At 38.4% G+C, this 72,089-nt stretch overlaps 1 protein-coding gene across 1 annotated transcript; it reads left to right on the top strand.

Annotated features, from left to right (window-relative positions):
• Positions 1-6,711: 6,711 nt before the first annotated feature.
• CLDN23 (claudin 23) lies at positions 6,712-13,650 on the top strand. The gene has a single exon (XM_044060951.1). It carries the CDS (start codon positions 6,837-6,839, stop codon positions 7,539-7,541), a length of 705 nt encoding a protein of 234 aa, XP_043916886.1. The 5' UTR covers positions 6,712-6,836; the 3' UTR covers positions 7,542-13,650.
• The last annotated feature ends 58,439 nt before the right edge of the window (positions 13,651-72,089 follow it).

Here is a 72,089-nt window from a genome sequence, read left to right on the forward strand (position 1 = left end):
GGCTTCCCTCCAACACAGAAAGGCTTGGGGTAGCTCAGAAGCCTACCAGTAGTCTTGGATACAGTAAATCTGTATCTGGACTAGACTAGTTAAAGGAAAGGTGGGAAATGAGTGCAAATATGAGCTTTTATACCAGGAGGTTGAAAGAGATGGAAAAACTGCCCAAACGGCCAATAAACTACAATTTATGGGCCAGAAACCACTCTTGTGGCAGATAGGCTACCTAGCGCTTACCACTCCCACTGATAAGCTAGAAGGTTTTTCTCCAACACAAAAAGGCGTGGGGGGCTCAAAAGCTTACAAACAGTCCTGGATACAGCAAATCTGAATCTGGACTAGACTAGTTACAGGAAAGATGGGAAACAAGCGCAAATGCAGGCTTTTAAATCAGTAAGTTGAAAGAGATGGAAAAACGGCCAATAAACTACAATTTCTGGGCCAGAAACCACTCTTGTGGTAGATAGGCTACTAGTACTTACCACTCCCACTAATAAGCTAGACGGCTTCCTCCAACACAGAAATGGTTGGGGGCTCAGAAACTTACGAACAGTCCTGGATACAGCAAATCTGCATCTGGACTAGACTAGTTACAGGAAAGGTGGGAAACAAGCACAAACACTGGCTTTTAAACCAGAAAGTTGAAAGAGATGGAAAAACTGCTAAATGGCCAATAAACTACAATTTCTGGTCCAGAAACTACTCTTGTGGTAGATAGGCTACCTAATGCTTACCACTCCCACTGATAAGCTAGAAGGTTTCCCTCCAACACAAAAAGGCTTGGGGGCTCAGAAGCTTACAAACAGTCCTAGATACAGGAAATCTGTATCTGGACTAGACTAGTTACAGGAAAGGTGGGAAACAAGCGCAAACACAGGCTTTTAAACCAGAAAGTTGAAAGAGATGGAACTACTGCGCAAAAAGCCAATAAACTACAATTTCTGGGCCAGAAACCACTCTTGTGGGAGATAGACAACCTAGTGCTTACCACTCCCACTGATAAGCTAGAAGGCTTCCCTCCAACACAAAAAGGCTTGGGGGCTCAGAAGCTTGCAAGCAGTCCTGGATACAGCAAATCTGTATCTGGACTAGACTAGTTTACAGGAAAGGTGGGAAACAAGTGCAAACACAGGCTTTTAAACCAGAAAGTTGAAAGAGATTGAAAAACTGCCCAAATGGCCAATAAAGTACAATTTCTGTGCCAGAAACCACTCTTTTGGTAGATGGGCTAGCTAGTGCTTACCACTTCCACTGATAAGCTAGAAGGCTTCCCTCCAACACAGAAAGGCTTTTGGGGCTCAGAAACACTGGAATAGGATATAGTTGGAATAAGGCAGGTGGGTATAGGTGTGTGGGTTAATGAAAAGTGACTGGATGGAGTCAAAGACACAAGAAAGACCTGCAAGAGCTGTAATTGGTCTACCAACCTGAGGCTAAGCTGGACACCCACCTATTCATCCTTTTGTACAAGCAAGGACCAAGACAGATGAGTGGTAACCAAACAAACAGAATGACCTGATACACTGCAAGGATAATGGCACTATGAAGTGAAAAGGAATCCTCCCCTTTACTTTTCTGCTTTCTCTAGCAAAGCTGGGAGTGTAAGGCACTACAGATGTCCTTGGGCTAGTAGAGGAGGAGACACGGAAGGGTTGGAAGGCTAAAACTGTTTAATGGTGTATAAGGTTTGTACAGTCAGCCCCCACTACCTTTACACCTGCTACAGAATTTTCCTTCCTACCCTCCATTAGTTTTCTACATGTAACCATTCTGTAAATAGACCTAGGTTTGTTAAACACTGCCATAGTCAGCCACCTCCAGTATGCCCAGGCTAAAAGATTTTATTGAATGGATAACATGTTACCACACCTCTCAGTTGTGCCTGATTTTCACAAAAGTCCCTGATCTGGACTTCATGTTTTGTTCTGTCCCACTTAAGCCCTCATAAAACTTAATTTCTGGAAGAAAAGGCAGTGGATTACATTCAATAAACAAGGAAAATAATTAGAGTTAATTATTTTACTCCAGAAAAAGCTTTCACGTTCTCTTACTCTGTCAGCTACTTAAGTTAATAGTACTATTATTTTAAGTGCCGTCGATTGTTCTGATTATTTCTGGATTTGGAGGCAAGAGGTTGATAGCTACACAGGTTACCACAATGGAAAGATTACCTGATTATTGGCTAAATATTGGTGGATGGGAGGATTCTGATGGACCCATAGCCGGCGCTAGGCACCTGCAAAACCCACGGCCGCGGGGAGCCCCCGATTACTTACCCGCAAATAAGGGCCCCGATGGTCCGACCGGCATTTACGTTGCTTTGGCTCGGCTCCTCATGGATGTCTAGCTGCTCCGTCGTCAGCATCCATGGGTTACTCTGATGGTCCGACTGGTGTTTACTTTACTTCGGCTCGGCTCCTCGTGGATGTCTAGCTGCTCCGTCGTCGCGAAAATTCAAACTGCATTTCCGTTTTTTTTTTTTTTTGATTGGCTGGCAAGCTGCACTCAATCAGGTCTGCTCGCTGAAACAAGGGATCTGATTGGCTACAGCAGCCTGCGAACTAAGTCCTTGTTTTTTTTTTTTTTTTTTTTAAGTAGGAAGTGATGAAGCAAGGACCTGATTGGTCCTTGCAAATCACTTCCTGCACAAACTGCCTTTAAAAAGGCACCTGCAGCTAATAAGGATCACTTGTCTTGTTTTTCAACAGAGGAGTGTTTCTTAGCAGCAGCAGAGTGATCGAGCGGGGTTTGGACAAGAGTGAAGATGGACAGCAGGAACGATCAGCGGTGGATCAAGCCTTTGCAGCGGTCGTGGTTTCTGGATTATACTCTTTTTAAACTGTCCTTTTAAGGGCAACTTTAAAGGGACTGAGTGGTCTGAGGAAGGTAAGCAGAGCAGGTGAGCCTTCAGTCGTGAAGAGGGAGCAGAGTATTGGAAGCAGCCTTCTGTGGAAAGCAAAAAAGGTAAGTTTTTGGGTTTAGTTTTAACTTTATTTTTTGTGGGGGTGGGTGATTGTTTTTTGTTCATATTTCTTGTGTTTGTGAATATTTCTTGTGCTAAGAGGTTCTGGGAGTGTGGGCTGTGGTTGCATTAGTTTTATTTTGGTTTTGTGTACAGTTTTTGTGCTAGGAGGTTTGGGGGGGTGAGGACTGTAGTGGTACCAGTTTTATTTTGGGGCTGTGGTTGTATTAGTTTTATTTTGGTATTGTGTAGAATTTTTGTCCTAAGAGGGTGGGGGTCAGGTTGTGGTTGTACCAGTTTCGTTTTATGTCCGTGCGCTGGTGGTAAGAGGATGGGGGGGTGAGGGGCTGTGGTTATACCAGTTTTACTTTACTTATTTTACATTTGTTTTCTGGATAGTCTGGGATAGAACCCATTTTCAGTAGATGCCCAGGGAGAAATGCTTTTTAGTACATGTGCTAGAAATATGTAAAATAATTTGGCTTCTGTTTATATGAGGGACAACATAAGGGAATGTGAAGTGTAATATATATTTAATTTTGATTGCCCATTGGTTAGGAGAGTGTATAACTTATTTGGAGCAAGAGGATTTTGTTTTGGCAGTATCTATGCTGTATGTGTAAACGGTAGAGAGAATGGGATGGGGTGACGAAACGGAGGGGAGATAAATAATGGGACAGAGAAGGATATTGTAGTTGGCTAGAGCAGGGATAGGTGGGCAGTCTTGTGGGCTAAAGCAGGGATAGGTGGGCAGTCTTGTGAGATGCTGCTGTCTAAGTCTTAGGCGTATGGGGTAAGTGGCAAGTAAAAAATATTGGTTGAGAATGAATGCATTCCTCTAGGAGTTTATGTAGTGGGGGAAGAATTGCTCTTGCCTATAATTTAAGTTTGTTCAAGCTTCCACCTTTGTGCAAGGGTATAATGTATATTTTCCAGATGGTTGACATGTGTACTGCTCAGTAATGGATCTTTTAAGTATTCAGGATAAGAACTGGCTTCAACTGCTACTTTTTGAAACTGTTGGTAGATTGTCAACTGAATTTGTAGTAGGTTTTGAGTTTTTTTACACATTTGTTAAACACTGTTCTGCTATCTAGGTTTATAGTACTGTTTTACACTATCCCTGCTGTACATCTTGTTCTGCAATTTTTTTGGCTGTTTGAATTGTGCTGAGAGGTTAGGAGGTTGATGGGGCATGTACGTTGCTTAAAATGCATAATGTTGGGAGGGCAGTTTGCAGCTGTGAGTATGTTGCTGCTGAAGGCATAGATGTTTTGAATGTATACTAATGCAAACCTTGTTACACTACTATTGCATATAACTGCAATGTTCTAATCATTGATGCAATGACTGCAACATTTTCGTTGTCTGTACTTAATATGTTGAAAGTTTGGGAGTGTGGTTAGGACCTGTGAGAATGTTGCAGTGTTCAATGTTTGACTGGAGAATTTTTAATGGGGGTCATGTACTAGGACATTGTTAATGCTACACCTATGTTTTTGGTTTTCACTTTATCCAGGATTATTGCGCATCGGGGGGGGGGGGTTCTACAGAATGTACTCATATCTTAATGCATGCTAATGCAAACACTGTTCTGTTGAGGGTTATAGCACTGTTTAAATATCCCTAGTGTTACAGCTTGTTCTGAGTTATTTTTGGCTGTTTGGATTATGTAACTTGGAATATGCTGGCGCCTGTACATTGTTTAAAAAGCCCAATGTTGGGAGAGTAGTTAGTGGCTGTGAGAATGTTGCAGTGCTCAATGTTTGCCTGAAGTTTTTTAATGTGGGGCCACACACACTATAAGCACATTGTTAATGCTACGCCTATGTTTTTGGTTTTCACTTTATCCAGGATTATTGTGCATCGGCTGGTGGGGGGTGGGGAATTCTGCAGAATGTACTCATATCTTAATGCATGCTAATGCAAATACTGTTCTGTTGAGGGTTATAGTACTGTTTAAATATCCCTAGTGTTACAGCTTGTTCTGAGTTATTTTTGGCTGTTTGGATTATGTAACTTGGAATATGCTGGCGCCTGTATATTGTTTAAAAAGCCCAATGTTGGGAGAGTAGTTAGTGGCTGTGAGAATGTTGCAATGTTCAATGTTTGCCTGAAGTTTTTTAATGTGGGGCCACACACACTATAAGCACATTGTTAATGCTACGCCTATGTTTTTGGTTTTTACTTTATCCAGGATTATTGTGCATCGGCTGGTGGGGGTGGGGGTTCTGCAGAATGTACTCGTATCTTAATGCATGCTAATGCAAATACTGTTCTGTTGAGGGTTATAGTACTGTTTAAATATCCCTAGTCTTACAGTTTGTTCTGAGTTATTTTTGGCTGTTTGGATTATGTACCTTGGAATATGCTGGTGCCTGTACATTGTTTAAAAAGCCCAATGTTGGGAGAGTAGTTAGTGGCTGTGAGAATGTTGCAGTGTTCAATGTTTGCCTGAAGTTTTTTAATGTGGGGCCACACACACTATAAGCACATTAATGCCTGTCATTTAATGAATTCAGTCCTCAATGATTTTCCACAAAAAATCCAGAAAACTCTAAATTGAGGAACAGACCAAACAAGAGTCACATCTGGACATTCTTTGAAAATCTGGGCAGTTGAGTATGCAGTCAGTGTCTGCATCTGTGAGTGGCAACCTTGCTGTGGTACAGGGGTTTCATAATGTCACATTGGTACTCGATGCCAGTCAGTGTGTGCACCTGTAAGTTGCTACCTTGTCATGTGCACCTATGTCGCTACCTTGCTGTGGTACAGGGGTTTATCAGGATTGCAACATTAGCACTAAATGCTAGTCAGTGTGTGCACACCTGTGAGTAGCTACCTTGCTGTGGTGCAGGGGGTTGTCTTAATGCAACATTGGTATTAAGTGTCAGTCAATGTGTATACCTGTCATTAGCTACCTACTGTAGTACAGAAGTTTATCATAATGTAACCTTGGTACTAAATGCCATTCTGTGGCTTGGCACATAAATTAATGATCTGAATGTAGTGACACTAGTGGTTAAATGGTGCTGGATGAGCTTGACATGGAAGGAGGTGGTGCAATGGCAATGTGGTCACCCTTTATGTTCTCTTGAGTAGGGCCCCCAACTTGAACCTTGCTGGGGGCCCCCAAAATGCTAGCACCGGCCCTGGATGGACCACTTAAGACTACTTTCTATGCATGGTAACACTCTTGTCTTTCCCCGTTGGAATCGAATGGGTACTCCGAAAATGAACAAACAAAAAACACAGTATAGCAGGAGCCGAGCAAAGTTGTGTTTCTTGTTAAGTGCTGATTTTAAACTCGCCAGCAAGGAAACGTGTTAAATAAAGTGGCTGTTTTCCCAGTTTCTTGGCATCTAGAGCCCTCTTTTCCCACTTGCTGAAGTCTGATCTTTCAGAAACACCGATTTCATCATGACTACCGGTCACTTACAAACATACACACAGACAAAAAGGCGTTTTTAACAAAGTGTAACTTGCAGTTTACGTTCACGAAAGCGCACTCCGTAGTTAAAAATTACATACATTTGAGCTTGCCATTCCTTCTCTTTGTATAATTATTAAAACAGAAGGCAATAAACAAACAGGTTGTTGTCTTCATCCTCCCAGTCTAGCACGTAATCAGGTATTGAATCCTTCTCTTTCATTTCAGGGAAGCCTTTGCAAATACCAGGTGTTTGCTTAGTCAAGCCCAGCCCACGGTGGGTGGTACACGTTTGTGTTGGTGTGAGACGCACTGAGGCTTAGTTTTTAGTGCCAGTTCAAAAGTTTCAGGTTAGAAATGACAAGGTTCTGACACCGTTTCCGAAAAATCCAGGACAGCGATAACAGTCGATTAAACAGCTTTGGTTTGTTGCCTTAGCCACCCACCATGCAAACCCCAGTGGTTATGATCATCGGAATTGTATGTGCCCCCTGTGGGCTCGTCCTGGCGTTGGTCTGCACAGTGGCCCCAGGATGGCGAGACATAAGAAACTTTTCCGGTGCCTCTGCTGACCAGGTGAGCTATCAGGGAATATGGGACATCTGTCAGGAGTATGAAAGCACCCACAAACGCACATGTGGAGTTACAGACGATGCTTACTTTCAGACTTTGGTGATCCAGGTAGCCCGTGGTCTAATGCTGGCTTCTTTGGGAGTGACGACTATAGGTATAATCTTAGCTTCCCTTGGAATTCGCTGCTGGAGAAGTAAACCCAACTACCTGTTTGCTGGACTTGGAGGCATCGTGATCTTTATTTCTGGGGTGCTCAGTCTTATTCCCCAGTCCTGGTACACCAACCAGATCAATGCTATCTCTAGCTCAAGTGCACCCAATGGAAGCATACAGACAAGCTATGCCCTTGTCGTGGGCTTTATCGGCAGCTGCTTGGAACTTATTGGAGGGTTCTCTTTGGCACTTAGCTTCGCTCACTTCTGTGTTGAAAGGCAGAACGTAACAGCAAACAAGTACTTCACTAAAAATCCGAAGCCACATATTACTAAACCAGTACCCAAATCGTACACTAATCCTATGGAAGTGACAGATGGTCCCTCAGTGGCATCCAGTCCAGTCCCCTGCGATTCAGATTTGTAGATGTGATGGCATGAAAAGAAGAAAAAGTGCTTCCATACCGAAAGCTTAGCTGTGCAATGATGTGTGTTCTTGACAGAACATTATTTTTCATCAGCCATGAACTTTTCTGGTTCTGGTTTTAGCTGCTAATTATACTGTTATATGGACAAAAGAGTGCTTTATTTTATAAAACCTAAGATAAACTAAAGTGGCTGCAAACTTCTGAACAAGGGCCTTTAAAAAAGTTTGATGTTTGCTGCCTCAGCCTCTAAGGACTGGCACTTAATAAGGGTGACTGTTGTTATGTGGTTCAGAATATTTACTGTAATTAAGTTAGAAGAAGAAACTTTAGAGACTGCCTAACAGAACAAAATCAAGGGCAGAATCTGTCTGAATTACGTTTGTAACATCACACTATAAAGCACAAATCAAATGCCCAAGCTACCATTTAATAAGTCTGTTATAACAGTATAAGTTAAAAGATGTTGGAGTATTACCAATGCATATCTATGAAAGAGAAAGCCACAGATCTTTCATAACCTGATGTGAAACACAGAATGGTTAAGAATGAATGCAATATTTGACAGTTTGTGAATGCTGCAGTGGTAGTAACTTGCTCTAGGAATGCTTCAGTGACACAACATTTATCTTTTTTTAGGTAATGAAGGCCTTTGGGATGGTCTCACAGATCACTACCCATTCTGTGTTTTGCAGTACTGTGGTGCATCCAGTTGCGACTTCTTTTTGTGTCAGTCATTTAAGCAGCTTTGAATACATAGCCGGCCTTCAAAGCTGAAGGATGTTCTTAACCTTTATTTTGTTTACCCATCCCCCAACACACACATAAAAAAAAACTTTTGAGTTTGTGTGTAATTAGTTTTCACATTTGTTTATATATACAGTTATCTGTTTAAAGGTGTGATATGCAGTTACTGGATTTCAGTGGATCTTTTGGAGTTAGAACATTGCAGGGTTTTGCTTGCTTACTGCAGTCATTGAACTATTATCACAACTTATCAATACAGTCCATTTCTTGGCAAGCTAGTCTAAGCAGACAGAGAAGGCTCCAAATGTGTCTCAAGACTGAGGTCCAGTATGCCTAATCCCACAACTAAAGTATTATGTTTGTAAGTAAAATATCTTTCACTTGTTTATTGATTATGTATTTGATTTTATTATCCAGTTAAGTAATGAAAGACACCAATAATCCTTGTTCCGCTATGTGCCACTTTTGTTAGAAATACCCCAGTCTCAGTATGTGCCACTTTTATTAGAAATACACCATTAAGAGATTAAGTGAGATGTGTGAGAATATGAGCTCACCAAGAGGATTTTTTTATTTTATTTATTTATTTATTTATTTTTGCCAAGAACCTGTGAAGCAGAAACAGATCTCAAGCACTGACATTTTTGCATGTTACTGTATGCAGTAGTTTGCAAGTCCACTACCACTGGATTTAGAAACTAAGCCAATATCACCTTGAAGCATATTATTTGTGCAATTATTTAAGCCTAATGGAAAACTGTGGAATTTCTAATTGCCCATGCGTGTGAGTTTGTGTGCGTGAGTGTGCATGTGTGAATGCACATGCATGCTTATGAGGCAGAGCAGTACAATGTGATGGACGATTATCTCACTAGACTGTGATGGACAATTATCTAAGCTAGGCTGTGATGGACTATTAGCTCAGCTAGGCTGCATTCTTCTTTGGTTGCAATGTTTCCGGTAACTGAGGAGATCAGTATTTAGAATTACCATTATAGTTTCTGACTCATAGGTATTTTGAAATGTAAGACCATTTCCCTTGCACCACTTTTTTTCTCACTTTTAGGATACGCCCACTTGTTGCTGCTTTACTGGTTTCAGTTATAATTTAGGATTGTTAAAAACCCTGTGGGAATTGTGCATTCCTGAACCATTATACAGTATGGGATGCAAATATTGTGAGTTTGATTTAAAAAGCCAAGTAGGTAATACCTTTCGAATATCTATAATATTTGCAGATGCTGTCAGAAATCTACTTGCTTCAGCACAGGGCTAAAGTGCAGTTCAACATCCCACTTCCTTTCTTCTAATTAAACCCATTATTAAAAAATGTATACCCTTTTTGCAAATTAAATCCATATCTGGTGGCTGTTAATGGAAAATATGACAATATTGCTTACCACCTGTTTTTCAATGCTTTTCATTTCTTGAAATATGCTTGTTGTTTTTTTTTTTTTTTTTTTAGAGTAAATTTATGTGACGTGATACAAACTTTATTTGGATCTTTTCATATAATGAAACCTTGTAAAATAATACAAAATGTATTTGGATCTCATCATATAATTAAATCACTTTACCATGATACTAAATTGAATAGTAGCACAGTGTTGTGGTGACCACTATAGTTGCCTTGCAACAAAAGATTCCCCAGTTTGCTTCTCAGATGGGGTGTCTTCTGAATGCATGTCCTTCTTGTGTTCAAGAGTGTTTTCTCCAGGTACTCTGTTTTCCATATCCCATAGGCATGCAGTAGAACTGGTGTATGTAAATTATCTCGAGGTGTGTGTGTGTGTGTGTGTGTGTGTGTGTGTGTGTGTGTGTGTGTGTGTGTGTTTAATGCAGCAGAAAGGCTTGGCAATCTATTTGAGTTCCCTACTTACCTAGCAAGTTCTGGGGATGGTTTCAGCTATTCACAAAATTGCTGTGTGACTCTAATGCAATTCAACTACATTGGATAAAAGCTGATTTGTTAAACATCTAAAATGGCATCAGTTTTGCAAGAGATGTTATAGACTATTTCTTCAAAATGGCAATGACCAGGGCCTCCTTTGAAATTCATATGGTATGGATACCTAAGCAAGGATGTATTCTGTAGGTCATGATGATGGTTTCAAGTGAACAATGCTGGTATGAGATCTGGAAACTGAAGATGCTTTTTTGCATATGATGAGAGCGTAAGTGTAGCAATTTTTTAAGTAGGTTTCAGTTAGTAGTGTTGCAATGTGGTAGTGTTACAAAATGGTAGAAATGAAAAGTAATATGCAACAAAATTTATATAAGACAGAGATGCTGGTTTCCAGGCAGCAGTATCTAAGAAGTTCCTTTGAGTATAAATGTCTTGCGCAAGTAGGGTTTGGTTATAGGAATGGGTTGAGCCATCTAGGTTATGACTGATATGAAAGCAGCAGCAAAATCATGTTTATTTTGTTTAGAAGTTACACGAGCTCATCCTTTTGACAGTAATAGGCAGGCATTTAGTTTGAGGCTGTTGGATATTGCTGAACTGTTTATGTCAGAACAAGTAATCCAAAAAACAAAATAGTTACTTTAAGTTTACTGAAGTGCTGAAGGTATTACTTGGTAGATATTTCCTAATTATGCTGAACAACTACATTTTTTACCTATGGAGTATTCCAGAAATACTTAAAATGCCAAGGTTGGTGTTGTTTTTGGTGGGGAATAAGCATATGAGCTGTTTTTTATGGTTGCTGAACACTGGTAATGTGATAAACCAGTGCAGGGACAGAAATTTCCATCTTTAAGTCTCATCTTGATTTGTAAGATGCAACAGCATGATACAATCGTGCCAGCTAGATTACCAAGTGACAGGCATTGACCAGTTTTGTTGCAGACTGAACTTCAACAGAGTGTAGTTACACATCTCAGTACTGCTCTTATTTTAGAAAAGAAACAAGTTCTGCACCGAACAGCTTAAGATATCCTACAATTACACAAGAAAAACACTGTTTACTCTGTTAACTAAGCAGGCCGAGCATGTGATAGCCTTGACAAACAGGGCCATATGCATAGAGAATACCGAGCTTGCTGTCTATGCTGTTATCATAATTACATGAGCATTCACGCTTTTATGCAGCTAAACTAATGCTGAATGCCAGTATATGATATTGTAACAGAAACAGTTTAACAACTATGATTAAAACAATCTGTTGATCCTGTTTAGATATATAAATGCATACTTACATACAGAGCTGTGAAACAACAAAGCTAATCATTGTCTGACTGCATTCTTCAGTCCACCACTCGGAAATACTCTGATGAACAATTTGAATATTGTACAGTCCCATGAAATAAACAAGCACTCCCACCTCTAACCATGGCAGTCACATGAATCGCTACAGGTAGTTGACATAATGCTCACATTTTCTGTCTGGAAGGAGTACTTCAGCAGGCCAAGACCAATAAATCAAGTCCCAGTTATCCAGAGTAGTTGAATAGGCTATTCCCGGCAGAAGTACCTCTAGTGATGGCCTACTGTTATATACACATAGGCATTATTTACATCTGCTGTTTTTGTATGCATTTGAAAGGCAGGCAAGCTGGTCAATAGGTTGTTTGCCAGAGTGTTGAAAGATGGATGCCAAGTAGGAGATGAAAAGAAGAGCCTATAATATTTAAATAAAAGGCAAACAGCTTTGGAATGTAGCACTGAATCCACACCTCACTTGTCTAGTGTCAGTGTTTCACAATACTTACCGGTATGAATGCAATTTAAAATGTTTCACTGACGGTGTTTATCATTGTTTTGCACTAAGTAGATTTAATTTACTTTGTCTTTAGTGCCCATGTGTGTGTATGTGAGTGTGTGTGTGTGTGTGTGTGTGTGTGTGTGTGTGTGTGTGTGTGTGTGTGTGTGTGTGTGTGTGTGTGTGTGTGAGTGCACATGTGTGTATACACTTTGAGCACACACACATTTGGCTTAGTAGTTTTGCCAAATCAATGTTAAAATCTTGGAATTAGAGTTTGGTTTATTGCTCTTACATCACCCACCTCACGTATTTTAAATGTTGCATTGATCACATTTATATACAACTTAATTTGCAGACGGTCTGAAACAAATGTGAATTTATGACCATGACTCAGCATACTCTGGAGAATTTTATATGTGTTTGCTTTAAGCTGCTTTTAAAATGTAGCAGCTTTTCTACTGTAATTGATTCATGTCTTACTGCCATTTATAATAGGCAGCGCAGTACATACTGGCTGCGTAATGCTTATTTATTTAAATAGGTAGCTTTCAGATATCTTTATTACATTGTTCCTCTCAACAGTTATACCTGCTTTATTTAGTGAGCTATTGATTAAACAGATCCGCATGTCATGCTAAACTTCAAACTCCATTACAGTACAAAACCCACCGTACCCTCTCAGTTTGCAGAATTTCTTTATAACACAAATAGGAATACCTGTAACTCATACATTGCGTGATATGACTTTCCATGAACAGTACTATAAATTTCCTAAAAACTACAGGAAATCTGGAGAATGTCCAATGTATAAAAAGAAAACACATGGTTGTCAGAGTTTCACTGTTCTTGAACTTTTCAGTAAAGCACTGCATTTATATTATTTTACTCTATCTTTCTCTTTGTTTTCTGTTATTCCTTTATATGTTAAGTGGAGGGTGTGTGCACAGCACAGGCAATAACGGTGATATGAGGTCTTAAGACATGACTGATTTAAACATACCCAGGATTTGTTAGCAGCATGTGTGTGCAATTTATTTAATTCTATACAGTGGCTTTATTTGTTAATCAAATGCCTGTGTTGATCTAAGGAACCCTGAAAATATGTCACTTTTGCCAAGAATGTCACACATAGTGTTACATGGTTACTGCAGACAGCGTATATTCAGCATTTAGTGATGTTTGAAAAGAAAGTACATGCGTGCCCTCTTGGACAAATGAAAACAAATATTGTCGATAATGTTTTCAGGATGCACATAAGTAGCTAAATTCAGTTACTATAGCACATAGTTCTAGTTAAACCAAGAATGAATTTCACAGCGTAATCCTGTTTTGATTGTTGAGATTCAGTACTGCTTTATAAGTTTCATAAAGGGAAGGGGGGTTGCAAGAAGCTCCGGTGGACATAAGCTGTTTCAGCTTTTTTTTGAAGAAGACTGTTTTTTTTTTTTTAGCACTCATTAAGTATTAAAGTGTTAAATGTTTTGCTTACACTATTTGCTTTAGTTTATATAATATGCAATGTTGAAAGAATTGCTGAATAATGTTTACAGTGATTGAATTACTATTATTGTTTGTCAACCCTATTCAAATCAAATTCTTCAATTAATATATATTTTCTAGATTACAATCTCTTGTATAGCATCATTTTTGTAAATAATAAATTATTAAAAACTTTGCCTGATGAGTTTATCTTGTATTATTGTAAGGAAATGTAAGTCACAAAATCAGTACACCTTCATGTGAAACAGTTTTTTGCTCATTGTACATGCTGTACACAGTGAAAATTGCTTACTCACAAAAGTGTGTGTGTGTGTGTGTGTGTGTGTGTGTGTGTGTGTGTGTGTGTGTGTGTGTGTGTGTGTGTGTTTCTATAAAGTAAACATTTGGTGCATTTCCTGAAATGCACACTTCTTCTTTCCCAAACACTGGTGTTTTATTTCTGTTTATCCACAGGTAAGTTGATATAGGGCATTGCTACTTCAGTGCCAGGTAGAAGTGATAAATCATCAATAAATATAATATTGTTTGCACCATGCTGTCGCCTCTTTACAGGATGTTCTAAAGTATTTCCCGTGGGATTGGAGTCATTATCTTTTGACTATGCAAGTATACCCATTCCTTTACAGAATTTACCCTAAAAATCGTGGGAAATTAGAAATAAAAATACCTAACTCACCTACATATTCTAGATACTGTTACTGGAGCTGGAGATAGAGAGAACAGCAATAGGTATTTTGGGTGTTTAAAGAAAGACCTTCTGTCTGAACATCCATTATTCAACACAAACATAAATAACTAAGATTAAGTTTGCATTTATGTGCAGTTCTTGAAGATCCACATATATTTATTTGTATGTCTGCTTGTGTGTGTGTGCGCACACACACACACACTCACACACACACACACACACTCACACACACACACACACACACACACACACACACATGCATGCACAATTGAATTAGTGGTCCCGACACTTTGCCTTCTGATGATTATGATAGTGTTGTTACCCAACACACAGCGTATGGATTCCTTCTGCTTTGCATCAAGCCTTTAACACAGCCTTTAAAATAGTCTAAACCATTGAGAACAGTATCATGACAGTCAGATAAATGCTGTAGAGAACCCATATTTGCCCTTATTTGAATGGCTGTCTCCTAGCTTTTACATCTATTTGGATCTGTTGTCAGTTTGGGAATCTGTACTGAAGTTTTTCCACTCTCTTGGAATTAAAGTGAATCTTGTGAAGTCCCACTTAAACCTATCCCAGCTGTTTATGTTTAGTGGTTGCAGTTTCTACACTTTAACATATGGAGTATATCTTCCAATGGACGGGATACAGTTCCTTCAGAACAAGGTTGCAGTAGTCCTGGATGTTCAGTAAATATCTGTCCATCTTTCTCTCCAAAGTACTGGGTCTCATGGCAGCTGATGTTCCCATGATTCCATGTGCCAGGTATCAATAAAAGATGTTAGCTACAGTGGACCCAAAGAGTCCTGTAGGTCAGCTGTAGATCCCTTGCTCCATCTTTTGTGGATTTCAAAACCTTGGGGAAAAAATCTAAAATAGTGACTGCATTTGGCCAGCCTCTTGGTGGCAGTCCCTTCCATAGTGCGGTTTCCACAGAAGCAATTACCTTGAATCTACAGTCCTACAAAAGAGAGCACTATTAAGAGCAAACAGTGTAAGGTGTCCACAGATCTACAATAGCAGTTCTACATATTAGCATACTGTAGAAAATGGCAGTCCTTATTAACCTTCAAAGCTTCCAGGACTCCCTGACCCAGAGTGTAAGGACCATCTTCTTTAACAACGTACCAGTGGTCTGGTATATCAACCACAGGGTGAACCCATTCTTATCACCTTTGTTGATACACTGTGAGATTTTTGTGATTGACTGTGCCTTCCAGTCACTTTCTAGTAGCCAACTACAAACAAAGGAGCACGACTTCACTTGTGGACAAGCTCTGCTCTGCCTGGTGATGCCGCTTGAGTAATCCTTCAGTTTTTCAGTGGCAAAAAAAAAAAAAAAACTTTGCTGTCAGAGGAATAAGCCTTGCTGTGACCACTTTTGCTTCCCTAACAGTGCCTAACACAGCAGCTTCTTTTGCTCAGTCCCTCCACTGGTGAGTGTTTTGGGCATGCTTTGGTCCTTAAATGGCCCCACATCAATCCTTTACATTTTCCACATTTACTCTAGTCATGAAGTTTATAAAGAAAGCAGATAACACAATCCAGGAATTATTCTTATAGATTCATACTGACCTCAGGTATGACCTTCCCTGCTTCTACTGACATCTTGGAGAAGCTTGAACCTCTGTATACTTTCAAGGCCTCCTAGCTGACCCATCTGCCAAAACATATCTGGACATTTACCACCTTTTAATAATCACATGGTTTGTCCATTCACAGGAGTGGCCAACAACCCACTTTCTGTTCTAGAACAGTGCAAATAATTCTCTCTTCTCAGATGTCAAACAAACATTAACACATAAATGGCCTCATTTCTCCATTTTGACCACATCAAAAGGACAGGATCCTTTCTCTGCTACTGTTTTCTCCTTTTTCAAATGTTTAGTCCAGATTTTCAGTTCTTGACTCAGTCATTCTACTGATAAAGTTGATCTGGCTTTAATTTTGAATTTTTATGAGGACATTTAAATCCTCATTTTTGGCCTCTCCGAATGTCTGCTGGGCCTTCTTCCAAGGTATATTACTTTATACTACCAGTATTAATAGACAACATTTTTCCCTTGTGCTAAAAAGTGACTTTACATTCATTCAAGTTTGCAGCTTCTGCAGAATTAAAATTATTTTCCTGGAAGATGCTTTACCTGGTCACCATTGTCTCAGTCAGAAGGTTGTCTGATCTGCAGCTATTGCCCTCTGAGTCAAATTAATTAGTCTTCCACAAAGGCTGAGTCAGACTTTGTTCAAATCTCTCCTTTATGTTTAAAGTCACTACAGAAACCAGAACAGTCAGTATATTCATATTTATATTATCTTTCTACAATACTTGCTTGGATGAGCACTACCAGATGAGATTCTAAGCTGACAAGAGTCTTAGAAAGGATTTCCAACTTTTTCCTGATTTTTCCAAAAAAAAAAAAAAATGAACAAAAATTTTGTAGCTTTGTTTTTACAAATTAAATAAATCACTTCCTCCTATTTCAAAGGCTAAATTCGCAGCTTTGCTTTCAGAAATGCAGCTCTGGAGGGGGGGGGGGTGTGGCCAAGGATGAACACAGGATAGCAGCAGATTTCTTCAGCTCCACCAACTTAACTGCACTGACAGGAAATAATTACTTTAAAATTCAACTAATGAAATAATTTTCTTTCTAAATACGTTTGGAATATCAGTTTCTTGAATAATATCTAAAAAAGAAAGAAAATTTAAATAATTTTCCTGTCAGAAATCATCTTGGAAATTTCTCTTTCATCACCTCTGTTCAGAATGAGTTCCAGTAAGGCAAACAGTCAGGATTCCAGCATCAAGAAAGAGCTTCAGTCTTTGATATCAACTATTCAGCAACTAACAACCAAAATGGACAAACTGGATACTAAAATTGATAACTTCATAGAAAAAACTACAAAACAAATGGATTTGTTACATCAAGACTTGCAACATCAGAAAGCTCAGATTACAGGTATAGAAGAGACTGTTAATGATATGGAGAACAGAATCCAGGAAGAAGAAATTAACATTGAATTTTTACTGAAACAGAACACACACCTACAATCCAAACTTGATGACCTAGAAAACAGATCTAGACGCAATAATATTAGGATTTTTGGACTGCCAGAAAATATAGAAGGTAACAACATTACTTCCTTTTTAAATACTTGGCTTCCCAAAACTTTAGACTTGTCAGAAGCATTTTCTTTTGGTATTGAAAGAGCCCATAGGTCCTTATCTAATTTTAACTCTAATAAAAAGTATCCTAGATCAGTTATCGTAAGATTTTTATCATCTTATGACAAGGAGATGGTATTAAAAACTGCATGGGCTAAAGCACCTATAAAAATTAATGAGGCAACTGTGCATTTTGACAATGACTATTCTTCCTTGGTAATAACTAAAAGAAAAGTTTTTTTGCCATTAATAAGAGAGCTTAAGAAAGCACAGTTCAAAACTCACCTTTTATTTCCTGCCAAACTAAAAATCTTTTTACCTGATGGCCCTAGAATTTTTGAAGACTTGGACTCTGCTTTGCTGTGTATTAAAAAAAATAAGATATCAGATAAAATAGAAGATATGGAATGGGCAAGTCCTCCGTTAAAGAGGATGGCAACAGGAACTTCTTGGAAGACTTCAGAGAAGCAAAAAAGACTAAAAAACAAATGACAAGTTCTATATATTTTTTTTCTTTTAAACTCTTCAAATACAGTTACTGCATCTCCAGAAAGCCACAAATATTTTAAAGATTTATTCAAAGTTACTTTTTTATGTGCAAAGAACTGTTTTTGTTTCATAAATAGTCAAACTCTCTGAGGAACAAATAACATGCTATGAATCAACTTGTTTCTCTTTGTGATAAAGAGACCTAAGGTTAGTAATTTGATACATTTCCTTCTCTTCTTGTTTTAAATAATGGCATTCTTTCTAAACTATGCATTTAATGAGGGGTGGGGGAGGCCAAGGAGAGAAGTATGATGAAAAATATGGAATAAGTGAAATAATAACTTATTAGTTCTTTAAAATTATATATGCTGTTTAAACACTGTTGCTAAATATTATACCATGACTTAATTGCTTATACATGATTTCAAATAATATGTCATGATATAATTGCAAATAATTAGAACTAAAATAGTTGTAAGTAATATGTCTTATGTTTAACTTTATTAATACAAACAGCAAGTAATATATCTTTGTAGATACTCTTTGTAGCTTCCTTTTTTTATTTCTTCTCTCTCTCTCTTTCTTTTTTTTTCTTTCTCTCTTCTTTTTCTTTTTCTTTCTCTCTCTCTCTTTCTCTCTTATATATACAGTTATATGCTTCTGATAATACTGATATATGTATATAATAAGATTTGTATGAGAAAATGAAATGGGGCATATAAAAATAAGTTGTATAATATGTTAAATAACTGTAGGCTTGGTTTCACTGTCATAGAGACTGTAATGACTTGTAAAATACTTTGCAAAGGTTTTGCACTGTTTAGATTCATTTGTATTACTAAATGAATGTCAGTCACTTGCTTTTACTAAAATTCCCGCCAGAATGTTAAGGGAGACAATTTGGGATGTGGGTTACCTCGTGAATAGTGTCCTCGAGTCGTTTTAAAAGCTTCAACACTCAGAATACACGCAGAGAAGCTGAATGAAGTCATTTTGAACTTTGACCCCTGAATTCACACTGACACCGCAGATTTAAGAAGAACACTGTTTCAGGAAGTAGAACTGCTGTAAATGAGACTTTGTGATGAAAAACGAACTTTATGACATCTAAATGTGAGTTATTCTTTATAACAACTTACTTATTTAAGATGTAATTTATAAAATATAAAAGTTATAATGATTTTAAATGATTCAGTATGCCATAGTAAACAAGTGAGATATTTTAGAAGGCATAGAAGGTAAAACACATATACTCATGTTTTTGAAAGCTTACATGACTGCAGCATATTAATGTATATAAATACTTATGATTTAAACATATATAATGTTATAAATCATTTGACTTAACTAATTGACAAGCACAAGTATCATTATGATTATATCTTAGAAGAAACTGTCATGTGACATATTTTAAAGCTGCAGTTCAGATATATAAAATACAGATGGCTTTCATCACAATGATTTATGTATAACTAGGAATTAACATTGCTGTGCAGTATGATTTTAAAACTTATGTATGAGTATAAATATTTTATTTAATTGGCAATAATAAGTATGAGAAGAAATCTTTGGTGCAAGTAATTTAGAGTTTTTAAAACTGTTAACTGCATTTCTATGGCAGAAAGTAGGAATACCCTAATATATGTAATGTCTGAACCATAATAGCCTAAGTTATTGAATCCAAATGAACATAAGAACTTATTCTTACAAACTTTAATGAACCAATATATAGATATGCCCTTTTTTTCCTCTCTCTCTTTCTTTCTCTCTCTCTCTTCTCTGTTCCCATTATCAAGATTGTTAGAATGCTATTTTGATTATGAGTGTATTATACAAAATAGATGTACATAGTAATATGAACTGTTTCTAAATGTTCTTATTTGTTTATATGAAGCTGATTTATAAATTGTTTAGCTTTGTCATACTAGATAATCTAATTAAATGAGGTTAACTTTAGTTAATAATAGTTAGTATTGAATTAATTTGGTGGCAGCTGAGGTACTGCTGCTTAGGATAGGGGGATAACTTGAGTGGTATGTGCTACTCAAAGTTGGAGTTCTTAACTCCAGGCTGGGTGCAATGTTTAATCCTAATATTATTTTCACCTGTTTATTGTTGTTTGTATATAGTTCCGACATCCACATCACATTTTATAAACTCATTGTCACTACAAATAAAAGTGAAACTTATACAAAATTCCATAAGATTTTCAATAAATACAGCTATAATTAATGGTACACCTAAAGGAGGAGATATAATATCACTTATTTTTGTTAATTGTTATTCTGATTATATGTTTTATATGTTTATAAAAGCTAAATGATATCTCTAAAAGGAATTTCTTTAAACATTAATGGATTGAATAACCCATGTAAAAGGGCAAGTTTAATGAGATACATTAATTTGCATAGGGCCAACTTAGTATTCCTTCAAGAAACACATCTCCTGAAAAAGGATATTGATAAATTAGCCACTAATAAATATACAGTCTTGGTTAGTTCAGAACACACACAGAAAAAAAGAGGAGTGGCTATTTTATGGAATAAAAGTATGCCCATACCTAAAACTATTAAATCTTATAAAGATGATAAAGGAATGTTTTGTATGGTTACAATACAGATTAATGGAAAGACATATAAATTAATCAATGTATATTGGATACCAGGAATTGGCATTAATACAGTGAAACACCATCTCAATAAGATCATATCATTTTCTATAGGAGATATTATTTTAGCAGGTGACTTTAATTGTATCCTACATGAAAAAGATACTACTACTATAGGAAAAAGGAAAATTACATCTGATGCAAAACATTTAAAGGATTTTGTTAATTTATATCATTTGAATGATATTAATAATCAGATAGATTCAAAATCATTACCATACACTTTTTTTTCTAACAGATATAAAACTTATTCAAGAATAGATAGAGTCTTTATTTCTAACCAGATGGTAACTGACTTAATTGATTCTAAAATCATTTCGTGTCCTATATCAGATCATAATTCAATTGTCTTTGAGTTTACGATAAAAAGTACTTATAATGTTCAGATCAAAAGAATACCAGCATATTTAACTCAACTAAAAGACTATAAAGATTATATACTTTCAGAAGTGCAACATTTCTTAGACTTAAACACTACACCTGATGTCTCCATTGTTTATATTTGGGATGCTTTAAAATCATATTTATATGGACAAAGTATTAGATGGTATAATAATAAAAGTAAATCTTGGGACAAGGAATTACTAGATATTCAAAGCAAATTAGACTCATACAAACATAATAATAAAGAAAATATTATGGACAAAAAAGTCATTGAGGAAATAAATAAATTAAATGAGAAATACAAAGAAATTTTAACTCATAAAGTTAAAATAACATTAGAGAAATATAAGTTTTTGTCTTACTCAATAAGTCCCAAATACTTACATAGACTTAAAAATAAAACAAAAAGGTTGAATAAACAAAATCATATCAAAGAAATTTTCTCTCCAAGGAAAAAGAAGAATGTTTCTAGTTTACCAGAAATATTAGATGAATTTAGAAATCACTTTCACAAAATTAATCATAATAACATTAACATGGATCCTAAAGATAAAATAAAAAATTTATAACTACAAACATGAACAAAAAACTTAACAAACAACAGACTAAACTAATGGATAAAAATATTTCATATACAGAGGTTATTACACAAATAAACAAACTTAAATCAAACAAAGCACCAGGTAATGATGGTATTATACCAGAGATCTATAAAATTCTTCCCAAAAGTACTTACTCATTAATACATAAGGTTTTTATTTTGGCCCAAAATGAGTTAACAACTCCTCCATCTTGGTAATACACATTTATTTCACCATTTTTAAAACCCAATAAAGACCCAACCAGATGCACTTCATATAGACCTATTTCATTACTTAATGTTGACTATAAAATGTTTATGAGTATTTTTGCTGATAGATTAAAGACAATCATCCCAGGCATAATAGATATAGACCAGACAGGCTTTATTGTAAATAGAAATACTTTTGATAATATAAGGAGAACTTTAACGTTAATTGATTTTGCAAATAGGAAAAAGAAAGATTTAACACTTATTAGTCTCGATATAAGTTCAGCATTTGATTCAGTAAGTTGGGACTACTTGTTTATCTTACTGAAGTGCACAAACTTCTCTGATGCATTTGTAAATCTAATTGAACATCTATATAAAGGAGCATTGGCTTACATTAAGATAGGAACATATGTCTCACAAAAAATACCCATTTTAAAAGGTGCAAAACAAGGGTGTCCACTCTCTCCACTATTATTTACTTTAATAATGGAGCCTTGGGCTAATTTGATTAGAAACAGTACTGATATAAAAGGATTTGATATAGATGAAAATACAATATCTAAAATTCAACTTTTTGCAGATGATGTTCTAATTACATCAGCAGGATCTAACTCTTCTATGCAGTCCTTATTTGATAAAATGATGGATTGTAAAAATATCTCTGGTTTAATATTCAATGAAGAAAAAACTAAAATATTACCAATATACACACAAAAAAATGTCCTCATTAATGATTTTAGCAAATATATACCCAACTCAGCTCAGATAACTTACTTAGGTATAATATTAACTAAAGATATTAAATCTATTATACATAATAATTATAGTAACTGTCTTTTTAATATACAAAATCTTTTCAATAGCTGGAATATTTTTTACCATGGAAGAGAGACTCACAATTATTAAAATGATAATATTCCCTAAGATATTATATTTAATACAATCAATAATTCTCCCACCTACAAAAATAATTATTAAGAAATTGAATTCATTAATGTTAAATTTCTTATGGGCACCTAATAGACCTAGGATTGCATTAAAGAAACATACTAATAGCTGGTCTCAAGGGGGCATTTCATTTCCAGACTTTAATTTATATACTATATCTTCTATTATAAAAGTTATTACTTTGTTAATAGATCAGTCATATGTTGCAAGATGGAAAGATTATTGGGAACTAATTAGCATTCACTTCATGAAAATTTCTTTAATACATAAAAATATTATTGTAAATAACCCCATGTTATGGTTACTAAAAGAATTTTGTACTTCATCTATTACACCAAAATATATAGTTAGTTACCCATTAAACATTATTATCAGTTATCGTAATTTTATATTCATGCATCCTAAGTATAAGGAATGGAATTTTATTCTATTCCCTATAATGTATACACATGGTATGCTTTTGTCAACCACCTCTGAAAGAAGTCTTTTAGTCACAGAGAATGATCTAAAGTATTGGTATCAGTTGCTGTCTGATAATAAAGTAAAAAATTTAGACTTCTTAAAGCAAGAATTTGATTTGAGAGAAACATGTTGGTTAGAAATTCAGACTTTTAGACAACATCTTATTAATAAAATTGATTTAATGTCTTTAACAGTTAAAGAATCTGTTCCAATACTGATTGATTACTTGATATTAAATTTACAACATAGAGTTTCTGATAAAGGTAAGCTCTCACACATACATAAAATTATCAGAGAAGAAACTAATTACAGTTCAGATACCTATTGGAATTATTTCATTTCCATTAATGGTGAATCACCAAAACAACAAGATAAACAATATATATTGGAATCTGCTTATAAAACTACTTTTTCCATTAATTGGAGACGTTTTGCTTGGAAATTTTTACATAGATCTTTCTATACACCTTTAATGATGAATAAAATAAATAATAAAGACAACTTATGTAAAAGATGTAATGTAGAAATAAATGCTGATTGGGCACATATGTTTTATGACTGCATAAAATTGAAGGAATATTGGAAGTTAATCAATGATTTTTTGCAGGCCCTTTTCACAGATAATTTCATTGTTTCTAAATCACTTATATTATTTAACACTCCTGTTCCTAAAAGTGTTAAAAAAGTTAAACTTCCCTTATTATGGTCTATTCTAGCAGTGGCTAGAAAAATAATAACCAGAAATTGGATTTCAGATACCCCTCCTTCATTTAATGAATTTAAAAATGTTATGACTGAAGTGTGTCATATGGAATTGATGACAATAAAATCAAGAACTACTAGAAAAACATCTTATTATATTATATGGGATACTTTACAAAACCTGTTAAAAAATCTTAGTTTCAATAGTAAGACATTATAGTTTAATCAATTAATTTGATTTGTAGTGGATGTCTCTGTAAATACTTTGGTTATTTTATTGAATGTTATAACTATTTCTATTTTAATTGCTTGTATAAAATAGTTATGATATTTATTTTGTATGTTAAAAACAATAAACTTGTTTAAAAAAAAAAGAAATGCAGCTCTGGATAATTGAAGTACCTACATGGTCTTTTCTTGATAACTTTCATGATACAGTATTAGCTGTATGTAATATCTAGGTCCAAATCATCCCTTTGTGGCCACAATTATACCATGTAGCTACTCATAAGGGAGAGTGCCAAGGAGGATTAAGCTGGGAATCTGACATGTTATTACTATCAACAGATCTCTTATTAAAATGGTCACACCTTAATAACTTTTCTGGAAGTAAAAGAAGGAAAAAAAATCCTTAGTAATTTACAAACTCTGCTTGTCTTTCTTTTGATGTAATAAGTTTATAGCTGTAATAGTAAGCACTTTGTCTGCATGACATAGCTCATCTCAGATCTGGTAATGATAAGCACTGTGGTACGATATGGGTAGGGGAGAGAAACGTTTATGTGCTGAGCAATACTAATGCTTGTCAGCCGTAGTACTGCTACCAAAGTTGGGCCTGCTGTTCCTCATTTGCCATTATTGTAGTACATGGTAGAAGATAATTAGATGATTAAAAACTTTTGATTTTGTTGTCATATTTGGGAGAAACTTCTTTGACCCGCGGTGGTGGTGCTCCGGTAGCATTGTCACCTCACAGTAAGACGCTGTCCGGTTTGATTCTCAGCTAGAGCATCTTCTGTGTGTAGACATGCGTGAATGGGCGTACCTTCATTGAAGGTTGTGCATCAGGCCTGGTAAGCCAGTACATAAAAATCAACTGCCAATCATTAGCGGACCGGAGTTCTGCTGTGGCGACCCCTAACCGGGAAAAGCCAAAAGACACAAACAAATTTGGGAGAAACTTCTTTACAAGTGATGCATATCCACCATTCAGATACAGTTCATATGTATAACTCACTCACTCATCAAACACAACCTGCCATTCACACACACACACACACACACACACACACACACACACACACACACACACACACACACACACACACACACACACACACACACACACACACACTCACACACAGAGCAGCAGGAGGTACTCCAGTCTTAGAAAAACAACACTGTGTGTTATAGAAAAGAACTTAAAAAAATACATTTGTTTCACAAACAAACATTTTAGGGCTCTCTCTCCTTCCTTTCTTTTTTTCTTTCTTTCTTTCTTTCTTTCTTTCTTTCTTTCTTTCTTTCTTTCTTTCTTTCTTTCTTTCTTTCTCTATCTCTCAGTACTTCAGGACTCCTCTAACAGGAACAAATTTCATCCTCTTCCTCTTGGTGTCATCCTCCAGTTTACTCTTCCTTCTTCAGACATCACATCTCCTTTGCAAAGGGCAAACAAACTCTGTAGGTGATTCTTTCAGTCCTCCTGTTATAGAAATTGAATTGTTTTATTAAAAATGTACAATTCCTGTAATGATGAGAGGAACTGCCAGTTTTGCTAGGGGGAGGATTGCAATGCATGTGTAACATATGCCAGCATAACTACCTAGAGTTTTGTAAAGAATTGCATGTCATTTGAATATCAACCTGATTTGTACAGATGCTTGTGTTAAAATGTATTTGTAAAGCTGCTTGTGTTAAAAATGTATCAAGTGGGTCCTGTTGGGCAGAAAAGAAATATATGTGCAAGTCTGGCTGTATTGCTGTAACTGCTAAAATGTATATATTTTAACAGAGGATAATGGAAGGGAAGGGGTTAAGATCAGCCCAGCTAACCTTAAGAAAATTAGCCTGAAATTAAATGACTTGGCTTAGGCCTTAAAGATTATATCTCACAGGTCTGAATGCAGCCAGAGACACAATATCTATGAAAAGCCTTTCTGCAGGAAGGGTAGAAGTGATAGAATTGTTTTACAGTCTACAGATGCTGTAATAAAACTTAGCTAAAGTTCTACATGTGTTTTATGGCACGTCTGTGCCAGATCCTAGCTCAATTTCTAGTGAGGGGGTAGTGTGGGAACCACAGAGTCAGGTGATCAGATGTGATGACTTTCAGTAGCCAGCACTGAAATGGTATTTGAATACTAGTGAGAGATGTGATAGATGCACTCTATTTTCTGGAACCTGACAATACACACTCATCTACCTTCACCTTGCCTTGCTGTAACAAGTAAGTAGGGAACAGTAATTTTTCAGTCAGTTAGGAAAATATAGTGAAATTAGCTAATGTAGTTTTTTTTCTGTATCTGTCTGAGTCTTTCCATCTGTGTTGTTTTTTTATATTTCCTGTGACTGAAACTCTGGTATTTATTGTAAATAGATATTCAGTATTTTCATGTTTTCTGTTTTATTATTTATTAAATGACTGTAGTATCTGCATTGTTGCTTACTTTGGCAAGAATTGTCAGTTCTGCTTCAGTATATATCACAGGTCTGAACTTCCATCCTGTTAGTTTGATTCCAGCTTCCCTAACTAGACAAACTGCCTGCCTTTTATGTATTTTGGGCAAAACATGTAAGCCTGTTAAAAACTCTGCTTTTGTGATTTCCTGCTGTCATACGTACTCTGTACAAGTCATTGTGTAGCTCAAAGTATAAGTGAGAAGTATGAAAATCTTGTTAAGCTTTCCCTACAACTCTAGCTGCATTTTCTTTTTCTCTGATAAAACAGTCACCGTCCCACTATGCCTTTATAAAATTAAATGGCTTACCTGTAGGTCAGCCAACTCTGTAGTTAATTTAGAGTGAGTTTGTAATAAGATAGAAGGCACTGTCAATTATCCTACCAAAACTGGTACTGAGGTCTCAGTGTCTCTTCTACTAGAAATGACAAACATATCAGTATTCCTTTGTGTCTGCTGCTATCTCTACTTTATCTATTGTGTTCTTGTTCACTCTATGAACCTGATGCTTAGAACCTTTTTCCTGAATTTTGGCTCATTAGAATATCATAAGGGCTCTGTTCAAGGTTATGCTTCCTCTTAGTGTATATTGCATTATTATTTTTTTTGTCTTTGTTTCTTTTGCTCTGTTTCATGTAAGTGAACACAACCCTCTCATTTTCTGTGTCATCACCTTACTGCTGTTTAGAATTCTATATTCCTGGGCCTTTCTGTTTTAACTTGAGAGAAAGTTTAGAATTCAACTCGTTGTGCAGTTGTGCATTTTCAAAAATGTTTTAACTTAATTTCCTTTTTTTTTACACTCTTTCAGTGAGTGCTCCCTTTGGCTCCCTACCAACAGAAAAAAAGACTGGAAATGCAGGGGAAGAATTAATCTCAGACATCACTCCTCTCCTTTAAATTTCTTAATGTGTGATAGTCTGACAGAAGGGCTCTTAAATATCTACACTAAAAAGGTTGCACTAAAATTACATATGGTTAAACGTTATAACCTTAAACAGTAATCAGTTAGTTAAAATGAGCACCAGTTAGTTAAAATGAGCAACGTAGCTTACAAACATTATTTCCAAGATATGCCTATAACTCTACCAAACTATGGCACCTTGGACTTTGATTTTCAATATGTCTTCAATGGAACACAGCCACCTAAAGTAAGACACTGCATTTGCACAACTTTGCATAACTTTGCTCCAACATATTACAAAATATCTGCAAAATAATACTTGTAAATAGAATTGTGCAATGCCACATAATAGTTTGACAGAAATATCCCTAAAGGATGACCAGGATTAAATCACTCCAAACTTCCATGCAGTTAAAGTGTTATAATTTGTACAATAATCAATGAGCAGATAAACTATATAACTATATTACATTAAATTACACTGCAACATTTATAAGTGAACTATTAAGCACAAAAGTCAAACTGCAATCGAAGAAAGAAAGGAAAAGAAAAAAAATTAGATGTCCATTTTATATATACAATAAATCATAGATCAATTGAGGTATGCATGGTGCAGACAGTACTAAATGCTTATTGCTTTCAGGCAAACACCCTTTGTGCTTATGTCTCATAATACCCTTGGATGTGAAAAACTATATGAGAATGCACACCCTTTCATGTCTTATTACATGCATAGCTTCAGAAACCACTATTTTGATAACATAGTCAAATTGCCTGTAATTTAGCATTAGGGACTCACAAAAGCATACGATTTAATGTGTTCAAGTCTTGTCACTCTTATGTATGCTATTGTTCCAGGAATCCTTTGAAATTCAGAAGCTACTTAAGAAACTGTGACCTCAATGTACTTGCAATAACCCCTGAAAAGACAATTCCATTGACATTCTAAGAAAGCAGTGGCTTCGTAGAAGTAAAGTCATCATTTCAGTAGGACAATATCTAAAAATAAACCACTGTTTTTCATAAACTGTATTCAGTTTTCCATAGAATGTTGTGCCCCCAGAAATTGCTGAACAATACCTGCATATAACCTCCAGTGCCCCTTAGTCAAGCAGGCCAATATCTGTGATCAGACTATTAATTCTTTTGTACAAGAACATGAAACACTTTGGACACTCCATTTAGTAGAGTTAAAAGCTGATGACAGTGACAAAGTCTCAAATCAAAACTTGTCCACATTGCTAAAAAACAATAAATTCACAAACTACTTATTTGTCCCTTATACTGGATAGCTATGGTAGATAATACATGACATAAATGGAAAGGAAATATCTTCCCACATTAAATGTCCCCCAAAAATTTGGTCATGTCATCTTGCCAACTCACCAGTACTTGGGGATTCAGTGCAAATTAGTATATAAGAATAACTACAGTTCACTTTCATTTAACATGGAATGAGAAGCTGCCATGGTATATGCACCTGGCCCCAGTAGCAAAAATGCAAGTCAATCTAAATATGCTTCTTGAAGGCATATATTTCCTAGCCAAATCACTTTCAAATGCAAAAATAACTAACTTCTCTTTCAGGATCATTGAAACAAGCTTTGTTCCATGATACTATGCATATAATGAACTTTGTCAAAGGTTTCACTAAATTAGCCACTCAGAACCAACACTAATTCCCTCCATAAACAATCTGACCAGTAAATTCTCTTTTCAAACTAGAACTATGGACAAATAAAATAGAATGCCTCTCAGGACCCGTAAGCATCGAGCTTTATCACCAAACTTATTTTGCAGGAGTAAAGGGAGAGGGATAAGCAAAATAAACAATGCCAACCAATAACTGCAATGGAATAGGGACTGCTACTGATATATGATAACCACCACTTCCACCAGTAAGTGAGGGCCACAAGGGCATGATCTTATAATCCCCACCACTGGTACCAATATATGAAGTACAACGGCAATGGTACTTTGATCCAGTACAATCTCCCATCAAAAACTGGTAAAAACAGCAATAAGAATCAAATATGAACATGTGTGGCTATAAATCAGTATAATAGAAAATGGGCCAATACCAGCCCTACCCAAATAGGGTCCACACTGAACAGTCACAAAGCAGAGTTAAAAGCCCTGGAAAATTTTACAGGTACTTCTCCTCTCTTACTCTGAACTTAGTACCTTATAGTGGTACCTTATCCACAGTAACTGTAATTTATGTAAACTGTCTCTGAGACACACACACACACACACACACACACACACACACACACACATACACACACACACACATACACACACACACACACACACACACACACACACACACACACACACACACACACACACACACACACACACACACACACACACACACACACACACACACACACACACACACACACACACACACACACACACACACACACACACACACACACACACACACACACACACACACACACACACACACACACACACACACACACACACACACACACACACACACACACACACACACATACACACGCACGCACTCAATAATTACCAAGAGAGATTAGTAAAACCTTCCAGTGCTACAATTTTCACCATTTTTTCTGCTTTACAGTAGTACTGCTACCAATGAAAACTAAACTAACATATTATAGTTACTGTATCAGTTATAGAAAACAAGCCAATAAAATAACTGAGCAATCTTTCTGTCTTCCATAGTTTGATACCACAGTCCTACAGCAACAGACAGCAGTACTTTTATACCAACAAAGTAAACAAATATACAGCTATATATATTATAAACAATCATAATACTACAATAACCACCATCTATAGTGTGCTTTGTCATATGTATCACAATCCACATACCATATGCTCATTTCTCTAGCTTAAAGCTCACAATCTCCAGGCTTCCACCCAATACAATCTTATCATACATTATACCACCAAGTAGAAAAGGCACTTGAACCTCTTTCAGAGGGAAAGGTCCTCCTATGATCCCCCTAACTACATGATCTTCATTAGCAACAATGCCTATAACTCTTGAAGACTTTAGGTGACTACCATATTGACCATCTATAAATCACATCCTCCTTAACAAATACATGCCTCTCACATACCAACAAAAGGAGTTCAGGAATCCTTAGCTCCATGAAAAGGTTACTGTTTCACCTGGCATTCAAACTCTTGTACTTGAGGAACAAAGGTAGTCTGAATAGGAAAAAGCCCCTAACACAGCACATGTCATCTCATTTACACTATTGTTACATAATGTGTGACATTTAAAGAAAAAAATGAAAATGATTCTCAATTAATGAGCAACATGTCCTCCCTGTATTTGCATGGGTTTTCTCTGGGTGCTCTGGTTTCCTACCATGTTCCAAAGGCATGTCATAAAGTGGACCATGGACTCTAAATTGCCCATAAGTGAGTATGTGTGCAAATGTGGTACAGAAGAAAGACCTGGCAACCTACTTCCATTCCCTCCTTTGTCTCAAAAACTCTTCAGGTGGTGGTCGCTAGCCTTGTAGTCACTCTTGGAGTTGGATGTGACTTGTAACTGAACAAGTGAAAGCAGGAGCAAGTGGGGTGATATAAGGCAACCAGCTGAATGCTGCTTTACCATTTTTTGCCACTAGCTAAGCATTCACAGGTGTCCCCTTTTCCAGCTAACTCAACTAATGGTGTTCAGTGAAAATCACAAATACTTGAAACAACTGCATACAGTAGGCATCCCAACTGAACAAATCAGATTCCTGAAAACTGCTGAAAGGATGACTAGCACATCTTAATACTAATATAAAAGTCAGAGAGAAAATAATGTTTTACTATGTAATGACCAAATTAGAAGACCAATATGAGGACTTAACAGCTTCTCATACTTCAAATTATATTACCTGTGCCCAAAGAAATCTAAAAATCATTAAATTAACAATCAGAGAGGAATACTGCTACTTAATAAGACAGCTATTCAATACGGGTCGATATTAAATCAGCGAATACTTAAAACAGCGAACGCTGATTTACTGACCCCATGTAAGTGAAAGCTTACAATCCTGAACACTCAGAACAGTGATTTTTTTTCCCAAGGAAAAAAAATCGCTGTTCCACAAAATAAATAAATAAATAAAAACTTCAAAACATTACATAAAGTGGGGGGCTTCACCCCTACACCCCAATGTGGGGGGCTATGCCCCCCCACACCCTCTATTTAACTATACCAACTCTGAGATCACACTACAGTGACGAAAATGGCAAAGTAATGGAGGTGGCCAAGCAATTTCTTTCCCAGGGAAAGAAATCGCTTATATGCCGTTTTGCTATTTTGCTGTTTCGTGCTTTCAACTTCAATCAAGATGCATTCGAAGGACTGCGTCTTCAATTATATAATAGGAACCCTTTAATATTAGGGCCTAATCCCAGTGGGGAAATATATTCTGAAAGTTCTCTGTGAATCTGCAACAGTGCATATGTAATAGACTATGGCATGAACTATACAGTAAAATTAGATTATACATAGCCTGGAGCCCTGGGTGTAACTCAGGAATGTCATTTAATACAGATAAAGAAATATCAGATGTAGTAGAATTTAGGTCATACTACAGACTCACTATGCAAATAAAAAGAAGCAGTTCAAGAAAAAAAAAATTCTTATTTGAACTTATCCCCATCCCCTGCCCATTTCAAACATATTTAAAATTCATTATTTTGTAACCTTCCCCTAAACTGTCCAATAGGATTGTAAAAAAAAAATAAAAAAGAAACTTTTCCTCACAAATTGGGTACAGTTATGAGGTTATTGGCCATCAAATACTTCAGTTTTAAATTTTCACACCACTCCATAGCATTGCTTTTTACCTATAACCTGATCTAAGAAACCAAAAGAAATGGGAACATAAACACCTTGCTCACTAGTTGTTGGTGATCTGTATAAAATAATTATTCCAATAATTCACTGACTTTAAAAACTAAATGCTTGTAGCCATAAAATACAGTAGCAAACAACAGGAAGGAAAGAAAGTGAAGATCATCAGGCTGTTGCATACTGTTAGATCATCACAATGTTCTATTTGCACTTAACTTTTTTTTTTACTTTTTTAAGGAACAGATAATCTAACAACTGTCATTTGTTTTCAGTGATCATGTTCACATCTTCATTGGCGCAATCACTTCCTCTAACATATGTCAGGAAAAGAAATCAGGATTGATACAGGACTTTGTAACTCACCATCATTTCTTCCAGCGTTCTGGCTTTATTACCTTTTCTATCATTAGCCATATCTTGGGGTGGAAGGCTCTTAGTTCCAGCAGTTCCTCTGTAGACACTCAGAAATATCTTTTGATCAGCAGTATAACAATAACTGGATCAATAAGATTAATATCCTTCCACTGAACTGCATTCTTCCGCTTCTCGGGATAAAATAAAGTGTATTCTTTTGTTTCAGGAACTGCAAAAGCCTACTGAACAGTCTGCATTCCTTTAGTACCTTTGTGAAGTAATGATTATTGTTCCCCTGCTTTAGAAACAAACCTCTCTCCCCCCAGTTTCCTTCAGCAGGAACTTGGCAGTCCCTGAACTTGAACAAGCCCCTTTCATAGCAGAAACAGGCACTTAGTATGTCCTCTGAATTGCAAAACACGTAAAGCTCAGTTGATACAGCACCTCATGTGGTCATCTCTTTAAGAAGTCCATCATATGTTTTTTTTTTTTTACTTTCGCTGATAAACCAGATGTTATTACATTATTTTTTCTCATATGCCTTTTTTGACCATCAGGTAGTGCTGCAACGGAAGAAGTCTATCTGCATTTCAGTTTCCTAGAAAGTGGTGTTAGTACCATTCTGTGCTTCTTCTAGACCTTTCAGTTTTGTCAAGTAGTTCAAATGTGGTCAGTTTTAACCCCTAAGTTCTGCCCATTAGAGGAAATTGCAGAGAAGCTGGAATTCTATTACATTGCTACTAAATCTGGGCACAAAGAGCAACCCATGCCCTCATTTTGACAAAACATCACAAAAATAGCCACTCTCTTTAATTGTCACTTTATCAGTGCTATAGCAATCATTACTGCTTCTTTTCCCTAAGCTTATAGCTGCACTAACTCTGCTACTCTATCAAATGTATCATCCTGCTCCACTTCCACCATACCCGCCCTTTCTTCTTCCTCTACACCTGTGTTCACTTTATACCCATTCCAATCTCCACAGTTAAATGATTACTTCTTAAGATCAAATCTTGCACTAATGCTCCTGACATCCTACCCTACACAATTCCTAAAGTTAGCAGCCAAAACTGTTGCCTACCCTATTGCCATTCTTCTAAACAGATCTATCTAAGAATCTATGTCCCTAACATATGGAAAAAATAATATATTCTTCCTCTTCATAAAGGAGACAGTAATTCTGATATCTCAAACTTCAGACCTGTTGCCATTTCTCTCCTATCTCTAATATCTTGGAAAAATATATTACCATTCAAATTCTAAATTTTTCTTCTTCTTCACAACAAAATTCTACTTCCCAAACAGCATGGTTTTAGGCCAGGACATAGCACCACAACTGCCTTGATGCCCTTTATGGACATAATCAACAGAGCCTGAGACTCTGGTAAATTTGTCTCCTCTCTATTCCTAGACCTTTCAAAAACTTTTGATACTGTCTCACATCCTCTATTTCTAAATGAAATCTCTAAAGTCCACTTTTCCCTGTCCTCTCTTAACTGGTTCTCATGTTACTAAGCTGATAGACAACAGGCAAATGGCAACATTTATCTCTCCATTTCTTAACACCCTTACTGGAATTCCCCAAGGTTCAATATTAGGGCCCCTCTTATTTACCATTTTTATTAATAATTTCACTGTTCACTGGCTCAAGGCTCACCTATTCACTATGCAGATGACTCAACAATTACATGCCCCTCCGATTCCATATCTGATCTACAACACATAACTCAATTTGCCTTTACCTCTACTGAGACCTGGATGTATAATAATTACCTATCCCTTAACCCTAGCAAAACCAGGCTCATGCTCTTCATCCCTAACAAAACAATCATCTTAAAGAAAGCTCAGTTCACTATATTTTCATCGAATATCATAGTTATTGAGGTTGCTACACGTACAAAACTGCTAGGCGTGATCATAGACGAGCACCTGAAATTTGACTTACACATACATCATAGCATCAGCAAAACTCACCTAAAGCTAGACGTCCTCTATCGACATAAAAACGTCCTTATCCCCTGCACAGAACGAGTTCTAGCTTCCACTTACCTACTACCATCCATACTATATGGTTCCCCTCTACTTACTAATTTCCTGTCCTCCTTAAAAACTAAACTCAAGACTTGTTATAGCAAAATTTTCAAATTTGCTACTAATGCCAAACACTTTACCCACCACTGTACTGCTCTTCACTCTCTCAGTTGGCTTAAACTACCTAACTGCCTCTTCTACCTGCAACTAACAGCTGCACACAAAATAATCTTTAAAGCATCAGATCATCCTGTTCTTAGCCAGAAATTCAATTTCTACCAACTAAATAGATCTCTCAGATCCAAGGATCAGCACCTTATGCTGGTACAACAACCAAACCTGTCTGCTGACCAACCTTTATACTCACGTTTAGTAGCCAAAGTGTGGAATGCCCTACCTTTAACTATTAGAACTACTCAAAATCCTGACACTTTCAAAACTTCCCTAAGAAACTTCTTATCTTCCATCTGGAATTGCACCTGCACCTTGTCTCCTTCTCTCAAAACCCAACTGCCTCTACATAATGCTGACTTGCATATTTAAAATATAATGTATTTTAATTCCAGGTGTAAGCCTTGCTATTTTTTGCTTTTTCTGCTGTCAGAGATATCTATACTAATGCCAGGTGTAAGCCTCACTATTTCTACTGTCAGACATTTCTATGCAACGTGTTGAATCTTCTGTTATTTTGTTACTGATCCAGCAATAAAATCAACCCAGAAACCAAGAACAGTCACACTGGTGGGAAAAGACTTCAGAGTCAAGTACTGCTCAAAACATAAGTTTATTACTTAAAAATCTCTCAAAAAAACAACAATAGATGTTAACTGCTTTCATCCTCTGGTAACTGGACTTCATCGAACTATTACCCATTAGTCAAGAAATCTTTTTTATACATCATACTAAATGAATTGATTACATAATATTCGAATTAGTAAAATTTCCTCAAAGTGCCAGCATAAACAGCTGCAATGTTGTCAAACCTACTAGTAAAAACATGTAACAGTTGCAAAGGAATAATTTACAATACACAGTGCACTTAAAAGATTACTGCAGCTAAAATTAAAAACAAATTTTCAGTTTTTTATATATTTCTCTTAGCTAAAAATTGTTTCTTACCTTATGTGACAAATATCAAATGTGTACCCTATGGCATCAATGCATAATTACCCAAAATAGTATCCATCTTTGAGTTTTAGTATGCCGGAAATTGAAACATTTTCATTTAAACCTGGTGGCTGGGTGGCATTGGTCTTAAGTTGCCAATTAAGTTCTAAAAATTCTAAAAAGTCATCACTTGGTACCCCACCCCCACCGCTCACCTAAGTTAACTTGTTCAATAATGTAAAACTTGAACTGGTGTGTAGAGTTGGATTTAATGTGCCTATATAGGGCATTGTTTTCATCTTTCTTTTTGATTTCGTACATGTGTTGATATATCCTTTGCCTGCATTTACATTTAGTTTTCCCTATGTAGAATGATGTGCATAGTGTGCATAACCCTAGATAAACCCTGGCCTTAGCAGAACATGTAAATCTGCCAGTAAGTTTTATGTACCCAAAGCCATGTATATTAAATGAAGAACCTTCCATAACATATTTGCATTGATTACAGCTTCCACACTTATTGATACTTTTTTGACCCACATCAGCAAATGTCATCTTGTTTCATTTTCATTTCCCCGTATTTATGTGTTTGCCAGAAAGATTTTAATTTATTTCTTTTTCACTGGTAGATTGCTGTACTGTAGGAAATTAGCACTGTCTGGGCTGGTGCATGCAAAGAAGTCTTCTAGTTAAGAATGTCAGCAATACTTGCATCTCTACGTGAATGTCATGGAAACAGTAGGAGACACAATCTACTGTGTGGTGTCATCCGACAACTAGTACCCAGTTATTACTGATACGTACCATCCAGCTGTGCAGTGTCATCTGACAACTAGTACCCAGTTATTACTGATACTTACCATCCAGCTTTGTAGTGTCATCTGACAACTAGTATCCAGTTATTACTGATATGTACCATCCAGCTGTGTGGTGTTATCTGACAACTAGTACCCAGTTATTACTGATATTTACCATCCAGCTGTGTGATGTCATCTGACAACTAGTACCCAGTTATTACTGATACTTATCATCAAGCTGTGTGGTGTCATCTGACAACTGGTAACCAGTCGTTACTGATATTTACCATCTAGCTGTGTGTGTCCTCTGACAACTAGAAACCATTTAATACTGATACTTACTATCCAGCTATGTGGTGTCATCTGACAACTAGTACCCAGTTATTACTGATACTTACCATCCAGCTGTGCGGTGTCAACTGACAACTGGTACACAGTTATAACTGATACTTACCATCCAGCTGTGTGGTGCCCTCTGACAACTAGTACCCAGTTATTACTGATACTTACTATCCAGCTGTGTGGTGTCATCTGACAACTAGTACCCAGTTATTACTGATGCTTACCATTCAGCTGTGTGGGGTCCTCTGACAACTAGTACCCAGTTATTACTGATACTTACAATCCAGCTGTGTGGTGTCATCTGACAACTGGTACCCAGTTATTACTGATACTTACCATCCAGCTGTGTGGTGTCATCTGACAACTAGCACCCAGTTATTACTGATACTTACCATCCAGCTGTGTGGTGTCATCTGACAACTAGTACCCAGTTATTACTGATACTTACCATCCAGCTGTGTGGTACCATCTGACAACTAGTACCCAGTTATTACTGATAATTACTATCCAGCTGTGTGGTGTCCTCTGACAACTAAAATGCAGTTATTACTGATAATTACTATCCAGCTGTGTGGTGTCCTCTGACAACTAGAATGCAGTTATTACTGATACTTACTATCCAGCTGTGTGGTGTCATCGGACAACTAGTACCCAGTTATTACTGATACTTACCATCCAGCTGTGTGGTGTCATCTGACAACTAGTAGCCAGTTATTATTGATACTTACCATCCAGCTGTGTGGTATCATCTGACAACTAGTACCCATTTATTACTGGTACTTACCATTCAGCTGTGCGGTGTCAACTGACAACTAGTACACAGTTATTACTGATAATTACTATCCAGCTGTGTGGTGTCCTCTGACAAGTAGAATGCAGTTATTATGGATACTTACTATCCAGCTGTGTGGTGTTATCGGACAACTAGTATCCAGTTATTACTGATACTTACCATCCAGCTGCGTGGTGTCATCTGACAACTAGTACCCAGTTATTACTAATACTTATCATTCAGCTATGTGGGGTCCTCTGATAACTAGTACCCAGTTATTACTGATACTTACCATCCAGCTGTGTGGTGTCATCTGACAACTAGTGCACAGTTATTAACACAGCATCCATGGGACCGGACAGCATCCCAGGTTGCATTTTACACAAACTTCAGAATGAACTGGCTTCCCACTTAAGCACCATGTTCAGTAATGGCCTCACATCAGGCTTTGTGCCCACTGAATGGCACACAGCAACAGTTATCCCATTCCACAAAGGGGGAGCCACCACTGATCTCAGGAACTATCGACCTATTAGCCTGACGAGTCTGGTCTGCAAGGCCATGGAACATATCATCATGGAACTCATAAACAAAGACATTGGTAACCTCCAAACTCTGGATCCCACCCAGTTCGGGTTTGTGAAAGGCAGATCATGCCTCCAGAATCTGATTGACTTCTTTGGGGCAGTCACCAAAGCCGTAGATGAGGGTAAGGTGGTTCATACAGCCTATCTTGACCTCACCAAGGCTTTCAACACCATCCCCCATTCTGGAATTATAGCTAAACTCACTAAACTAGGTATAAATCCCTAAGTCACAAGATGGGTTGCCAACTGGCTCACTGACAGAACCCACACTGTAAATGCTGCAGACTCCAAATCTGATCTCAAAGCAGTGACAAGTGGAGTACCACAGGGTTCCGTCCTGGGACCTCTCCTGTTTGGTATCTACTTCTCTGAAGTACAGGCTAACACAGAACGCCTCTGGCTAATGAAGTTCACAGATAACTGCAAATTAGGAGCCATAGTCAAGTCCCCAAATGGGGTGGCCACGGTGGTGCAGCGGTTAGCATTGTCGCCTCACAGCAAGAGGTTCGCCAGTTCAATTCTCGGCTGGGGTGCCTTCTGTGCGGAGTCTGCCTGTCCTCCCTGTGGTCACGTGGGTTTCCTCTGGGTGCTCCGGTTTCCTCCCACATCCTAAAGACATGCAGTAGGTGGATTGGACACTCTAAATTGGCCCTAGGTGTGAGTGTGTGTGTGTGTGTACCTTCTGTAGAAGGTTGGGCACTGGGCTGGCACCTCGACATCGTAAAACTCCACTGCCAATCATGAGCAGACAAATGATCCGCTGTGGCGACCCCTAACTGGGAAAAGCCGAAAGAAGAAGAAGAAGCCAAGTCCCCAAATGATGTGGACATCTTACAGAAGGGCCTCACTGAGACAGATGCCTGGTGTCAGAGCCATGGCCTCAAGCTCAATGCCAAAAAGTGCAGTGTCATCCCCTTTAGTAAAAACTCTGTACCCATGAACTACCACATAGGCAGCAATCTACTTAACACCGAATGCATGATAAGAGACCTTAGGACTCAGGTGGACAGTAGTCTCTCCTTTGATAGTCACATCGCCACAGTAGTCAGGAAGTCCTTCTACGTGGCACACCTCATCATAAAAAGGTTTTCATCTGGGAAAAAAGAGGTCATTGTTCCCATCTATTCAACACTCATTAGACCCATTATAGAGTACAATGCCCCTTTTGGAATGTACCTCACAAGACATCTGCAGCAGCTGGAAAGGCCACAGAAGTACCTCACAAAGAGGATTACTGGCCTCAGACAAATGCCCTATACTGACCACCTCAAAAAACTTCAGCTTTACTCCGTAGCATATCGCCTACTCTGAGGTGATCTCTGCCTAACATATAAAGCTATGTCAAACCCAGAGCTGTTGGACATGCTACATCTAAAGAAATCCCAATCCCTCCGAGCTACATGCTCTAGGGACCTAAACCTTGTCACCACAATAAACAGGACATGCTAGAGGTATAGATTCCTGTCCCAGAGACTTCCCATACTCTGGAACAGGCTACCCATCTATGTCAAGCAAAGTTCTTCATTAGCACTCTTCAAGAAAAATCTTGATGAATGGATGGGAAATAGGAAATACACCCCAGGGATCACTTCTGTGTCTCTGCTCGACAGTGGCACCGGAAAATAACTTTCTTGGGTGGCGTAAGCCAGGGAACCTAGTTGGCTAGGCTTACGTAGGCCCTTGGGCCGATAGCCTAGTACCTACCTATGAACCTATGAACCTATGAATGCATAACTTTTCATGAGTTGCAAGATAGATCAGAATATAACTGTGACTGAGTATAGATGAAAAAGCTAACTTTCAGCATAACAGATAATGGCATTGCCATTTATTTATTTTAAGTTTAAAAAGTAGCTGTATTTATTTTTGTGTATTCTGGCAATTTTGAAAAAGAAGGTAATATCTTGTAACTTTTAATGTTGCTGCTTAGCAAAGAAAAGCATACTGTCATCATTCATGTTAATTCACTAAGCACCTCTGAGGTTGAGTTCTAAATGTTTCCATTTACCTTGGGTAGTGTACTTTGATTTTTAAATAACTGGTTCATCATGGGGGTCATGGGGTGGAAGGCCAGGAGTCATTTGTTGTGTGTGCTCATGCCTCACGGATTGTACAATAATAATAGCTGCAATCTCCCATGTCTGCCATGTTTTCCAAATTATTATCTATGTAACATTTTTGCCATAACTCCCAGTATGGTCGAATGAAATGTAACAGTTTGACTGGAAATAGGCTTACTGAATGGCAGCAGAAAAGTATTGCATTTCTTACTCAAAGCAATTCACAAAATAAAAATTAAGTTTTAGAGCTGCAAAAAACACTGCAGCCATGAACATGACTTTATCCTCAATAGCTTTGCAGTTTTAAGTCTTCCTGTAAAAGTCAGTGTTTGATGGCATTATTTCTTTGAAACAGTCTGGTAAATTACTCTGTCAAAAAACATTTTAGGACTCGGTATGCATTCTATCTAAAGTTTTGACCCATCAAAGGCTTTGATTAATTTACTGATTAGTGCTGCATTTTCATTAAGAGAAACTGCACCTGTTATTTCATTTTCCTGTGTTCTTTTATCTTCATGCATTAAGAATGTCTCTACATCTGTCATTTTGTTGATGTACAATACAATGGCTAGTTACTTTTTATCTGCATCAGATTACATAGTGGTGGCTATTTAAACTGAGATACCAACTGAAAGAGATTCTCCAGGAGGGCTGGAATTTGAAAGTGTTACATCTGTATAGTGAAGGGTATTTACTGAGATAAAGTACAGACCTGAGCAGACCAGAATACATACCTCCTGCATATGCATGAAGTAAAGGCGGGGAAAAGCCAACTTCAGTGTACTAACCAACCTGCTTAACCCACCCCACTACAAATATGAAGCCTAATAAGGTTCTTAGACATGCAAAAAGGAGTTTTATTAGGTAATTATCCTTTAAATTGGTACCTACTACAATGCAGTTAATGACAAAATGATCAGCAATGGCTGATATCAGGTATGGCCATACAGAGGAATGACAAGGACAGCCTGTACATATAGTGCAGCTGAAGTGTTTCTGTTGTGATGCATAGCATGGACCAAGGACATGGGCAACCAAACCAGTCTGGCTGCAGTACTAATCTGGATTTTGTTCCCTAGATTTGCAGAAACTGGAATTTCCTGTCAATTTTCTAATGTGCAAGAGCAGAATCAAAGGGGTCACAGTAAGTAAACAATGGTCGTGCACTACAGAGTACATGGCCATTGTCCACCGAGATACATGACAAGGATGGAGATAGAGGATAATGGAAAAAGGAAGAGCTGAGAGTACTCTAAAGTCTGACAGGGATGTTTGGGAGTAGGAAAGCGTGACCCAGTAGTCCCAAGGTAGCAGCATAAGGCAGATGTATCCTCTCTTGAATTATCAAACAGCCTACTGCTGAAATGAAAATCCTAAATATATATATCCCTACATCCATGTTGCCATTGATGTGAAAAACTCATTGACATACGACTTTATATAGGGAAAAGAGACATGCATGGATAACAGTGAAAAGGGTGACATACTTAGATATCCCATCAGCACTGGGCTACAATAGTTAGCTAGCTCTACAGGGACTATGAGTGAGCATCTATCTAATGAGGAAGCACAGCTTTGAACTATAAAACTAATAATCATTTTACCTATTTTTTTTTCTTTAAATATTGGCAGACATAGTTAGTGTTTATTGGAATAAAGTAGTATTCACTGTAAAAGCAGTACCTCACCACATGATACCATATAGCATATAGCTATTAAACTACATGAGATTGGTTAATGACTTGGTTTTCCTTTGGAACAGTCTTACTATTCTGGGTGCTCATTGGCCATGTGACAACTAAACATTGCAAATGGGCAAGCCAGACTGTATAGACATGACCAACTAGTTTTTACTTACTCCAGAGTTCAGGACTGTAATTCTTTCAATCTTTTGGGAATTTTGTTTAGTTACAGGACCACCTATGAGGCCTACATGATTCCTCACCTGTATATACTTCCTGAGGAATTGCAAAATCCTTCTTTCAGACTAGCTCAAGGTAATATATTATCCTGAACATAAACTGCTTTGGAATCCAGTCTCTTCAAGATAATTTGAGAAATTGTCAGTAGAAGATGTTTTTCTAACATGTGTAGAACAGGTACTGTTAGAGGAGGGTTCTTTATAGACTACAGTATATGTCTACCTGCCAGTCATACCAGTAACTGAAGCCTGAAACCAGGTTAATATAAAGTTATTATTCTTAGCTCTGGGCTCTGCATTCTTCTTATTGTACTAAGATAGTGTAGCTCAGAATAAAAATTCAAAGCTAAAATGAAGTTCCTTCCCTATTTTATTTAAATCAAAACTGGCTTATCTCAACAAGAGTCCTTCTTGTTATTCTTAAGTCTTCTGGCAGGAGATTTATTTCTCCCATGATAGTTCTCACATTCAGTAATGCTCCATACTATGTTTGTAGGCTGTTATATTGTTGCTTGCTTTTTGTATACGTAAACAATGTTGTAAACTGATTTCTGATATACCTCTGACTTGTTTGGCAGTTGCCCTTATGTCTTTCTATGTGTGAATTTGAAACATAACCAGCAGTTCTGATGGGATGCTTAAAGAATGAAGCATTAACAAATTTAGGTACATGGTGAGGGAAATATGAATGGTAAAAGTTGGCAAGTGTGAGTTTAGCAGATGATTCTCCAGGGTATCAAAGGATACATTTTGATTACCTTTGACCACATCATTTTAGTGTGTGTGTGTGTGTGTGTGTGTGTGTGTGTGTGTGTGTGTGTGTGTGTGTGTGTGTGTGTGTGTGTGTGTGTGTGTGTGTGTGTGTGCAGCTGCACTCTTCAGTGTGTTGGAGGAGGTTGTGGGTACATGACACAAAGAATATGACATAAAATCAGATGTTCTGATATTCTCAGGACACTTAGGATAAGTGAAAATATTCATTGATAACTTCTGTACTATGAACATCTCCAGTAGAGGCTGAGCTACACGTCTGGCAATCATGGGATTCATAAAAGGAACCATTTATCTGTCAGCATGGAGTAAGTGCGCCACATTTTGAAACAATTGCCCAGTAAGCAATAGCTCTGTTGCTATCCATTTCAGTAATGCAGTGAGCACTTCCAGTTATATACACTGACAGGAATGGGATGAAGCAGGAAGACCTCACGTGTACCCTATAAAGTTACAATGCTGTTACCAGGAGGATGAAGAAGCATGAATTCACATAACGGTTCAAAGTTTCTATGACTAGAATGTACAAAATTGGAAAATTACATCTGAATTTAATAAAAATCAAAAGTGATTTATTTCCCTCTGCATTCCTCTACTTTATTATCTAATATATTAACTTTGTGATGACTTCACCTTGTGGGTGTATAGAAAACTTTCTTGTAGCCAAAGTTCAGTTATCTCAAAACCATAAAGCCACAGTATGTGACTGGAATCAGTTTGATGGACAGCAGTCAAATACTTCTATTCTACAGTACCATAAAGCAATCCATGTATTGGGGGACTAGAGCAAGGCCCATAGCACAGCAAACAGTGATGTTGTACTGAGGAGGCCACAAAAAAGGCTGAAACATGCATGTCTACAGCTAGTGAGGTTTGGCTTGTACTGAGGAGGCCACAAAAAAGGCTGAAACATGCATGTCTACAGCTAGTGAGGTTTGGCTTGATTTGCATTAATGTACTCATTAAAACTGAAAACTCACAGTGGTGGTGCTGCGGTAGTGCTGTCGCCTGAAAGTAAGACGTTGTCCCGTTCGATTCTTAGCTAGTGTATCTTCTCTCTGGAGACATGCGTGAATGGGCCTACCTTCTTTGAAGGTTGTGCATCAGGGCTGGCAACTCGACACGTAAAAATCTACTGCCAATCATTAGCGGACCGGAGTTCCACTGTGGCGACCCCTAACCGGGAAAAAAGCCAAAAGACACAACAACAACTCATTAAAACTAAAAAAGTAAAATGTCATTGGCATTCAGAAGCCATGCAACTGAAACACCTTAAGGAGTTATTTGCATACATCTAATGGGTCTCCACTACAGGACGTTTAATGAATTACACAGTTAGTACTCTAGCTTGACTTGGTCTTCCTTGCAGTTTTTACAACACTGTTGTAAGGAGGGACAACTCTATTCATGGCCTTTTTGCTTTAGCAAGTTTGGAATAGTAACACTTTACTACAGTCGATTGCCTGATTTCATTTCTGTACTCTCAGGTATTTGCAAACTGATTGATTGAGTGATTGATTGATTGATTGATTGATTGATTGATTGATTGATTGATTGATTGAGTGATTTTGTGACACTCTCTGGAAATTTGTAAAAGAACTATAAAGAACTATGGGCCATGTCTAAGTCCAGAACTAGTCTAAAGTCTGTTTTTCTGGCTTTCCATTTGCTAATTGTAGAGAGTTAATGCATTGGAACTGGACTGCTGATGTCATAGGCTGGTTTATAAGATCTTAATAAATAGGCATTGAGTTTGTGTCAAGTAACTCTTGGCTCAGTTACAGTTGTTGGCAGCCTTTTTCTGTTTTGCATTTTAAGCTACTTCTTTTTATAGAATTTGGTTTGGTAACTTGCATTTATTTATTTATTTATTTTTTGTGATGTTTGTATATTCAGTTTTATGCAGAGCACATTTGGTTCCGATATTTCATATCTGCCATAATTTATATCCATTGTTGTACTCCATCTTTAGGGCTAAGCATTTAAATACAGGTGAAGCACTGGAGACACTGTATGCGTATGTTTTGTTTCTTTGAAACTTTGAACAGTTTAAATGGAGATCGCTGTACAGTGTGGAATGGGAAATTTACCGTTCTCTTCACTGTAGTATGATCTCGGAGTTGGTATATTTAATTAGCAGGTGGTGTGGGGGATGTATAAATGCAAAAAAATAGTTTTTATTTTTTTTTTATTGAAGTTTCGAACTTTCAAAACTTCAATGTTATGGTCTTGACCATATGAAGTTCAAAGTTTTGAAAAGTTTGAGCTTATATATATATATATATATATATATATATATATATATATATATATATATATATATATATATATTTATTTATGGGATCTGGACACATGCTCGACTAGCATATGTCCGAATCACAAAACATTGAACACACATACATGAAAGCGCTTAACATCGACAAGCACTTCTATGTATGTGTGCCTGTTTTGTAGATCGTACTACAGTGCGGGTAAGGGAAAATTCCCTTTTCCCCACTGTAGTGTGATCTCGGAGTGAGAATAATAAAGTAGGGGGGTGTTGGGGGGCACAGATTTGTTTTTTGAACTACACATACACGGAAGCACTTTTCAGTGTTAAGCGCTTTCATGTATGTAGGTTCGATGTTTTGTGATTCAGACATATGCTAGTCGAGCATGTGTCCTAGACCCACATATATATATATATATATATATATATATATATATATATATATATATATATATATATATATATATGTATATATATCTGTGTGTGTGTCTCTGTGTTACCAGCATCTGCCCTACTGATATCAATTATTTATATCTCTTTTTTATTTCCAGCTATTGCCATCACCTTCTTCACACCCCTAGTATTTGCAAGTGATGCCCTCTACCCTTTCTACTCAAAAAGAGCTAATGAGCATTGGAAGGTGAACTTTTTTACCAGTCTATGTTTTTATTGAAGGCTCGCTACTTCTTCATATACCTCTGTACCCTTACCTCAGCATCTGCTTAGTTGTTTTCCCCTGAAAGTTCCTTCTTTACACAGTAAATAGATTGTTGACCTCCTCTTCCCCCAATAGTTCCACTTCCATCCAGTTTTGTTTATAAAAGGGCTCGGTCCATTTTCCGTGATACCCCTCTGATAAATATGCCCAAAAACAGCCCCAGTAAAACAAGGCTTGTAGAGACTTTCCACCACTTCACCTCAGGTGTCCCTAGGTCATTAAAATTCTTAAGCTTATTCATGAAAAAAAAAAGAAATGACCTTCTGATGCTGCCCACCCTCCCCAGAGTTGGTTGCAGTAAGCCTGCAGTTTTTAGAATATAACTCTTGCCTTACTCATGAATGCATTTAAGGATTTAAACAAACCAACATAATTGGAAACATCCACACACTGCGGTGCTATTTCTGTGAAAGGCAAACAGGATATTTCTTCTTCCCAGGGATAAGTCTAACGTGGCAAAGTTGCACACATCAGAATTTGCTGTCTCTGCTGCAGCACTGAAGTAGGAGTCCAGCTCCTCAGCTAAAGGTCATGTATCCACTGAATGAACAGTACTGGCTAGTAATAATCTGTATTCTCAACCTTGCCTATGAGGGTGTTGCTGTATTGATGCAAATGTTACATTTCCACCAATATCTGCTTGATGCACACTGCACAGAAGGAGAGGAACAACAAAGCCCAACAAGGAGAATGAGGAGAAGCCCTTTTCCTTCTGGTTCCTTACTAATACAGTGCTTTACAAGGACTTCCTCAGCTTCCTTGACTGGGCTTGAAGTATATTAGCCTCCGGTTAGAGTACATAATTCCAAATCACAGCTAGCCGAGCTTGGGTTCCACTGAAATATCAGAATGCATGTGTTTGATTGTCCAGCTTCTGTAGGTAACAAGGCTGGATTTTGACTGGCCATCTTTTGCAAGGGCAGTGCTTTGCAGACTTTAAATAACTAGGGGGTTCCTCAGTTCTGTGCATTCACTGTTGAGCTGCTGACAACACTCTAGCCAGCAATATGGAAATGACAAACAAGAGGTTAAAGAAAAGAAGGAGAAAACCACAGCACCCTTTTCCATCAGATTTCTTTCTTATTCAGTTCACTAGAAGGGCCACATAAGTGTTGTAGGACAAGATCTGCAGTGTAACAGCCTCTGATAAGTGTAGAGTTGTCCATCTGCAAGCTACTTGAGGTTGAATTCCATTTCAGGATTCTTGTATGAGTTTTTTATTAACTGGTTTCTGCAGAGTCATATTATGGATATTGATTTGCCAATTTTAGCAGGAGCTGGGCCTTGCAGACTTTAAATAATCATGGGTTTGCTCTGTTTAGTGATCATCAGAGCCAGGCTGCTAAAATATCTTTAACACGCAATGCAGAGAAGACAAACCAGTGATTATAGAGGAGAAGACCAAAAGCCTTTTCCGTCTGGGTTCTTTTTGATTTAATACTCTACAATGAGTTGAATGGCTTCCTAGAACTGATTATCTCAGTTATTGATTGTACTTTTTGATCATTGTTATTGTTGCATTTCTTCTTTTAGTGATTGTCACTGACTGCTCTATTATGTCATTTAAAGATACTGTTTTACAGTACTGCAGTAGTTACTTTAGCAATAATCCAGGACTGTGTGTGTGTGTGTGTGTGTGTGTGTGTGTGTGTGTGTGTGTGTGTGTGTGTGTGTGTGTGTGTGTGTGTACTTTGGCTGGTGAAAAGCCCATATACTCGAACGTTATTTTCCTGAGATAAAAATAATGAAAACCGAAATACTGAACCATGCAGTTTTTCCCAGGGTAAGTAAACAGTTGCCCAGCATGGGTAAATATGCCCTCTTCCCCAGTAGTGTGATCCTAGAGTTGGTATATATAGTTAGGGGGTGTGTGGGGGGTGTAGCCCCCCATCTAGGTGGGTTTCAGATACTACAGTGTGTTTTCATGATGTTTTGGGCAAGTGTTTACTTGCCCTGGGAAAAATGCGAGGTTGGGGTTTTAGTTTTCATTATTTTTGTCTCACGAAAATAGCATTCAAGTATTTGGGATTTCGAGCATGCAAAGTAGATCTGTGTGTGATATAGGATTTACCTATGATTGCCATGGTTTGGTCACGACGGCAAAGTTCAAGGGATTAAAAAAAGCCAACCACTGGCATATCCTGTGTTAGCCATGCTCGGGAAGGGGGTAAATGCTATTATACAATGCCATTATTTAAAAAAAAAAGTCATCACTTATAAAGAATGCTATTGTATAAAAGTACATTTGTGCTCTTCTACTGTCTTCTGGTAGTTTGGGTCATCCAAGATATATAATACACATGCTATGTGGCTGTACAGTACATTGCTGCCTATTTCCTCCCCCCCCCTTTTTGGAAGTTTGCTGAGGTGTCTTTCATGAAGAGTATAAATGGTCCATGTAGAATGTTTGCCTCATATATGTAGTCACTAAATAATCAAGACATTTCTGTTTCAGGAAGTAAGAGGTTGCAATCTTCCAAACTGAGTAAGTAAGGACATGCACTGTCTATACTGTACTATGGCACTGCTGTAGTACTGTCATAGCCAGGGATTCAATGGACCTTGCCACAGATATCATGCTTTCATTCTGTGCAGCCAGTGATGCAATGACCTTAGTGTGTCTGCACTTCTGTCCTTCATGCGTCACACCTAGCTGGTATGCAACACAATCCATGGCATGGGCAAGTGCATGGATGTCAGACCTATGACATTGCTAGGAATGTTCATTTACCTGTAAAAGTAGACAGACACCCACTGACACATGTCCTTGCACACCAGCTACATACCTATATCTACTGCGATGGGCAGTATCGACATGCTGCTGGGAACTGTCAACATCACCAGCAGACTCAACATGGGACTGTGGTCCACAGGCCTCATCCTGTCCATCATCTGAGGTCCCCTCATTCAGAATGGCAGGTCATGTTTTCCTCCACATCTGAGGCTACAGCCACATCCACATGACTGTCACCATCTGGGCTGGACTGTATTACTAAAGCTGCATCATGTGTGCCAGGGGCCATGCTACCATACTGAGACGCATCAGATCCCACATTGAGATCAGTGGATGGGCTAATGGAGGATAAAGGCAGTTGACGTGCTAAAAGAAGAGCCAGATGACACAGGTCAGGAGAACTTGTTTACATCACATGCTGTATGTCATTGATGACATATGCCACATATATTGCACTACAGTGTTATAGATAATAATGACTTACCAGGAGGTCTTGTCTGTCTATGGGCCACAGAATCTATACAACAGGGAGTTAGCAATTATTTTACATATGCAATATACATGACATATGTGAGGAATTCAAGCATAACACACACCTGACATGGCCTCATGGGAAGATGGCACCAGAGGATGGGGTGAAATGCAAATGTTCTAAGGAAATAAAGGCATAATTCAGTATTATTAATTACATCTTTACCAGCATGGACCATTCCAACAGACTTAAAACATACAGCAGGTAATACATACACATATCAGTTGTTTGTGGCTGAGATTTTGATGGTGGCTATCCTGTGAAGGGATAAAAGGACACAGTATTTATGGAGGACAACAACAGAAATAACATCAATGACGTGTGAAAGAGAGGTAATAGCACCACTGACACCCTCCCTATGTGGTGACTTTGTGAGAAGTCTTGTGAATCCTGCAGTGGTAAAGTACAAACAAAGCAAACACAGTCTTGTAAGCAGCCACCGGCATAGTCACATGATGACATATGCTACAAAGTAACAGGGTCTGCTGATACTCACGTGATGTATGGTGCACCTGTTGGCCAGATATCCCTGTGTACAAAAACAGCAACATTAATTTCATACAACACAGTTATACTACATTGCTGCAGCCTGTGAACATTAGGAACCATGCCAGGTCTGTCTGTAGGTGCAAGTGCATGGATTGTGTCCAAAGAAAATGTACCTGTAGGTTACAATGTGAGGGAAATATCAGAATGACAGTAAACAGCACTGGCATGACAGGAAGCTGAGGCAATAACAGGTAATGGTCACAGTAATAGTATATGGAGGCACTCACCTGTTGTGCCCTGCTGTTGTGCAGAAGTGGATGGACCTGTGCAAATGAATGCAGACAACATTAAGCATGTTGGCTGCACTGTTATGTCTGTACTGTAGTTCTATGGCTACATGTCATTGCACTTACATTGGTCATCATCACCCTGCATTGACCCATGTGCATATGATGCAATTGTGCTGCTGCAACACAAAAATGACAATACATGAATGTCCATGCAATAGCAATACATACTGATTTACTCAATGTTAAAGAAAGTAACACATGCAAGTGCAGCCTGGAACACCTGCTTCTATACCACACCAGGTATGCGGTGCAACCCACTCCCAATATGCAGTGATGCAAGAAGCTGTGTTATCTCATTACAAGGTGTCAATCCTTTGACCTCCCATACTGGTGTACCCTGTTGGCTGCACGATGGATCATATCAGAGCAACACCAGTGACAGGCCTCCCAAGATCTATTGTGACCTCCCATAACATTAATCATGTTGTTGAGGTCATCCAGATTGCATTCCTCTATACTGTATTTCCTACCCATCCAAGGAGTCTCTGTCCATTTTGGGGTAGAGCATCTATTATAATTTAATTCTCCTGTAGGGAGAAATTGTTGCTCCTAGGTCTGTTTGCCATCTGAAAGACAGTAATATGCACATAGTTAGATTTAAGTGGGGGCTTACATATAGAGGTGATTATGTGGACAGCTTATGCCACAGTAAACCTTATGCAGTCATGCAGAATGCAAAATTCTAGGAAATAGTCCCTGTGGCACATAGTACTGTTATATATAAAATTTTGCATGAATACATAACACTCAGCACAGGAACATACATTGTGATATCTGTAGAGACTGTCTATAGGATTTGAACTCCTTACAGAGGACATCACAATAGTGGAAGGCCAAATGCAACAGCATTGTGCCACATGAGTCACAAAGTCTGCATGTATTTCACATTAAGATGCTACACATGACATATGTGTACAACCAAAATGTGTGATGGCTGTAGCTGTAATGCAACTGGACCTTAAACAGATAACCTATGTAAAAAAATCAGTCATATGAAATACTATACATGATGACCTTATAGCAACACAATCATTACTAAGCAGAGAATACCATCCAAATTAGCAGAGTATCTGAAAAGTATCAGTTGAGCAAGTTAACAGAAAGCATAGGAAAACCTCTGTATCCATGAGCAAGCCACAGACATTACCTGGCAAGCAGACATACTGTAAACACAGATCCATTATTGAGTCGGTAGTTCTAATACTTGTTTTAAGAAACATCAAAGAATAAATATCCATAACAGCAATATGAATGCATGCTACATAGCAAAAATAAAGATAATGTTGGAATCCATAATTTCCAGTACATGTATCAGAGTGCATCGACTCCCGAGCAATATATAAGGAAAATCTGTGAATCGATCAATATGTACTCTTTAGTTGTGCTATTTACCTCTGTATGTACAACTGCATATGGGAAAGGACTGCATGTTACTGATGCAGATGTAACCACCTGCATGCATACAGGACAGTCCCACACCCCCCAGTAAGTCACAAACATTTTTCATAAGGTACACATTTTTCCATAAATGTATCAATCTAACCATATACACATACTTTGATAAGGAGCAATATTAAGATAGGTCTATAAGGAGGTAAACATTTCTCAATGCAGCAATGCTAGGAAGTGCAAAATTACCTTTGCAGTTACTTTTGATTCAGGTGTAACTAACGTAAGACCAGCTTTGTGCATATGTCTTTTAAGTCCCATTTGTGCCATACAAAATTAATGAGAAATTCAGGGTTTTGGAATCCTATTTGCACATGCTTCCTGAGGCAACCCTCTCCTCTTACCTCTCAACACTCAGACTTGCGAGAGATGCACTTATATATCCAACTTGGAAGCCATGCAGCCTCCAGCCATGACTGGAATAGCTGGTCAAGAGGAGAAGGTCAACACTTGCACCACACCACATGGAACACATCACCCTCCGGAACACACACCAGCACTGCCTTCACATAAAAACACAAACCACACACCCTCTTTCATGCAGGCTCTCAATAAAAATCTACCCAAACAGCAGAGACCGCCAAGGCAGAAATGCACTCGACCACCACATCACAAGACTAATCACGAGACACATAACTCTCCTAAACAGTGTGCCACTCAACCAAAGCCCCCAAGGCAAAACACCATGCCCAACACATTAGTCATAGGTGACTTGATAGTGAAGCACACTGATGTCCCACTCAATAGGTTGAATAAGGAGAAAGTAACAGTCAGCTGCCTGTTAGGTGCCCGGATCCACCACATAACTCATGCACTCAGGTCCCTCAACAACAGGTACAAACATGACTCAGTCATTGTACATGTGGGTGTGAATGACCTGAGGCATACCTCCCTGGACTACATGAAAAGAGACATGGAGGAGCTCTCGGATTATGTAGCCCAGGCGGGTATGACCCTAGCCCTGAGCAGCATCCTTCCATCACCCAGAATGACACCACAGTACAAGCATAAAATGATTGATTTCAACAACTGGCTAAGTTTCTCGTGTCACTCTAAGGGGATCCAGTATCTGTCTGCCTGGGATGACATGACTGACAGACCTCAATGCTTTGCCAGAGATGGCCTGCATTTGTTATCCCTGGGCTTCCAGATACTGGCCAAGGCTCTTGCCACCCCTATAGTGACTTTTTAGGTGGTGTCCCAAAGACCAAATTACCACCATAACAGCTACAAACAAACGCAATCTGAGGGTCATGCTGCTCAGTGCTAGAAGTCTACATCTCAAAATGCACTCGCTGAAAGCACTCCTTAAAATGGAGAACACTGACATTTGTGCTGTAACAGAGTCCTGGTTCAAGGCAGCAGAAAGCATCCCTACACTACCAGGCTATAACTCTTTCCACACCTTTTGGCCCCAGAACTTGGACTGAAGCTCCAAAGGCAATGGTGTTTCCATATTCATAAAGGATGCACACACCTCCAGACTGGTAGCCCAACATAATGCATCAGAGATATTTCAGGTGCAGCTAACACTGGGTAAGACAGCAATTCAGATCATAGCCTGCTATAGGCCCCCAACCATGTCCCAAGACTCACACTTCACATTCCGAAGGACTCTGGAGAATATTAGGGTCCAACCTAACACTCTCATACTAGGCAACTTCAACTACCCCTCCATTAACTGGGAAAACTACTCGTGTACCAATACACTTGCCCAACATTTCCTGGAGTTCATTAATTCCCATGCCCTAGACCAGCTGGTTCTTACCCCCACTAGAGATAGCAACATCCTTGACCTGTTCATTACTAACATGGGTGATCATTGCTCTACACCAATAGTCAGCTCCTCCCTGTTTAAATCTGACCACAAACTAATCACCTTTGAAATCCACATCCCTCCCACCCCCCCACACCCCACAAAGGTAACCACCATGAAAAACTTCTCCAAACCTAACTTTGGGTTCCTAAAAACAGAGGTGGCTAACTTCACGGCACCCATGCAAATGGAGAATAGTTGCATGACTGACGAATCATACACCAATGCACTGTATGAACACGTACACAAATGCATGGATCTCGCCATACCCAACAGAACCAAGATGCTATCCTCCAAAAAAAGGAAGCCAATCTGGTGGTCCCCTGCCATAAACAAACTCTACAACAGAAGGAGAAAACTGATGCAGAATAAGGTGGTCCCAGGACTGGAAAAACTCCCTCATCAGCCTCAACAAAAAGTTGAGATCCCCTCATTAAATCCTCTAAAGCTAGCTATGAAAACAGAATTGCAGCAGATAGTAAAGACAACCACAAGGCCTTCTATAGTTATGTAACAAATCTTCATGGCAATACCCAGATTTTCTCTGAGCTACTGCACAATGGTACCTCCTATACCGAGCCAACAGATATTGCCAATATACTGGCCGACAGATTCAGTGCCAACTTTACCCCTCCCTCCAAGACACAATACCAGTAGATTGCCAGGCACCCAGTATTACTGCTGCACAGGTTAAAACAGCACCATCCAAGGCCAAGAATACAGCTTCTATGGGACCTGACAATATCCCTGGATGTGTTCTACATGAACTACAGAGTGAAATGGCATCGCACCTGTGTGCCCTGTTTAATCACAGCCTCACCTCAGGCTTTGTCCCTACCGAATGGCACACTGCTACAGTCATCCCTCTCCACAAAGGAGGAGCAACTACAGACCCTGGGAACTATCGCCCCATTAACGTGATGAGTCTGATATGCAAAGCTATGGAATGCATCATCATCATGGTCCTAGTGAACAAGGATATAGGGAATCTCCAAACTCTGGATCCCACACAGTTTGGTTTTGTGAAGGGTAGATCATGCCTGCTCAACTTGGTCGACGTCTTTGATTCAGTTACCAGACCTGTGGATGAAGGCAAGGTGGGTCATTCAGCCTACCTTGATCTGGCCAAGGCCTTTGATACTATTCCCCACTCAGGAATCATAGAAAAACTCACTAAGCTAGACATCAACCCCTATATCACTAGGTGGGTTGCAAACTGGCTCACAGAACCCACAGTGTGAAAGTAGTTGACTCCAAGTCAGACTGCCAACTAGTCACAAGTGCAGTCCCACAGGGTTCGGTCCTGGGTTCTCTCCTGTTTGGTATCTACTTCTCTGAAGTCCAGGCCAACATGAAGGGACTCTGGCTGACAAAGTTAGCAAATGATTGCAAGTTGGGAGCCATTATAAACTCCCCAAGTGATGTTGACATCCTACAGAATGGCTTCACTGAGACCAACGACTGGTGTCAGAACCATGGCCTTAAGCTCAATGCAAAAAAATGTGTCGTTATCCCCTTTGGGAAAAACCCAGTTCCCAAAAATTACCACATTGATGGTAGTCCACTGAATGCAGAAGGCATTATAAGAGATCTGGGAACACAGGTTGACAGCAACCTCTCTTTTGATCACCACATTGCCACTGTGGTCAAAAAGTTCTTCTATGTGGCACATCTCATTACTAAGGGTTTTGCATCCAGGAAGAAAGAGGTCATTGTCTCCCTCTACTCTTCCCTCATTAGGCCATTCATCAAGTACAATGCCCCATTTGGCATGCACCTCACAAGACACCTGCAACAACTGGAGGGGCCTCAAACGTACCTCACAAAGAGGATCCTAGGCCATAAACACTTGTCCTATATGGACAGACTCAAAAAACTCCAACTATTTTCTGTCTCATGTTGCCTACTTAGAGGTGATCTCTGCTTGACTTACAAAGCCATGTCAGAACCAGCTCTGTTAGAAATTATACATCTAAAGAAATCCCAATCCCTCCACACCACATGCTCCAGAGACCTCAACCTCATTACCACAATCAACACAAAGTACTGGAGGAACAGGTTCATAACCCAGAGAGTGCCCATGCTATGGAATCGACTTCCCATAGATGTCAAGCAGAGCACCTCTCTGACTCTCTTCATGAAAAATCTTAATGAGTGGATGGGAAATAAAAAATTAACTCCAGGGATAACTCCAGTGGCTCTTCTCAACAGAGGCACTGGGAACTAAAGTCGGGTGGCAAGATGCCGGGGTAATCCTATGGCTAGGCTTGTAAAGGCCCCAGGGTCATTAGCCTAGTACACACCTATGAACCTATGTCCTGGTAAATTCTCAAAATTCAGTGTATTAACCAATAGCTGTGCATTACAAAAAGGTGCTCCATGCAAGTACCCAATAGGTATCATTAAATGGGAACATATGTAGCACATGCCCGTTATCTTCCAATGATCTGATAACATAAGTGCCATTTTTAAATATTGATTTTGATACATTTAAAGATCAGACCATCACTACCTGTGAATGGAGTAGGACCTCAGTGAGAGAATGGTGTATTATTAACATCCTTAACATTATCATTGAGATGGCTAATTCCAACAGGCTTCAATGTATCCAGGTGCCCAACTGAACTGAGGATGAGACCATCCAGATGCTGACCATATACTCTGGAGTGGAGCATCACAAGACAGCCAGACCATGGAAATTCACGGTGATTGACATTTGGAACCTGACTGCAAGGGAGCACCAATGACATACGGGAATCTACCAGAATGGAGTACAGGTTTGTCACTGCAATGATGACCAGCATCAGAAGAATGCAGAGGAATTTCATAGGAGGGTCACTGAGGTGCAGAGACAGCCCATAGATGTCTACAGCAAGTGTCACAATCCTATATATACCTGAACATTCCTAAGGAATTCAGAGATATAGTTGTGGCCCAGATATATCAGATACATGCCTTTTAAAACCATTAAGTAACTGTTATGATAATTAGCTCATCTGAATAATTAAGAAGGCGAGGTGACTGTCCTCACTATGATTATGGGTTCTATTCCCATAGGGTTTATTTCTTTAATAATGTTTATCATATATGTAATATTGCACAATGAAATGTCAGAGATTCTGGCACCTGAAAGGCAACAGACTGTCACCCTATCCCTGTCCAAGTCCAGCCTTGTGAGTGGAGAAGACTTTTTTTTGCAGAGTGCTTAGGAGTACAAGACTGTCAGCAATCCACATAGACATATTCTTACCATTTTAGGAGGCTTTGGTACAGCTTTTGATTTCTTAACAGTCTCAGTGCATTACATTTCTTAATCTGATTTTGTTGAGAATGTAGTGAGGATTGGGTCAGGGTGTGTGTGTGATACTCTCTGTGCACGGTTTCATATGAGAAGGATGCCTCCAAATTAGTGAAATATTTATATGCCACAGACAGAGTTATTTGTGTTAAATAAGAGCTCATTATCAGGTGGCATAAGACAGTTCCTACATGGCCTGAGGACACCAACTACTAAGAGGCTGACATTGAAGAAAAGCAAACTGGCTGACCTTCCTTAATAACAAATGCTTTAACTATGAGATGGAGAAGTGCACACGTAAGACTTCACTCTTTGTAGGGATTAGGTTGGTAGGTTGTAATGTCACACTGTACAGGCTAAACCATTTGAAGGAGTAGAAAGTTTTGTGAGATAAGTGCACTGAGATGGGTATTCCTAGTTAGTAAGGGAAGGAAGGAATCAACTGGGGGGGGGGGGCTTGAGAGCTAGAGACGGCAACAGATCACTTTAGTTAAAGCATCTGTCCTGGTTCATGTGCCACTTGTCACTAACAACCAGTGCATATTCGTGGATAGAGCAGTGACTCAGTTTCACAAACAAAGACTAGCAGATATTGTCAATTAGTAGTACAGCATTAGCTCAAGGCATCAAATATCAACACATAACCCAGCTTGAAGGAAATCTACCCATGCTTGTGGAGGGTAAACTCATTTTTGGAGAATAGCATAGATACTAGACAACAGTCATATCAAATCACCTGCTTCTATGTAGGACATGTTATAATCCCAGATTTGCCCCACGTAGGATTGCAAATGTGCCAAAACTCTTAGAACTCAACAGCCAATAACAGTTAAACTTATAAGCTTTCTATAAACAATCAAAACTCTTAAACTAGCCTGGCTGTCTTTTCTTCTAGCACCACAGGAAAAAATAGGACTCATTTCTAACACTTCTTAATTTTAACACTTAAGCAGGAAAAATAAAGTGCTATTAACTGGAATTTGTCAAAATAAGAGCTTAAATCACTTAACCCAGTTGTTGCAGAGCCTAAAGGAGTACAATGGTACTTCTTCACTTGTGTTTCAAACACTTTTCTGATAAGAACCTCCAAAATCAAGATTAGAAACATTGTTTTCTCCTCCATGAAAATGAAAGTATAAATAACATAAAGATGTCTTACATTCACATCTCCTTCACCCCTCTTAAACAGTCATTTTTCAGACATCCCCCTGTTCAGACTTCAGCGAGTTATTTTCAGCGTTGAACATCTTATTTTCCATTATCATAAGACTAATGCAAAAAACATTAGACCAGGCCAAATGGTAAGTTATGAAATACTGCACAGCAGTTTAACACATGAAGCCTCAGAACAGAGGTCATAAACTTAAACTGTTATAAGGTAACGCTTGCCTCTGCCACTGATGCAGTAGGTTTGCATCAGTAGGCACAACAGTTTTGCAATATGGGTAGCCAACTTTTTAAGTCTTGCATAACTGATGATATAATTCATGCCTCTCAACTGTCCAGATTTTTGCAGAATGTCCAGATTTTTGCCCCATATTGAACAGTTTCTTGTAAAATTGTGGTTTTCTGGCAAATCACTAGCAAATAATTGAGGACTGAAGTTAAATATATAATATAATGGCAGACATTTTAGTTTAAGACTTCATATCCTTCAGAAAAGTCATACTAATGCAAAACCTGTTAGTCTATCAACTTTCTAGGTTTTTTAGAGGAATATTAAAAAAGTGTCCCTATTTTTGGGCCTTTGCCCATCTGTTATTTGCGGCTTTGTCCAGATTTCTTGCCTTAAGAGGTTGAGAGGTATAAACTATATCACTGAATACCTTCTGCTTAACAGTAACCAATGTGCCTTTATTTTGCATTATACATAGTATAAAAGTACACTGCACCCGTGCTCTGTTGTCTTTATTTTGCATTATACATAGTATAAAAGTGCACTGCACCCATGCTCTGTTGCCTTTATTCGGCATTATACATAGTATAAAAGTGCACTGCACCCGTGCTCTGTTTTCTTTATTTTGCATTATACATAGTATAAAAGTGTACTGCACACATGCTCTGTTTTCCAGGCAGTATGACAGCAGCAAACAAGTTGCATGGTGTTTCAGTAGCAGTCCTTATTCATATTCATCTACGTGTCTGTAGCAATGACAAATGCAGCCAGCAGGGCAAACAACTGTTAGGTTATATATATGGATGTATCTAAGTATGCATTTGTTTTTCTGTTCCTAAACTATCATTTTCAGTCTGTCAGTGAGTCCTAAGACATTTTTGATCATAACAGCTTTGATTTCACATAACTATCATGAGGCACAATAATTTCTCTGATTGACTAAGTGTTGGGGAATTTTCTCAATTATCCATCAGAACAAATTCTTTGCATAAGGTACTTTCAGCAGGAATTTTCTACCTTACTTTGTAGATTATGTAACATGACTGATTTACTCAGGTACTATTACAAATCACATACACATATATACAGAAAACTGCTTAAAAACTGAATCATAGAAGTGAAATGATCATGGCAGCTCTCATCTGGGACCTGAACCTAGACCTCCACCCACCGTACTGTCAGTTTCTCTACCAATGGAACAACAAGAGCCTCTGGTCAGATATGTATTGACTTTTCCCTTTAGAGCCTTATGCTTTCAGCAATGAATACCAACATGGTGATCAAAGTCAAACGTCAAACAGAGCACACACACACACACACACACACACACACACACACACACACACACGCACACACGCACACACACACACACACACACACACACACACACACACACACACACACACACACACACACACACACACACACACACATATGAATAGAGAAAAGTCCCTCTATTTAAGGACTATTTATAGAAGTGAAAAGATAATATTAGCTTGCATTTCGGACTTGAACCCAAGACCTTCAGCATACCATGCTAGTGTCACTGACAATGGACAGATAGGTGTTGCGTTTTCCCTCTAAAGTTGTATCCTTTCACATAAGAAATCTCCAGTATGGTGATCAAAGTACAAACATACACACAAACACAGAGAAAGCCTTCTGCTTAAAAACGATTAGAATCATAAAAGTGAAAAGGCAATATTAGCTCTCATTTGTCTTACTATTACTAGACCACCAAGAGTCACTGGACAGATACTTGCTGAGCTTTCCCTTTAGAACCTTTGCCTTTCAGCTAGGAATCCCCTAGTGTGCCGAACAGTCACAGCCCTTAAGGCTAAACAACACACCTGATACACTTGTAATAGGTGACTCTATCGTCAGGCACACTGACGTCCCGCTCATCAGACTGAACAAGGAGAAGGTCACGGTGAGCTGCCTGTCAGGCGCTAGGATCCCCAAGGCAAGTACAAATATGACTCAGTCATTGTCCATGCTGGTGTGAATGACCTGGGACGTACCTCCCTGGACTACATGAAAAGAGACATACAGGAGCTCTCTGTGCATGTGGCCCAGGCCGGTATGACCCTGACCTTGAGTCGCATCTTACCCTCACCAAGAATGATGCGACAATATGAAGACAAGATGATCAATTTCAACAATTGGCTTAAGTATTGGTGTCATTCAAAGGGGATCCAATGCCTGTCAGCCTGGGATGACATGCTCGACAAGCCACGATGTTTCGCTAGGGACGGCTTGCACCTGTCACCCCTGGGCTTTCGAATATTGGCAAAGGCTCTTGCTACCCCCATAGTGCCTTTTTTAGGCAAGGCTCAAATGACAAACCCACCTCCATAGGTATCACAAGGGATAAGAAACTAAGAGTAATGCTACTCAACGCCAGAAGTCTAAACCTCAAGATGCACGCACTCGAAACTCTCCTTAGCATGGAGAACATTGATATCTGTGCAGTAACAGAAACCTGGTTCAAGGCTCCCAAGAGCACCCCAGCACTACCAGGTTATACCTCATATCATGCTTTTCGGCCTCAAAACTTGGACCGACCCACAAAAGGAGGGGGAGTATCAATATTCGTCAAAGGTACCCTCACATCCAGGTTGGTGGCACAGCACGAAGCATCAGAGACTATCCATGTGCAACTAACAGTGGGTAAAACTGCCTTCCAGTTTATAGCCTGCTACAGACCACCCTCCCTAACCCAGGAACTCCACTTGGCCTTCCTGAGAACACTGGAAAATATGAAGGTCTCCCCAAACACCATTATATTGGGCGACTTCAACTACCCAAACATAGACTGGGAGCATTACTCTAGCTCCAACACCCTAGCCCAAAGGTTCCCAGAATTTATAAACTCAAATGCTATGGAACAACTTGCTACCACTCCCACAAGAGGGGAAAACATACTGGACCTGATCATCACCAGCATGGGGACTCTATGCTCCAGACCAGAAGTGTATCCCTCACTGGTAAGATCAGACCATAAACTAATCTCACTGGATATTCGCATCCCGACACCACCCCCTGCCCAGAAAACCACAGTGAAAAACTTCTCTAAAGCAAATTTCACACTCCTCAAAACTGAGGTGGAACCCTTCAAAGCCCCCGGGCCTGTGGAAAATACGGCCCAGACCGCAGAATCCTTTATAAACGCATTCTTTGAACACCTTCAGGAATGCATGGATCATGCGATCCCAAATAAAACCAAGACCCAATCCTCCAAAGGCAGACGTCCTGTCTGGTGGACCCCAGCCATAAACAAACTATACAATAGAAGGAGGAAGCTACTAAATGATAGAGCAAAATTCCAAAAAGGGAAGGCATCTCTGATCAGTATTAGCAAAATACTATGGGCACTCATAAAATCGTCTAAGGCCAGCTTCGAGAGAAAAATTGCAGAGGACACTAAGAATAATCACAAGGCTTTCTTTAGTTATGTTAGGAACCTGGGTGGTAATTCTCAGATATGCTTAGAATTAGTCCAAAATGACAAACAAATACACCGAACCCACAGACATTGCCAACATTCTAGCTGACAGGTTCAGCGCAAACTCCCCCCCCCCCACCAAAAGGGAAAATATCTATCCCAGCAGAGTGCTGCCCCCCCTGACATCTCAGATGCTCAGGTAAGAGCCGCCCTCTCCAAAGCAAAAAACACAGCATCACTGGGACCAGACGGTGTCCCGGGCTGCGTCCTACATGAACTCCAAGAAGAGCTAAACCCAAACATAAAACTACTATTCAATCTCAGCCTTACTACAGGATATGTACCCAAAGAGTGGCGTACAGCAACTGTGGCCCCTCTCCACAAAGGTGGTGCCTCAACGGATCCTGGAAACTATCACCCCATAAGCCTGACTAGATTGGTCTGCAAAGCTATGGAAAGGATCATCATGGACCTCATAAATAAAGATATTGGGGACCTACAGACACTGGATCCTACCCAGTTTGGCTTTGTTAAGGGCAGATCCTGCCTCTTAAACCTGGTTGATTTCTTTGAAACAGTAACCAAGGCCATTGACGAGGGGAAGGTGGTCCACACAGCCTACCTGGACCTCGCAAAAGCCTTCGATGCTATACCTCACTCGGGCATTATAGATAAGCTCACCAGCTTAAATATAAACCCCTATGTCACTAGATGGGTTGCAAACTGGCTCAAGGACAGAACCCACATGGTTAGAATTGCTGGAGCCATGTCAGACTCCAAACCAGTTACAAGTGGCGTACCACAAGGCTCAGTCCTGGGACCTCTCTTGTTCGGTATATATTTCTCGGAGGTACAGGCCAACACAGAAGGACTGTGGCTGACCAAGTTCGCAGATGACTGCAAACTAGGCGCCATAATCGACTCTCCAGCCGACACAAGCATCCTCCAAAAGGGCCTCATAGAAACAGACAACTGGTGCCAGAGCCATGGCCTCAAGCTAAACGCCAAAAAGTGTATAGTCATCCCCTTTGGCAAAAACAAAGTGCCCACAAATTACCACATAGGTGGTAATCCATTAAGTACGGAAGAAGTAATTAGGGACCTGGGGACCCAAGTTGATAGCAATCTCTCATTTGACAACCACATGGCCAAAGTGGTTAGAAAAACATTTTATGTAGCCCACATAATCATGTAGGGATTCACATCTAGATCAGGGGAGGTCATCGTGCCTCTTTACTCATCCCTCATCAGGCCCATAATTGAGTACAATGCCCCTTTTGGGATGTACCTTACCAGACACCTGCAGCAACTGGAAAGACCCCAAAAGTACCTCACCAGGAGGATCAAAGGGCTCAAACAGATGCCATATGCTACCCGGTTAAAGAAACTCCAGCTCTACTCAGTGGCATACCACCTGTTCAGAGGCGATCTGTGCCTGACGTATAAAGCTATGTCCAACCCGGAATTAATGGACATGCTGCACCTCAGAAAATCCAAATCCCATCAAGCTACATGCTCGAGAGAGTTGAACCTCAGCACTGAAATAAATAGGACATGTTGGAGGGACAGATTCATAACCCAGAGGCTCCCTTCACTCTGGAATAAAATCCCAGTCCAGGTTAGGCAGAGTCCCTCATTGACTCTCTTCAAGAGGAATCTTGATGAGTGGATGGGAGATCGTAGGTTTACCCCGGGTATCACTTCTGTGTCACTGTTAGACAGAGGCACAGTATACTAACCTCAAAAAAGGGCATAGCAAAATAAATTTAAAATGGGTGGCGAAAGCCAAACACATTCTGGCTAGGCTTATAAATGCCCTAGGGCAGATAGCCAAGTATGAACCTATGAACCTATGGTCATTTACAATTAGGTATTAAATCAATGTCTAAAATTTGGACAGCTATGAACAAAATAAATGCCACAGGCATTGACATCCTGTGGGCATGCAGGCAACCTTTATGGAGTCTTGTCTGTCTATTGCTGCCAGTTCAGTGCAAATGTAAAAGAGTCAATGTAGAATGACAGAGTAAAAATCCAAGTTCATTACGAGAACGTGGATGTTTTTAGAGTCCCTTTTAGAAAAAATGACCCATGTCTTCTAGATTTGGGAGAAGGCATGCAAGGAAAAGATCCACATTTACTTCTTAGAATCTATCACATAACTGCATATAAGTGAAGTTACTGAAATTAAAAAAAAATACTTTGATTACAATGGGGCTTAAAACCTTGCAGTATTTAGAACCTTAGGCAATAAAAATGAAATTCCTAATCTGTCAAGGAAATAAGCTCTGTTTACAGCATTCCAGAACTATAGTGTGATTCCTACTGTTTCACTGCAAAGTTAACCTTCTGCAGCATTATTAAGATTAGAGGAAGATGTTACCAGGAAAGGCAGTTAAGGATGTGAAACTTAATACCCAATACTGGGAGATACTGGGTGAAGACAAGGATAAATTCATTTCTCCACAAGAATAACATTCTTTATTTAAAACATATAGTATTTCTTGAGTTAGGGGACAGGGTATGAGTCTAAAATTTCTGCCTTCATGACAAAGCACTTAAAAGCCAACAAAAGAAATAAGCTATCTAGAAATCTACATGCATATAAACAGGTGAGGAGTATGTCCTTCTAGTCTTATGTTTGCTGGAAATTTTTTCTCATATAACTGAAGTTATGAAAAACATGCACTATTGTATGATTTATAGTTTACGTAAATCATCTTTGCTCAACTTCCTGTTTCCAAAATTGTGGGAGTGTTGTTTTCCATCAGTTCAAATTCGTACAGCACAGTTGTGTACCTCTGAGATCCACTTTGCCATTATCCAGTGGCCCTCTAGACATTGTGTTGGAATGAGTACCATAGTGTGGAGAGGTTGCAACATCCCCCCAGTGCAATAGTAGAGCATATATCCTCCCAGACCATATGTGTGTGTGTGTATGTGTGTGTGTGTGTGTGTGTGTGTGTGTGTGTGTGTGAGTGTGTGTGTGTGTGTGTGTGTGTGTGTGTGTGTGTGTGTGTGTGTGTGTGTGTGTGTGTGTGTGTGTGTGTGTATGTGTGTGAGTCTATGTCTATCTATCTATCTACTATCTATCCTTTGTCAGTTGTTAGCAAAATCAAATGCTAGTCTGCAGCAGTGACAAACAGTGAACCTGATGATGGTCCAGGCAACCCAACAGTTTGACTGGAATCTCAGACAATTGCTGGTTCAAACACAGAACAAAGGGCATATCTATCAGGGGGAGGAGGGTAGTGCACATGCCCAGTGGCACATGTGCATTGGTTGGATTTCCTTAGGGGAAAATGGAGATGCCTTGCAGTGACTCCTGTGGGTGTAGAGGCATACCTGCTGATGTCAGCCCTTTGTGGAAGATAGACACAGTTAACCACTGATGGCTACAGGACATCCCACCCACAAATTGTCAATGGATGGGTGCAGGGGAAAGGTATACATCAGCAAAAAACCAAAACCACCCCGATGGCTACCTGTGGAAGTATTCATGTAAAGGGTGCAATTTATACCTGCTAGCGTCCCCAGGTGACTCTTGTCTTTGTGATCCTGGTAATGGTGGGCTCAATTTGCTGGGGGGGGGGGGGCTAATGACTGCCAAGTAGTGTGAGCAAAGGGTTCCACCAGAAATAAATAAACTGCCAACTGTCATACCCTATCAAATCATTATTTCTTTGAGCATTTTTCAATTTAACAGTGCAGATGGACTATAATTGTACTGATATGGAGCATAAGGGTTTCAGGATATTGTTAGAGAGGGGATTTATTTTGTGTTTTGGAATCCATCAGGTTACTTCTGCATTGGGCACAATTCTATGTAATCACAGAACAATGCTGTAAGGGTAATTTCCTGTTATCTTCACTGTTCTGTGATCTCAGATTTAGTACATTTTCAGATGTACAAGAGAAGAGCGCATAACCACTCACATGGGTGTGCAGGGGGATTGCTCCCCTTCAAAAACACTTACTTTAGGCTTTTCGTACACTGCATCCCATGAAATTGTTATAATTGTTTATATATATATATATATATATATATATATATATATATATATATATACCACACACACACACACACACACATCATTTTTTGCAGGGAAGCCTCCCTCCTACTCCCTTCTAATTACATATAACAATTCTGAGATTGTAAAACAGTGGGGGAAAGGTAAATTCCAACTCCTCACTATATAGTGATCCTGTACACAAAGCAACAGGTATCCATGGATTAACTGGCAATTCGATAAAACAAACCACCAAAGAAAACATTTGATTGAAAAAACAAATGGTCAAACCCACTGTATTCATAGATATATAGTTATATACAGATATAGTCCACTAAGTGTGTGTAAATATTTATTCAGTGTGTATATGTATTTATCTGTATCTATATATATATCATTTTCTATATCTAGGTATAGATATACGTATACATATAGATTATATAAATGCACATATAGATATAAACAAAAATCTAAGTGTGTGTGTGTGTGTGTGTGTGTGTGTGTGTGTGTGTGTGCGTGTGTTTGTGTGTGTGATTTATTGTTTGCTTCCCTATGGAAACTTTGACTAACTGCTGCTTACAGGTACCTCTCCATCAAAATATTATTCTTCCATTCGGACTGAGCACTTTGCCTCCAGTCTATGGGATTAGTTTATGGACACAACATCCAAATATCCATCAATGGGGGACACAGATGGGAATGAGGCTTGTCAGTACAGAATAATCCACATTGTACAAGGTCTTTTTGCTATACCTTTGTTGTCTGATAGAGAGCCTGACATAAAGTAGCATAAATATGCATGTATATATGTGCAATTCAAGTATACTTTCTTTTCTCATTATTATGCACTTATGGCCTTCTGTCTGCAGCAGTACTCTCTGGTCACCAGCAGAAAGTGATACTGTTATGTGCAGTCCTTTCCCCCAGGATAAGGGAACTGACCTTTGGGAACTCAAGCTTAATGCCTGGCTGTGGGTCTGGCTTCTGAGGTCACTAATCATACTCATACTGCTACTGCCACAGCTGGATGCCCAGTTCCTGCTCCAAAGAGTCATGAGCATGTGTGTTTTGTGTGTGCATGTGTATAAGTTTGTGTGTACTTTCAGCTCTATCTGGTTGCAGAGTGGGTAATATGTCTATCAATATTTAGGCCATTGTTTTTGTGACATCTGCATTCCCCCTTCCAAACATTTATTTGCATAGTACCCTGTAAGGTTTAATCATTTACAAAATGTTGCTAATTCAGATACAACTTGATTCTGTGAAGCAAAGCAGCTAGAAACAAAATGTAACCCTTTTTGAAATAATTTCACATCAGTGTCACTTAAAGACACATTAGATACATTAATAATTATAGCACTGATCTTAATAAATTCTGAGATCTTTTTGTACACAGGTCAGAGATAGTTTTATCAACCAGAGGAGAAGTTGTGGACATTAATAAAGAGTTGAAGGATATTATTTGGGGGAAGAGTCAAGTTGGATAAGCTGATCCCAGAAACGGAACAAGGAGGTTTAAGATTACTTGATTTGAATGGAAACTTTAGAGCTTCACATGTAAGGCTGTTATACATAGCACAAGGAGAAAGCTACAATTCGAAGTGGAAAGAGATAATTAACTGGGGTGGGAGTAATTCAAGAAATAAGGAAATAATGGGTTCTCCAACACAGATCCTAAAGGAGAACAGCAGTCATACAGAGTATTATATTCATAAAGTATACTAAGAGCTCCGCCAATACAGGAATGGAGAAAGAGTCTTTGGATAGGGATGGCTGCAATCAGGGGTACACAGAATAGACAAGAGGGGGCTACAATTTACTGGGGGAAATTGGCAAAGGAACCAAGCTATTGGGAACAAATAATTAGAGAAGGAGAGGTGGAGAAGAGGCCAAGAAGACATTTGGATTGCAGGCTAGTGACTGCGTTCCCTATCAGGGATTAATAACAGAATAGACAGGGAAATGGATAGGGGAGTCCTAAATGAAATACCTGCACCGGCTGAGTTTTTAATTGAATGCACAACAGAAGTTGCTGTTAAAAAATGGATAATTAGGGCATATAAGCTACTGCATGATAACTATAGGAACCCATCAGAAGAGGTCAGAAAAGACTGGAAAGAGATCAGATATGCAATTCCCAAAGAAACAATGGAAGGAGTATGGCTGCCAGATATGCAGCAAAGTCTAGTGGATTTAGAATTTTTTGCCTGGAAGTGTTTGCATAGATACTTTTATACCCCAGACAAGCTCTAAAGATTTTTTTCCTTGGATAGAGTGCAAATGTTGGAGGTGTGATGGAGAAAAAAGAGGTAACTGAGAAACCTTTGTTTGGGGACTGTAATAAGTTGGCAAACTTTAAAAGAATCTATACAGAGTAGTCTTTCAGAAATGCTGGGTGAGTAAATGAGTGTAACTAATGCATTTTTTGAGATGGGATACAGCATATGAATTGCCTAGACACAGTAAAGCCTTGTGAAGTCTGATGGCTGCCAAAAAACAATTACTAGAAAATGGAACTTAAAATCTAAACTAAATATACTTGAAACAGTGAATATTGTAACAGAAATAAAAGAATTGGAAGTGGGATCTTTAGAAAAGGGTAGGGTTAAATTATACAGAACAAATGGAAACTGTGGAAACAATGCATGCAAAAAATATGTTTTGGAGGAATTAGATTTAAGAGAAGGCAGGAATTGAATAATTTATGTAATGTTACTTAGATTATACTTGATATATACTATGTGTTGTATAACTTCTGTAAACATGAACTTGTTACTATGGTTTGATTACTTTTATATGAATGTAAGTTTGCCTATGTCACAAGTGATAATTCAATAAAGGTGTTAAAAATGTAAAAATAAATAAACAAATAATCTCTGAGATCTTTTAGAAGTTCCTGTCTTATGCACTTGATTTTAATAAAAACAGATTCTCTTGCCATGTGTGAAAGACCTTTCTGATTTACTGAGACAGAAACTGTATCAAATGAGGAATCAGGGGAGGAAATACCATCTAATAAAAAGACACCTAGTTCTTTATTGGCCACGGATGGTGCAGGAATGACAGAAAGCACTGATTATGTAGGTTTTGTAGATTATTAAACCTCAGAATGTACTATGCAAATAAATGCTTGAAAGCAGGAATACAATCTGAATTTCGTATTGTACCCTTTTCTTTTAACTCTTCTACCTTTCGATCAATGTCTAACTCTAAGGTGAGGTTGTTTCAAGAAATGGTGATTAAAGATTTCAATTTTATGTCTTACTATTTTTAAGAACTATGGCAATAATCGGATGCAAGATGAAAAAATGTTCTTTACAAAATTTGAACTCTAGTACTGATATTCTTATCACTCAAGCTAACAAAGAGGATGGGATTGTGGTTTATGATGACGCATCCTATAATAATGAAGTTTGATCACAAATGAATGACCACCATTTTAATCTGAAACTGCCAACAGTCCCATGGATGGTTTTAAACTTGAAACAGATGTAGTTTGAAATACTGGGAGATACATGGGCTTATTTTAATAACTTTGAGCTTACATTTAGTTATTTTTAACCTTCAACACCAGTATTTTTATTATTTATTTATTTATTTATTGACATTTGTTTACCGGGTTGGTCCAACTGGGCTTGTGGCCCATTTTCAGTGGGGACCCGAGAAGAAAAGCTCCAGTTACAAACAATTTTTTAGTATATAAAAATTTCACAATCAAAGAATTACAGAAATTTGAAATACAACAAGTCTAAGATACAACGTAGGAAGCATGGATATAGGAATATACACCTAGGATTATTTACAAGATAAATATAGATTAATAAAAAAAATTTAATTCCTTCAGTATTATTGAATGTGTTTAGCAGGGAAACCACCTTGTGGGTTACTAGGTGAATTGGGGATATATTATTTTACAACGAAATACAGGGATAAGTTGGGTTATGTTGGGTCGTGACAGAGGCAAGTTTTGGTGTTAAGTAGATGAAGTTTGAGTTCTCTTTTAAAGTGTGATGGGTGGGTGATGGAATGTATGTATAGGGGCAGTTTTGTTCCAAGCTTGGGCAACAGAACATTTATATAGCAGTTTACCTACATTTTTCTTTGGTTGGTAGATATCCAGAAGTTGCTGGTTAGAGGTGCGGAGGGTTCGAGGCGAAGTGTAGGTGGAAACTATGGATGAGAGAGCTTGGCAGGAAGAAGGTTTGTACAGAATATAGTTCTTGCCTAAGATACATAGGAATGCTTGCAACTCCCCACGAAGACCAATAGTTTCACGGAGAAGCCCGTATGGCACAGATAAGTTATTTTTTGGGGAGAATGTTTTAAATCTTTGCTCACCTATATGCCTGTGGCAGCAGGGGTAAGTGTAGGGTTGAAGTACAGATGGTCTTGGGTTCTAGTACAGGCTGTGCAACCTTTGTTTAAAACACCAGGCAGAAATATCCTCCACGAAGCTCCTCCTTGATCGATCCTGAAGTGATAATACTCTTCAACCTAGCATTACAGACAGTTAGACCACCCTTGTTTCTTTTGCCAGCCTTGTTGACTTGGATATCTTGAGACAGTGTAGCAATTGAAACCAAACGACAGGCTAGGAAACAAAAACATTGTAATAAAATAAAAAACGTTTATTGTAAATATGAAGCGCTTTTCGTCGCCCATAATGAGGCAACTTCTTCAGATAACAAATTATTGTTATTTAGAAAATATGTATGTATTTCTAGTTTAACAACAGTTTAAACTGTATACATGAACTACATTTTTATAGACTATTTATATATATATTTTTTTACTCAAGAGTATAGTTAATGCATCAGATAATGGATGTTATTACAATTATTTATATATATTTGTTTAAAAAGTTGATTTGATTAGTTATTTAGATGTGCTTGACAAAGTTTGTATAAGCAGTTCGTTATGAACTTACTGTTTTATTTAATTACAAGTAGGTAGCTGTGAGAATTAAAGTTTCTATGTTTCAGCAAGATGTACTTATAAACCTTGTTGGCACTACTTTTTGCAGCATTGATACAATGTTTCTTTTAATCACATGATTAAATCAGTTTATAAAAATGGTGGTGCTGGAATAATTTGTTATCTGAAGAAGTTGCCTCACTGTGGGCGACGAAAAGCGCTTCATATTTACAATAAACATTTTTTATTTTATTACGTTGTTTTTGTTTCCTAGCCTGTCGTTTGGTTGTTTTAGTATCATCTTCATTAGTTTGTTTTTTGTTTTGTTTATATGGCTTCTGGGAGCAACAATATTATGAACAGTCCCACCCTGTTCGAGCCTACTCAGTCACAATCGAACCAACTTAACCTAACAGCTTTAATTCAAGCTCTATCCCAACGAGTTGATGCCTTATCTGTGCGTCTGGGTACACAGCTACCTAATGTAACTTTGCCTTCAAGTGCACCAACTAGTAACTTGAGTTTTATTCCACCGGGTCAACAACTACCTTGTATGAATTCTAGTTCACCAGCTCATATTGCAGTTACTGGTTCCGGTACTCCTACAACAATTGTAAGGAGAGATTCAGCTAATGGTAACACTGACGTTGTCACAGGAGCACATGAGTCAAGTGGTCCTCATAACCATACACCAGAAATTGGTCATGGCACTGCCGGGCTTAATGGTACAGTACAACTTGAAGAATGGATTCTCGATACGAGTAAGCTGAAATTTAGACAGTGTACAAATGAAGGGCAACAAGCCGACAATGCTATTCATTCACAGGTTGGTGTTTCCTCTTTATCTGATCAGCTGAAACTATTAGACCTAAAATTGGTCAAAATTAAAAAACTTCAACTCGAAATTAATTATTTTCAAGAGTGTTTAAAGGAACGTATTGTTCCTAAAGGTTTAAGACACCATTTGTATCCATCAGGCCTTATAGCTGATTCAGTGTTCCACCTGGAGTTAAACACTTTATTTGATCAACAATGCTTTGCGTTAATGGAACTTATGATTAAACATTACGCCATCCAGATAACAGCTTTATCCAAAGAAGTTGTAGACATTAACTCTGTTATTACTTCTCATATTGATTTTCTTAGGTACAAATATGAGTATGAAAGAAGTTTTGTTACCATTGATCAATTATAGGACAGGCTGCGTGTTAACAAAAGTAAAAAAATGAACAGAGACCGTATAGCCTATAACAACGGGTTAGCGTACCCAAAGCCTGCTATTAGCCAAGTTGGTGCAGCAATTTTACACGGCAACAGTAGCTTGTCTGACAATGGCGAAAATAGTTCCAATCATGTTGAAAATGCATCAAATCATGCTCTGGGAACTAGTGATTCTAATTCTAGTTCCATGTTACCTTCTCAGAACAAATGGTCTAACCGACTTCGATTCAACAATAAGAATTCCAATAATCAAGAATTGGATAATTCGATTAATAATAATTATGCGAACAGACCTAACTTTCACAATGATAATCGTTTGAGTGCAATACCAAAAAAACCTTACAACAGTTTTCAACAACAACAACAGAATCAAAAAAACAAACAGCGTCCGTACAACAAATCCAGGAGATAACCCTTGACCGGCAACAACATGTTGCCATTGTAAAAAAATAAAGCAGGATATTTCAATA

This window comes from Protopterus annectens, chromosome 2.part0 (genome assembly GCF_019279795.1).
Source record: "Protopterus annectens isolate FY-2018-M chromosome 2.part0, PAN1.0, whole genome shotgun sequence".
NCBI classification, from domain to species: Eukaryota; Metazoa; Chordata; order Ceratodontiformes; family Protopteridae; genus Protopterus; species Protopterus annectens.

Bases quoted from the DNA above. Each gene is read 5' to 3' on its own strand.
- CLDN23 (XM_044060951.1), top strand. From the start codon at position 6,837: ATGCAAACCCCAGTGGTTATGATCATCGGAATTGTATGTGCCCCCTGT.